At 41.8% G+C, this 72,089-nt stretch overlaps 2 protein-coding genes across 5 annotated transcripts; both read left to right on the forward strand.

Moving 5' to 3' along the window:
• Positions 1 to 25,043: 25,043 nt before the first annotated feature.
• Positions 25,044 to 27,760, forward strand: LOC127372034 (uncharacterized). Of its 4 annotated transcripts, none has more exons than XM_051415405.1 (10): positions 25,044 to 25,353; positions 25,956 to 26,140; positions 26,232 to 26,285; positions 26,550 to 26,627; positions 26,730 to 26,810; positions 26,895 to 26,942; positions 27,027 to 27,074; positions 27,159 to 27,206; positions 27,291 to 27,366; positions 27,449 to 27,760. In XM_051415405.1, exons 1-9 carry the CDS (start codon positions 25,326 to 25,328, stop codon positions 27,357 to 27,359), a joined length of 639 nt encoding a protein of 212 aa, XP_051271365.1. In that variant the 5' UTR covers positions 25,044 to 25,325; the 3' UTR covers positions 27,360 to 27,366; positions 27,449 to 27,760. The 4 variants fall into 4 exon arrangements, with proteins under 4 accessions (XP_051271365.1, XP_051271366.1, XP_051271367.1 ...); XM_051415406.1 differs by having other exon boundaries at positions 26,062 to 26,140; XM_051415407.1 differs by lacking the exon at positions 27,027 to 27,074.
• Positions 27,761 to 49,885: 22,125 nt separating this feature from the next.
• Positions 49,886 to 56,923, forward strand: LOC127371982 (trichohyalin-like). The gene is made up of 11 exons (XM_051415268.1): positions 49,886 to 50,734; positions 53,572 to 54,554; positions 54,632 to 54,700; positions 54,793 to 54,951; positions 55,040 to 55,144; positions 55,233 to 55,415; positions 55,571 to 55,660; positions 55,971 to 56,003; positions 56,102 to 56,243; positions 56,334 to 56,387; positions 56,468 to 56,923. Exons 1-11 carry the CDS (start codon positions 49,942 to 49,944, stop codon positions 56,845 to 56,847), a joined length of 2,991 nt encoding a protein of 996 aa, XP_051271228.1. The 5' UTR covers positions 49,886 to 49,941; the 3' UTR covers positions 56,848 to 56,923.
• The last annotated feature ends 15,166 nt before the right edge of the window (positions 56,924 to 72,089 follow it).

Consider the following 72,089-nt stretch of genomic DNA (forward strand, 5'->3'; position numbering starts at 1 on the left):
CCCCACCCCCACTCCTTTCCCCAAGGGGGGACGAGCGGGAGGGGAACTGAAAGACAAGCAAAAGAAGAGCGCACTCAGGAGAGCGAGAAGCGCCACACCACCCCCACCCCCTCCAAGAGGGACGCCCCTATAATAACCCTAAAATTACAACCATAACTCCCATACCAGCCCCGTCATTCCGATAATGCAAGGAAGCATGCCCACCCTTCTGTCTTTAAACGGAATCTAGCAGTTTAGAGAGAAACTCGGTTGTCCGAAGGCACGGGCGGGTTAGGATAAGTTATGACACGATGACTCCCCCTGTACCATCAGTTTGATAGCACAGTTTGGAATAGAGAGCCAAAGGAATGCACTGGCCGGCGCATGTCACTCAGAGTTCTCTCCACTGTGTCCTCCCACCCAATTGGCCACTGCTGCCCCCCCGAGTGAGACCAACCCAGGGAAGCAGCAGCATTACCACTCCAGACCCCAACTGTGAGAAGAAATTATAACCCCCTTATTAATACCCACCCCTCCTTCCAGTGACTCAGACTACCAATTAGCCTTCCGCCTAAAGCTCTAGTCCTAAAGTGAATCATCTCCTACTTTTTGGAACACATCGTCAGTAGTGGACCTAGGGATCCTCGGGTGTTCCGGCCATTATCACTGTTGATAAATTCTGTACCAAATCAGGTTAGTATAACTTATTTCTGTTCACACTACAGTTGCCGTGTGATTCAGATCTGTAATTTAATTTATTGCCACAGAATATATCTGGTTACAGTTGCTTGCAGACAGTGATTTTTGATTCTAAATGATCTGTTCACACTACAGTTGCCGTGTGATTCAGATCTAATAAGAGTAAACTGTTCCTAGTCACGTTACAGTTGCCACGTGACTAGGGTTTGTAAATCGGCCTTCCGCCTACACCGCTGGTCCTAGAGTAAATCATACCCTATTTTTTTGAACACATCGTCAGTAGTGGACCTTGGGATCCCAGGGTGTTTCGGCCATTATCACTAGACACCCTCACCCAAGGGAGGCCCCGCCGGGGTTGATCAATCCCCAGGGTGTGTCCAGATAAGTACAACTTCAATGAGTATGGATATGTGTATTAGATATACGCAAGTACTGTATGGATATGTGTATTAGATATACGCAAGTACTACTTCAATAAGTCTGGATATACGTATTAGATATACGCAAGTACAACCTCAATGAGTATGAGTTCTAGATATACGTATTAATATACGCAAATAAAACTTCAATAAATCTAAGTATACGTACCAACATGTTGCCAATGTACCTGCATCCGACAACCGATCAGTTGTGAGGTAGCTCTGGTGGGAGCAATCAGGATTAAATTCTAGGGCACTCTGCCTATCAAATGATATTCCTGTGCCCCATACACCGCACGACCCCAGGAATCCTATTTTACCCATCACTACAGCCTCTTCCTGCGCTCTACCTAAGGGAGACCACAGTCCCCCCCTAACGCGGTGTCTGGTTAAGCCAACCCACCACACCCCGCTAACTCCGCCCCCAACACCTTCCCTCTAAGCCAAAATTCCCTAAAAACTCCAAAACCCACCTGGAAACAACCAAATGTCCTAACCCTCGACCCCCCAAGGTCTAATAACTGCCAAATAAATCCAGACCTCCTCTACCTACTAAATTAAAACGAATTCCCTACCCTAGCCACGCCCCCTTCCCTTTACCTGTACCCCGGGTGAGGTACCCGCTTCCACTAATATACCCAACTTCCTACCACCCCGCCCCCATTGTAAAAAGTCAATGTTCTACCCCTGCTAAACCCCATAAATGGTCCGAGCCAGCCACCGGTCAAGGCCCCGACTGTTATCAAAGCTAATTTAGGTGTATAAAACTAATATTAAGTTTTAAGGCTAGGTTTAGGGCTAATTTAAGGTTTAACACTAATGTTAGGGTTAGGGTTAAGGTTAGGGTCAGGGCTACTTTAAATGTTTAAGGCTAATTTTAGGATTTAAGGCTAATGTTAGGTTTATTAAGTTAAAGATACATGCCAAGACCAAGACCGATGTTAAGGCCCAGACCGAATATCAAAGAAAGGAAAAAAAGAGAGAGAGAGAGAGAGAGAAAAAAAGAGAGAAGTAGGACCAATCATGGGAAATGGGACTGCATCTCAACCACAATCTTGCCAAACCAGGCAACCCTACACCCCCACCCCCACTCCTTTCCCCAAGGGGGGACGAGCGGGAGGGGAACTGAAAGACAAGCAAAAGAAGAGCGCACTCAGGAGAGCGAGAAGCGCCACACCACCCCCACCCCCTCCAAGAGGGACGCCCCTATAATAACCCTAAAATTACAACCATAACTCCCATACCAGCCCCGTCATTCCGATAATGCAAGGAAGCATGCCCACCCTTCTGTCTTTAAACGGAATCTAGCAGTTTAGAGAGAAACTCGGTTGTCCGAAGGCACGGGCGGGTTAGGATAAGTTATGACACGATGACTCCCCCTGTACCATCAGTTTGATAGCACAGTTTGGAATAGAGAGCCAAAGGAATGCACTGGCCGGCGCATGTCACTCAGAGTTCTCTCCACTGTGTCCTCCCACCCAATTGGCCACTGCTGCCCCCCGAGTGAGACCAACCCAGGGAAGCAGCAGCATTACCACTCCAGACCCCAACTGTGAGAAGAAATTATAACCCCCTTATTAATACCCACCCCTCCTTCCAGTGACTCAGACTACCAATTAGCCTTCCGCCTAAAGCTCTAGTCCTAAAGTGAATCATCTCCTACTTTTTGGAACACATCGTCAGTAGTGGACCTAGGGATCCTCGGGTGTTCCGGCCATTATCACTGTTGATAAATTCTGTACCAAATCAGGTTAGTATAACTTATTTCTGTTCACACTACAGTTGCCGTGTGATTCAGATCTGTAATTTAATTTATTGCCACAGAATATATCTGGTTACAGTTGCTTGCAGACAGTGATTTTTGATTCTAAATGATCTGTTCACACTACAGTTGCCGTGTGATTCAGATCTAATAAGAGTAAACTGTTCCTAGTCACGTTACAGTTGCCACGTGACTAGGGTTTGTAAATCGGCCTTCCGCCTACACCGCTGGTCCTAGAGTAAATCATACCCTATTTTTTTGAACACATCGTCAGTAGTGGACCTTGGGATCCCAGGGTGTTTCGGCCATTATCACTAGACACCCTCACCCAAGGGAGGCCCCGCCGGGGTTGATCAATCCCCAGGGTGTGTCCAGATAAGTACAACTTCAATGAGTATGGATGTGTGTATTAGATATACGCAAGTACTGTATGGATATGTGTATTAGATATACGCAAGTACTACTTCAATAAGTCTGGATATACGTATTAGATATACGCAAGTACAACCTCAATGAGTATGAGTTCTAGATATACGTATTAATATACGCAAATAAAACTTCAATAAATCTAAGTATACGTACCAACATGTTGCCAATGTACCTGCATCCGACAACCGATCAGTTGTGAGGTAGCTCTGGTGGGAGCAATCAGGATTAAATTCTAGGGCACTCTGCCTATCAAATGATATTCCTGTGCCCCATACACCGCACGACCCCAGGAATCCTATTTTACCCATCACTACAGCCTCTTCCTGCGCTCTACCTAAGGGAGACCACAGTCCCCCCTAACGCGGTGTCTGGTTAAGCCAACCCACCACACCCCGCTAACTCCGCCCCCAACACCTTCCCTCTAAGCCAAAATTCCCTAAAAACTCCAAAACCCACCTGGAAACAACCAAATGTCCTAACCCTCGACCCCCCAAGGTCTAATAACTGCCAAATAAATCCAGACCTCCTCTACCTACTAAATTAAAACGAATTCCCTACCCTAGCCACGCCCCCTTCCCTTTACCTGTACCCCGGGTGAGGTACCCGCTTCCACTAATATACCCAACTTCCTACCACCCCGCCCCCATTGTAAAAAGTCAATGTTCTACCCCTGCTAAACCCCATAAATGGTCCGAGCCAGCCACCGGTCAAGGCCCCGACTGTTATCAAAGCTAATTTAGGTGTATAAAACTAATATTAAGTTTTAAGGCTAGGTTTAGGGCTAATTTAAGGTTTAACACTAATGTTAGGGTTAGGGTTAAGGTTAGGGTCAGGGCTACTTTAAATGTTTAAGGCTAATTTTAGGATTTAAGGCTAATGTTAGGTTTATTAAGTTAAAGATACATGCCAAGACCAAGACCGATGTTAAGGCCCAGACCGAATATCAAAGAAAGGAAAAAAAGAGAGAGAGAGAGAGAGAGAGAAAAAAAGAGAGAAGTAGGACCAATCATGGGAAATGGGACTGCATCTCAACCACAATCTTGCCAAACCAGGCAACCCTACACCCCCCACCCCCCACTCCTTTCCCCAAGGGGGACGAGCGGGAGGGGAACTGAAAGACAAGCAAAAGAAGAGCGCACTCAGGAGAGCGAGAAGCGCCACACCACCCCCACCCCCTCCAAGAGGGACGCCCCTATAATAACCCTAAAATTACAACCATAACTCCCATACCAGCCCCGTCATTCCGATAATGCAAGGAAGCATGCCCACCCTTCTGTCTTTAAACGGAATCTAGCAGTTTAGAGAGAAACTCGGTTGTCCGAAGGCACGGGCGGGTTAGGATAAGTTATGACACGATGACTCCCCCTGTACCATCAGTTTGATAGCACAGTTTGGAATAGAGAGCCAAAGGAATGCACTGGCCGGCGCATGTCACTCAGAGTTCTCTCCACTGTGTCCTCCCACCCAATTGGCCACTGCTGCCCCCCGAGTGAGACCAACCCAGGGAAGCAGCAGCATTACCACTCCAGACCCCAACTGTGAGAAGAAATTATAACCCCCTTATTAATACCCACCCCTCCTTCCAGTGACTCAGACTACCAATTAGCCTTCCGCCTAAAGCTCTAGTCCTAAAGTGAATCATCTCCTACTTTTTGGAACACATCGTCAGTAGTGGACCTAGGGATCCTCGGGTGTTCCGGCCATTATCACTGTTGATAAATTCTGTACCAAATCAGGTTAGTATAACTTATTTCTGTTCACACTACAGTTGCCGTGTGATTCAGATCTGTAATTTAATTTATTGCCACAGAATATATCTGGTTACAGTTGCTTGCAGACAGTGATTTTTGATTCTAAATGATCTGTTCACACTACAGTTGCCGTGTGATTCAGATCTAATAAGAGTAAACTGTTCCTAGTCACGTTACAGTTGCCACGTGACTAGGGTTTGTAAATCGGCCTTCCGCCTACACCGCTGGTCCTAGAGTAAATCATACCCTATTTTTTTGAACACATCGTCAGTAGTGGACCTTGGGATCCCAGGGTGTTTCGGCCATTATCACTAGACACCCTCACCCAAGGGAGGCCCCGCCGGGGTTGATCAATCCCCAGGGTGTGTCCAGATAAGTACAACTTCAATGAGTATGGATGTGTGTATTAGATATACGCAAGTACTGTATGGATATGTGTATTAGATATACGCAAGTACTACTTCAATAAGTCTGGATATACGTATTAGATATACGCAAGTACAACCTCAATGAGTATGAGTTCTAGATATACGTATTAATATACGCAAATAAAACTTCAATAAATCTAAGTATACGTACCAACATGTTGCCAATGTACCTGCATCCGACAACCGATCAGTTGTGAGGTAGCTCTGGTGGGAGCAATCAGGATTAAATTCTAGGGCACTCTGCCTATCAAATGATATTCCTGTGCCCCATACACCGCACGACCCCAGGAATCCTATTTTACCCATCACTACAGCCTCTTCCTGCGCTCTACCTAAGGGAGACCACAGTCCCCCCTAACGCGGTGTCTGGTTAAGCCAACCCACCACACCCCGCTAACTCCGCCCCCAACACCTTCCCTCTAAGCCAAAATTCCCTAAAAACTCCAAAACCCACCTGGAAACAACCAAATGTCCTAACCCTCGACCCCCCAAGGTCTAATAACTGCCAAATAAATCCAGACCTCCTCTACCTACTAAATTAAAACGAATTCCCTACCCTAGCCACGCCCCCTTCCCTTTACCTGTACCCCGGGTGAGGTACCCGCTTCCACTAATATACCCAACTTCCTACCACCCCGCCCCCCATTGTAAAAAGTCAATGTTCTACCCCTGCTAAACCCCATAAATGGTCCGAGCCAGCCACCGGTCAAGGCCCCGACTGTTATCAAAGCTAATTTAGGTGTATAAAACTAATATTAAGTTTTAAGGCTAGGTTTAGGGCTAATTTAAGGTTTAACACTAATGTTAGGGTTAGGGTTAAGGTTAGGGTCAGGGCTACTTTAAATGTTTAAGGCTAATTTTAGGATTTAAGGCTAATGTTAGGTTTATTAAGTTAAAGATACATGCCAAGACCAAGACCGATGTTAAGGCCCAGACCGAATATCAAAGAAAGGAAAAAAGAGAGAGAGAGAGAGAGAGAGAAAAAAAGAGAGAAGTAGGACCAATCATGGGAAATGGGACTGCATCTCAACCACAATCTTGCCAAACCAGGCAACCCTACACCCCCCACCCCCACTCCTTTCCCCAAGGGGGACGAGCGGGAGGGGAACTGAAAGACAAGCAAAAGAAGAGCGCACTCAGGAGAGCGAGAAGCGCCACACCACCCCCACCCCCTCCAAGAGGGACGCCCCTATAATAACCCTAAAATTACAACCATAACTCCCATACCAGCCCCGTCATTCCGATAATGCAAGGAAGCATGCCCACCCTTCTGTCTTTAAACGGAATCTAGCAGTTTAGAGAGAAACTCGGTTGTCCGAAGGCACGGGCGGGTTAGGATAAGTTATGACACGATGACTCCCCCTGTACCATCAGTTTGATAGCACAGTTTGGAATAGAGAGCCAAAGGAATGCACTGGCCGGCGCATGTCACTCAGAGTTCTCTCCACTGTGTCCTCCCACCCAATTGGCCACTGCTGCCCCCCCGAGTGAGACCAACCCAGGGAAGCAGCAGCATTACCACTCCAGACCCCAACTGTGAGAAGAAATTATAACCCCCTTATTAATACCCACCCCTCCTTCCAGTGACTCAGACTACCAATTAGCCTTCCGCCTAAAGCTCTAGTCCTAAAGTGAATCATCTCCTACTTTTTGGAACACATCGTCAGTAGTGGACCTAGGGATCCTCGGGTGTTCCGGCCATTATCACTGTTGATAAATTCTGTACCAAATCAGGTTAGTATAACTTATTTCTGTTCACACTACAGTTGCCGTGTGATTCAGATCTGTAATTTAATTTATTGCCACAGAATATATCTGGTTACAGTTGCTTGCAGACAGTGATTTTTGATTCTAAATGATCTGTTCACACTACAGTTGCCGTGTGATTCAGATCTAATAAGAGTAAACTGTTCCTAGTCACGTTACAGTTGCCACGTGACTAGGGTTTGTAAATCGGCCTTCCGCCTACACCGCTGGTCCTAGAGTAAATCATACCCTATTTTTTTGAACACATCGTCAGTAGTGGACCTTGGGATCCCAGGGTGTTTCGGCCATTATCACTAGACACCCTCACCCAAGGGAGGCCCCGCCGGGGTTGATCAATCCCCAGGGTGTGTCCAGATAAGTACAACTTCAATGAGTATGGATGTGTGTATTAGACATACGCAAGTACTGTATGGATATGTGTATTAGATATACGCAAGTACTACTTCAATAAGTCTGGATATACGTATTAGATATACGCAAGTACAACCTCAATGAGTATGAGTTCTAGATATACGTATTAATATACGCAAATAAAACTTCAATAAGTCTAAGTATACGTACCAACATGTTGCCAATGTACCTGCATCCGACAACCGATCAGTTGTGAGGTAGCTCTGGTGGGAGCAATCAGGATTAAATTCTAGGGCACTCTGCCTATCAAATGATATTCCTGTGCCCCATACACCGCACGACCCCAGGAATCCTATTTTACCCATCACTAAAGCCTCTTCCTGCGCTCTACCTAAGGGAGACCACAGTCCCCCCCTAACGCGGTGTCTGGTTAAGCCAACCCACCACACCCCGCTAACTCCGCCCCCAACACCTTCCCTCTAAGCCAAAATTCCCTAAAAACTCCAAAACCCACCTGGAAACAACCAAATGTCCTAACCCTCGACCCCCCAAGGTCTAATAACTGCCAAATAAATCCAGACCTCCTCTACCTACTTAATTAAAACGAATTCCCTACCCTAGCCACGCCCCCTTCCCTTTACCTGTACCCCGGGTGAGGTACCCGCTTCCACTAATATACCCAACTTCCTACCACCCCGCCCCCATTGTAAAAAGTCAATGTTCTACCCCTGCTAAACCCCATAAATGGTCCGAGCCAGCCACCGGTCAAGGCCCCGACTGTTATCAAAGCTAATTTAGGTGTATAAAACTAATATTAAGTTTTAAGGCTAGGTTTAGGGCTAATTTAAGGTTTAACACTAATGTTAGGGTTAGGGTTAAGGTTAGGGTCAGGGCTACTTTAAATGTTTAAGGCTAATTTTAGGATTTAAGGCTAATGTTAGGTTTATTAAGTTAAAGATACATGCCAAGACCAAGACCGATGTTAAGGCCCAGACCGAATATCAAAGAAAGGAAAAAAGAGAGAGAGAGAGAGAGAGAGAAAAAAAGAGAGAAGTAGGACCAATCATGGGAAATGGGACTGCATCTCAACCACAATCTTGCCAAACCAGGCAACCCTACACCCCCCACCCCCCACTCCTTTCCCCAAGGGGGACGAGCGGGAGGGGAACTGAAAGACAAGCAAAAGAAGAGCGCACTCAGGAGAGCGAGAAGCGCCACACCACCCCCACCCCCTCCAAGAGGGACGCCCCTATAATAACCCTAAAATTACAACCATAACTCCCATACCAGCCCCGTCATTCCGATAATGCAAGGAAGCATGCCCACCCTTCTGTCTTTAAACGGAATCTAGCAGTTTAGAGAGAAACTCGGTTGTCCGAAGGCACGGGCGGGTTAGGATAAGTTATGACACGATGACTCCCCCTGTACCATCAGTTTGATAGCACAGTTTGGAATAGAGAGCCAAAGGAATGCACTGGCCGGCGCATGTCACTCAGAGTTCTCTCCACTGTGTCCTCCCACCCAATTGGCCACTGCTGCCCCCCCGAGTGAGACCAACCCAGGGAAGCAGCAGCATTACCACTCCAGACCCCAACTGTGAGAAGAAATTATAACCCCCTTATTAATACCCACCCCTCCTTCCAGTGACTCAGACTACCAATTAGCCTTCCGCCTAAAGCTCTAGTCCTAAAGTGAATCATCTCCTACTTTTTGGAACACATCGTCAGTAGTGGACCTAGGGATCCTCGGGTGTTCCGGCCATTATCACTGTTGATAAATTCTGTACCAAATCAGGTTAGTATAACTTATTTCTGTTCACACTACAGTTGCCGTGTGATTCAGATCTGTAATTTAATTTATTGCCACAGAATATATCTGGTTACAGTTGCTTGCAGACAGTGATTTTTGATTCTAAATGATCTGTTCACACTACAGTTGCCGTGTGATTCAGATCTAATAAGAGTAAACTGTTCCTAGTCACGTTACAGTTGCCACGTGACTAGGGTTTGTAAATCGGCCTTCCGCCTACACCGCTGGTCCTAGAGTAAATCATACCCTATTTTTTTGAACACATCGTCAGTAGTGGACCTTGGGATCCCAGGGTGTTTCGGCCATTATCACTAGACACCCTCACCCAAGGGAGGCCCCGCCGGGGTTGATCAATCCCCAGGGTGTGTCCAGATAAGTACAACTTCAATGAGTATGGATGTGTGTATTAGATATACGCAAGTACTGTATGGATATGTGTATTAGATATACGCAAGTACGACTTCAATAAGTCTGGATATACGTATTAGATATACGCAAGTACAACCTCAATGAGTATGAGTTCTAGATATACGTATTAATATACGCAAATAAAACTTCAATAAATCTAAGTATACGTACCAACATGTTGCCAATGTACCTGCATCCGACAACCGATCAGTTGTGAGGTAGCTCTGGTGGGAGCAATCAGGATTAAATTCTAGGGCACTCTGCCTATCAAATGATATTCCTGTGCCCCATACACCGCACGACCCCAGGAATCCTATTTTACCCATCACTACAGCCTCTTCCTGCGCTCTACCTAAGGGAGACCACAGTCCCCCCTAACGCGGTGTCTGGTTAAGCCAACCCACCACACCCCGCTAACTCTGCCCCCAACACCTTCCCTCTAAGCCAAAATTCCCTAAAAACTCCAAAACCCACCTGGAAACAACCAAATGTCCTAACCCTCGACCCCCCAAGGTCTAATAACTGCCAAATAAATCCAGACCTCCTCTACCTACTAAATTAAAACGAATTCCCTACCCTAGCCACGCCCCCTTCCCTTTACCTGTACCCCGGGTGAGGTACCCGCTTCCACTAATATACCCAACTTCCTACCACCCCGCCCCCATTGTAAAAAGTCAATGTTCTACCCCTGCTAAACCCCATAAATGGTCCGAGCCAGCCACCGGTCAAGGCCCCGACTGTTATCAAAGCTAATTTAGGTGTATAAAACTAATATTAAGTTTTAAGGCTAGGTTTAGGGCTAATTTAAGGTTTAACACTAATGTTAGGGTTAGGGTTAAGGTTAGGGTCAGGGCTACTTTAAATGTTTAAGGCTAATTTTAGGATTTAAGGCTAATGTTAGGTTTATTAAGTTAAAGATACATGCCAAGACCAAGACCGATGTTAAGGCCCAGACCGAATATCAAAGAAAGGAAAAAAAGAGAGAGAGAGAGAGAGAGAAAAAAAAGAGAGAAGTAGGACCAATCATGGGAAATGGGACTGCATCTCAACCACAATCTTGCCAAACCAGGCAACCCTACACCCCCACCCCCACTCCTTTCCCCAAGGGGGGACGAGCGGGAGGGGAACTGAAAGACAAGCAAAAGAAGAGCGCACTCAGGAGAGCGAGAAGCGCCACACCACCCCCACCCCCTCCAAGAGGGACGCCCCTATAATAACCCTAAAATTACAACCATAACTCCCATACCAGCCCCGTCATTCCGATAATGCAAGGAAGCATGCCCACCCTTCTGTCTTTAAACGGAATCTAGCAGTTTAGAGAGAAACTCGGTTGTCCGAAGGCACGGGCGGGTTAGGATAAGTTATGACACGATGACTCCCCCTGTACCATCAGTTTGATAGCACAGTTTGGAATAGAGAGCCAAAGGAATGCACTGGCCGGCGCATGTCACTCAGAGTTCTCTCCACTGTGTCCTCCCACCCAATTGGCCACTGCTGCCCCCCGAGTGAGACCAACCCAGGGAAGCAGCAGCATTACCACTCCAGACCCCAACTGTGAGAAGAAATTATAACCCCCTTATTAATACCCACCCCTCCTTCCAGTGACTCAGACTACCAATTAGCCTTCCGCCTAAAGCTCTAGTCCTAAAGTGAATCATCTCCTATTTTTTGGGAACACATCGTCAGTAGTGGACCTAGGGATCCTCGGGTGTTCCGGCCATTATCACTGTTGATAAATTCTGTACCAAATCAGGTTAGTATAACTTATTTCTGTTCACACTACAGTTGCCGTGTGATTCAGATCTGTAATTTAATTTATTGCCACAGAATATATCTGGTTACAGTTGCTTGCAGACAGTGATTTTTGATTCTAAATGATCTGTTCACACTACAGTTGCCGTGTGATTCAGATCTAATAAGAGTAAACTGTTCCTAGTCACGTTACAGTTGCCACGTGACTAGGATTTGTAAATCGGCCTTCCGCCTACACCGCTGGTCCTAGAGTAAATCATACCCTATTTTTTTGAACACATCGTCAGTAGTGGACCTTGGGATCCCAGGGTGTTTCGGCCATTATCACTAGACACCCTCACCCAAGGGAGGCCCCGCCGGGTTGATCAATCCCCAGGGTGTGTCCAGATAAGTACAACTTCAATGAGTATGGATATGTGTATTAGATATACGCAAGTACTACTTCAATAAGTCTGGATATACGTATTAGATATACGCAAGTACAACCTCAATGAGTATGAGTTCTAGATATACGTATTAATATACGCAAATAAAACTTCAATAAATCTAAGTATACGTACCAACATGTTGCCAATGTACCTGCATCCGACAACCGATCAGTTGTGAGGTAGCTCTGGTGGGAGCAATCAGGATTAAATTCTAGGGCACTCTGCCTATCAAATGATATTCCTGTGCCCCATACACCGCACGACCCCAGGAATCCTATTTTACCCATCACTAAAGCCTCTTCCTGCGCTCTACCTAAGGGAGACCACAGTCCCCCCCTAACGCGGTGTCTGGTTAAGCCAACCCACCACACCCCGCTAACTCCGCCCCCAACACCTTCCCTCTAAGCCAAAATTCCCTAAAAACTCCAAAACCCACCTGGAAACAACCAAATGTCCTAACCCTCGACCCCCCAAGGTCTAATAACTGCCAAATAAATCCAGACCTCCTCTACCTACTAAATTAAAACGAATTCCCTACCCTAGCCACGCCCCCTTCCCTTTACCTGTACCCCGGGTGAGGTACCCGCTTCCACTAATATACCCAACTTCCTACCACCCCGCCCCCATTGTAAAAAGTCAATGTTCTACCCCTGCTAAACCCCATAAATGGTCCGAGCCAGCCACCGGTCAAGGCCCCGACTGTTATCAAAGCTAATTTAGGTGTATAAAACTAATATTAAGTTTTAAGGCTAGGTTTAGGGCTAATTTAAGGTTTAACACTAATGTTAGGGTTAGGGTTAAGGTTAGGGTTTTATCATGAGAAGTTGGCATTTTTTGCCTGGCTTTACCTAAAAGTTGGATTTTTTCACAACATTTGCAATGTTGGGCCTGCCATCCATTCATGTGTATTGGGGCCACTTTTCCAGTAAGCCAATATCGCAGTGCCAGTATCCAAGTATGCAGTTATTCATGGTAGTTGCATTTTTGGGCACCAGGGGGCACTGATCAAGATTATGTACTCTCCTAACAATATGAATCCTGGGCCTAACAGGAAGTCAGCCATTTTGAATTTAGTGGTCTTTTTTGGTGATTTGCAAGTGTTATACTTAACCCTTTAGGCGCCGAGTTTTATTTTGAAAAATACTAGATTTTGACATCTAAATTTCTGGAGGCTCTGGCTTGAAAGTGCTTTGAGATAGAGACAAAGTGTAAATCAGACAAATATTGAGAATGACCTAAAGTTTATCTAGGTAGTCAATTTTCCCAGCTAATTTGCATATTATGACGTCATATGGTGACGGCCATATTGGATCATATAATTTCCATGAAATAACTGATATTTTGAAAGAGACTTGAACTTATTTCATCAGATTCACCCCCCTCCATCTATTTGTTACGTTGTCCACATATCAAATGAACAGGTAAAAGTAAATTGTAAGCAAACAGTCGTAAACTAGAACTATTACTACCACAAAGCTCATGTAAACAGTAGGCGTTTTTAATGATTTTTTACCCACTACCACCCCCCATTGAGGACACATTTTCTTTTCTTTTTTATTCTCTTCTTCTTCATTATTATTATTATTATTATCATTATTATTATTATCATTATCATTATCATATGATAATATGATCAAAGTTTTATCCTCAGTCAAATAGTTTGGCCGTGGTGGTGTGGCGAATTTGTCTCACCACAAAACATCAAGTTGCTTTAACTCCACTGTACATGGTTGAATCTGACCCGAACTTCACGTTTGATAAGAGCCCCTGCCTGGACACATCCATATGCAATTTAGGGTTCACAGTTATTGCGCCACCTACTGGCCACAGGAAGTAAATCTTGTGAAACAAACATCATCCGACTTACATGAAATTTCACATGGTTGATAAGGGACCTGGCACAAACACATCTACATGGCAATAAAGAGTCACCGTTATTGTGCCACCTACTGGCCAGAGAAAGTAAACCTTGTATCACAAACATCATCTGATTTACATGAAATTTTTTGAAGAGAGTCTCGGCCTGAGGAGAGATGCATGCATGACAGTTCAGGACCGTAGTCGATGCGCCACCTACTGGCAACAGGAAATAAGCCTTGTGAAATGAACATTGTTTGATTTACACGAAATTTACATGCCACAGGCCCCGACTGGCAAGGGGTGCAAGGGCCCGTTCATCGCTGCTTGCAGCTTTAATTAGGGATCGAGCACTGAAAGTGCAAGACCCTATTGTTCCTCTTGGAATTATTATTATTATACCTTTGGAAGTTCAACCGCACATTTGGCCCCCGCAACATTCTCAAAATGGAATGAAGATTTGCACAAAATTCAAACGTAGCAAAAATATTGATATGACATTGTCCCTGTGCACGGGCGACGCCCCCCAGAATCAGCCCCCAAGACATGTAAGGCCCACATGTACGACAATTGCTACGCATGTGTATCATGATAAAAGAAGCAGAAAAGCCTCTTGGACCCATGCCCAGAAACCCACTGGAAGTCTGATATTTCAATTTTTAATTCTCATCATTTTGTGGTCATTTTGACTTTTTCGCCTTGCATTTGAACAAACTCGTCCTAGGGAATTTCTGGGATCTGCTTCAAAATTGGTCAGTACAGTCACAAAATGGTGCTGAATGAACGCTGTAAAGGGCGTGTCCGTGGCATGCCGTCAAATTTGGCCATTTTGAAGTCCGTGGTCTTGTATTTGAACAAACAAACTCCTATGGAATTTATCAGATCTGCTTCAAAACTTTACAGTACTCTTGAATAATGTTGCTGATTACAAGTTGTGCTATTATTGACTGTACGTTGAAGAGCGTGTCCGTGGCGTGCCTTCAAAGTTGGCCATTTGAACGAATGTCACACTGTGATGTCATTTTTGGCATTTCAGGGCTTCTATTTTAACTAACTCCTCCTACAGGTTTTATTGGATCTACTTCAAAATTGGTAAGTGCAGTCAGTTTTTTTCGTCCAACATTGTGCCCGTGGCGTGGCATCCCGTGGCATCCAATTTCAAACCTTCGCCATGAAAGAGTGATTCGTCATAACTTCTGCGTACATGATCCGACTGCAACGAAACTTCACATGTTCGATAAGAGTCTCGCCCTGAACATGTCTATGTGATGATATTCGGTAATAGTCAGAGCGCCACCTAGTGGCAACAGGAAGTATCACGTTTTATACTTTTATGTTCTACTCCTAGCAGGATGATTCAATTCAATTCAATTTTATTTGTATAGCGCCAATTCATAACAGAAGTTATCTCAGGACACTTTTCAAATAGAGCAGGTCTAGACCGAACTCTTTAACATTAATTACAGAGACCCAACAGTACCACCATGAGCAAGCACTTGGCGACAAGGGCAAGGAAAAACTGCCTGTTAAAAGGCAGAAACCTAGGACAGATCCTCCGGCTCTAGGTGGGTGGTCGTCTGTCTCGACCAGTTGGGGTGAGAGAGAGAGAGAGAGAGAGAACGACAGACAGACAGACAGGTGCACAGCAACAACAGTATTGGCAATGGCAGTCAAGCAGGACCATGGCAGGAGGCTCCACCAGGATCCATGAGAACCTGCGAGACGAGAAAGCACAAGAACTCCGGGGAAGAAGTGGAGTTAGTAACATGCATTAAAGGGACATGAATGAGTGCAGAAAGAGAGAGGAAGAGAGTAGCTCAGTGCACCATGGGAAATCCCCCGATAGTCTAGGCCTATAGCAGCATAACTAAGGGATGGTTCAGGACTCACCTGATCCAGCCCTAACTATAAGCTATGATCAGATCTAGCTGAAATTTTCTTATAAAATACAAAACACATTGTTGATGATATGTGATGACTGCGGTAAGTAGGTGTGTCTGTGGCGTGCCGGGAAATTTTGATGTACCGCCACAAAACACGAATTTGCTATAACTTGAGTGTACATTGTCCAATCGGCTCCAAACTTCACTTGTCTGATAAGAGTCCTGACCTGAACACATAGTGATAGCGCCACCTAGTGGCAACAAGAACTAAGTGCTGCGTGGCGATTTTGAGCTAATTTACATGACATTTTCATGTTATGGTCCGCGCTTGTTACATCGGCACGTGACGTGGCCGCAGCACACCCCGATGGCATGTGACGCTGCCGCAGCACGCCCCGACGCGTGCCGGTTTCGAGATCCCGCTCAACGCTGCTTGCAGCTTTAATTTCTAAGTTATTTCTCCTAGTTCAAGTTTCAGGCCTCCATCTGCTTTGGTGACCAAATTAGGTCAAAAGAGCAACTGGTCTGGGCAGGCCTCAGTCAGTTACAAAGGTCATTGGAGATCATCCTTTCATTGTATATATTAAAAATAAATCCGCAATTGCAATTCACAGGACATGGTCGTTGGTGGGCCGAGATAATGTGTATAAACTTTGGTGGATGTAGCCCCAAGGATTCACTTAACAAGACAGTCCAGCACCAACACCTACAGATGTTCTAAGGGTGTATAAGTCTAAGGGCCTGGATCTTTCTTGGTCCAACCAGAGAATTTTTTTTTCCTCTCAAGCTAGAAGTCTGAAAGTTTTGTCAGTGATTTTGCACTCCACGTGGGCCAGTCCTGTGGTGGTTTGAACCCTCTCAGTCTTTTCATCTGACCATCAGGGGTCACTCCATTTGAATTTTTTCAACAGTTTCAGTCACATAAATGGGCCAATATAGCTCCTGTTGCGGAAATTTCCTCCTTGTTGTTGAAATTCTTGATCTGCCTGTAGAGTCAAAAAACAAGACTGGAAAGGGAGCATGCACCAAGTGTTTATTCCCTATTGAGAGGGACAGATCACACAGAACCACAAGGCAGTAAGCAGTTCAGAGTTGTGCCCCCTGACCAAATGTTTTACCCTGTTCTTATACTGTTTGACATGCCCCTGGCCCTTTGATGAAGAAACACAGAACTTCCTTGACAGATTAGAAAACAATCTGCTGTAATACAAAAGAGATTGTAAACCCCTTTCAGGATTTTACATCTAGGTATAATCTCCTCTCTACTTAAGGGGTTATAAACAGCGGGGTCGTAAATTTTGGTGGATGTAGCCCCAAGGATTTACTTAACAAACCAATACAGCACCAACACCTACAGATGGTCTAAGGGTGTTTAGGATTTTATCATGAGAAGTTGGCCTTTTTTGCCTGGCTTTACCTAAAAGTTGAATTTACTACGTTTACTATGTTGGGCCTGCCATCCATTCATGTGTATTGGGGCCATTTTGCCAGTAAGCCAATATCGCAGTGCCAGTATCCAGGTATGCAGTTATTCATGGTAGTTGCATTTTTGGGCACCAGGGGGCACTTGATGAAGACTCTGGAGGCCAATCTTTCAGTATCACCCAGTTTATCTTTATTAGACCCTAACAATATGGGCCCACAGAATCCACTCATTTAAAATGCATTGGAGTTGTCTGCAATGCTTTCTATGGGCTGCAAGAGTGACTCTAGGGACCCACAGTGACCTGCATGTCCCCCAGAATAAAAATGCTTCATGTAACCAATTTTGTGGTCTACAAGGCTCCCTAAAAACCCCTGATAACCTCTTGGTGGGCCAAAATAAAATATTTCATGGCCTCTCAGTGCCAAAAGGCCCCTGGAAAATATTAGTCCTGGAAAGTATCCAGAAGGTATGGGACTTCAGGAATCAGGATTGACACATCTCTCATGGTCTGCTGTTTACATTTGTAGCCATTTTGAGCTTATATAGATGTTTTTTTTACTTTCAAGGGTCAATGTTGTAGAAAATAGCCATAGAGGCCCCTAGGGGCCAAAAAATGCTTATTTTGTGGCCCACAAAAAAGACAGAGGTCTGAAAAGGAACTAGAAGACTCTTGAGATTTGCAAAATCATATTCTGGTAGCAGTAGGTTGCTTGCTCCTCTAAAACCAAAAGCAGCTTTAGGAATGCAACTTCAATGATATTGTTCTTTGAATGTGCTGAACTGAATGTGATGCCTGAAAGTTTCAGCTCATTTCATACAATTTGGGGCCAAAAGTTAAATTTTGCCCTTGTTTCTTTACTGACTTGTAGAGGACACTCTGCTGTAGGACATACACAAAAATGCAACTCTAAGCTCCTACTGGGTCCCTCAAAGTAACCAAAACAAATACAACCAGTGTATATTTTAGGTTAAAGGAATTGCAGAAATTGAAATTGTTTTTTTGAGTGTATATACTGAGAGGCTGGTATCCAATGCCCTTTGACCTTGACTGAAGCCTTTCCAGGGTGGTCACCAAAGCAGATGGAAGCCTGAAGCTTGAACTAGGATATCCCTGAGATGTGTAAAATCATGCTATCGAGGAAGCATGTTGATTACTACTACCATATTGGAAGTAGCTTTAGAAACAACTTGCAGCCTCCAACGTCTAGAACCTGGTTTGGACATGTTTTGTCACTGATTCTGCACTCCATGTGGGACAGTCCTGTGGTGGTTTGGAACCCTCTCAGTCTTTTCATCTGCCCTACCTATAGTTGACTTGATTACAGCTACAGAATCAGCTATCAGGAAAAACAACATAACTGAAACCAAAGCCGAACAGCTTCTGTTAAAAGTGTCAGCGGCTCTGTCCAATGCTAAGGCCCCCCCTTCCAACCTCTCCATTGATGAGAGAAAAGCGGTAACATCACTAAGCAAGGACCAAAACATCATAATCCTTCCAGCTGATAAGGGGAGGTGCACTGTCGTACTCAATACTATTAACTACCATGCCAAGATTTCTGCATTACTCAGTGACACTGACACATGAAACTGTGAGAAGAGACCCAACTAGTGGCTACAAAAAAGAGGTCTACAACATTTACAAAAAGAAGGTATCATTGACAAGAAACAATACTACCATCTTTATCCCCAGGACACAATCCCCTGCCTATATGGACTCCCAAAGATCCATAAAGAAGGGACCCCTCTCAGACCCATTGTCAGCAGCATCAACTTGGTCACCTACAACATAGCTAAGCATATAGCAAACATCCTTGCACCCCTGGTGGGCAACACATCCAAAACTCCATTGGCTTTGTGAACAAAGTGAACAAAGAGCTGCTGTCTTACACACTTCTCTGCGCTTTCTTTAGAACAGTCACCCACCCAAAACCCCATAGAGACTGTGTCTGTCCCCCGACCACCTAAATTATTTAAAGAAAGAAATACAAGAGGAGTTCAACATAAAAATCCTAAACTAAATTATAATTCATTTGAAAGCCTTGTTCTTAGTCTTTCTCACCCAAACTGGAAAACACTGCCGCCAGTTCTATTTTTTATAGTGTACCGCGCTCCTGGACCGTACTCTGATTTTATATCTGAATTTTCAGAGTTTCTATCAAGTTTAGTCCTTAAATCAGATAAAGTAATTATTGTAGGTGATTTTAATATTCATGTGGATGTTGACAATGACAGCCTTAGTAATGCATTTATATCATTAATAGACTCAATTGGCTTCTGTCAGAGTGTAAATAAACCAACTCATTGTTTTAATCACACTCTTGACCTTGTTTTATCATATGGCATTGATATTGAACATTTAATAGTCTTCCCACATAATCCTTTCCTATCTGACCATTATTTAATAACTTTTGAATTCATACTATTATTGTAAGCCATTAGGCAAAACTTCCTACAGCAGATGCCTATCTGACAGTGCTGTAGCTAAATTTAAGGAGGAGATTCCTTGTTTAATTCAATGCCATGTCTGAATTTAACAGAATCCTATAACGACTTTAGTCCCTCTGAAATTGATAATCTTGTCGATAGTGCTACAGGCTCACTACGATCAACATCAGACTCTATCGTTCCTATAAAAAGGAAATTATTAAAACATAGGAGACTAGCACCTTGGTATAACCACCAAACCCACCAGTTAAAACAAATAGCTAGGAAATCTGAAAGGAAATGGCACTCTTCCAAATTATCAGAATATCGCTCAAATTGGCAAGATAATCTTAAAACTTATAGAAAGGCCCTCCGTAATGCCAGAGGAGCCTATTACTCAGCACTAATAGAAGAAAATAAGAATAACCCTAGGTTCCTCTTTAGCACTGTAGCCAGGCTGACAGAGAGTCACAGCTCTATTGAGCCACATATCCCCATAAACTTAAGTAGCAATGACTTCATGAGCTTCTTCTATAATAAAATTATTACTATTACAGAAAAAATTAATCACCAACTGCCATCAACAGTTACCAGTGACTCTCCAAGTTCAGAGACTTCTGTCAATGTAAACTTAGATATATATTTAGACTGTTTTTCTGCTATCGATCTTCATCAGTTAACTTCAATCATTTCTTCATCGAAGCCATCAACCTATCTATTAGACCCGATCCCAACTAGGCTGCTTAAAGAAGTTGTTCCCTTAATTAGCACTTCTTTACTGGATTAATCTTTCTTTATTATCAGGATATGTACCACAGTCCTTTAAAGTAGCTGTAATTAAACCCCTTCTTAAAAAGTCCACTCTTGACCCAGAGGTTTTAGCCAACTATAGACCAATTTCTAACCTCCCCTTCCTCTCTAAGATTCTGGAGAAAGTAGTCGCCAAAGAGTTGTGTGAATTTCTACATAACAATAGTTTATTTGAGGATTTTCAGTCAGGATTTAGAGTTCATCATAGCACAGAGACAGCTCTGGTTAAAGTTAATAATGACCTTCTGACTGCTTCTGACAATGGACTTGTCTCTGTAATGTATTATTAGATCTTAGTGCTGCATTTCACACCATTGACCATAATATTCTTTTAGAGAGACTTGAGCATCAAATTGGCATTAAAGGAACCGCACTAAGCTGGTTTAAGTCATATTTATCAGATCGCTCGCAGTCTGTACATGTTAACGATGAATCTTCAATAAATACTACAGTTAGTCATGGAGTTCCACAAGGTTCTGTACTTGGACCAATACTATTTACTTTATATATGCTCCCTTTAGGCAACATTATTAGGAATCACTCCATTAACTTTCACTGTTATGCAGATGATACGCAGTTATATCTATCAATCAAGCCCAATGAAATTAATCAATTATCTAAATTACAAACATGTCTTAAGGACATAAAATCCTGGATGACCTGCAATTTTCTGATGTTAAACTCTTGTTCTTGGCCCCAAAAACCTTAGAGACTCACTGTCTAAAGATATAGTGACTCTAGATGGCATTAACTTGGCCTCTAGAACCACTGTCAGGAATCTTGGAGTTATCTTTGATCAGGATTTGTCATTTAACTCCCACATAAAGCAGACCTCTAGGACTGCCTTCTTTTATTTACGTAATATTAGAAAAATTAGACACATCCTATCACAGACAGATGCAGAAAAACTAATCCATGTATTTGTTACTTCAAGGCTGGATTACTGCAACTCTTTATTATCAGGTTGCCCCAATAAGTCCATTAAAACGCTCCAATTAATTCAGAACGCTGCAGCACGAGTACTGACAGGAACTAGAAAAAGAGATCACATCTCTCCTGTACTAGCTTCTCTGCATTGGCTCCCTGTAAAATGTAGAATTGAATTTAAAATCCTCCTCCTCCCCTATAAAGCTCTTCATGGTCAGGCCCCTTCATATCTTAAAGAGCTCATAGTACCCTATTACCCCTCTAGAACACTACGTTCTCTGAATGCTGGGCTACTTGTGGTTCCTATAGTCTCTAAAAGTAGAACAGGAGCCAGAGCCTTCAGTTACCAAGCTCCTCTCTTGTGGAACCAGCTTCCATTTGTGGTTCGGGAGGCAGACACCCTCACCACATTCAAGAGTAGGCTTAAGACATTCCTCTTTGATAAAGCTTATAGTTAGGGCTGGATCAGGTGAGTCCTGAACCATCCCTTAGTTATGCTGCTATAGGCCTAGACTATCGGGGGATTTCCCATGGTGCACTGAGCTCCTCCCTTCCTCTCTCTTTCTGCACTCATTCATGTTCCATTAATGCATGTTACTAACTTCACTTGTTCCCCGGAGTTCTTTTGCTTTCTCGTCTCGCAGGTTCTTGTCGATCCTGGTGGAGCCTCCTGCCATGGTCCTGCTAGATTGCCGTTGCCAATACTGTTGTTGCTGTGCACCTGTCTGTCTGTCTCTCGCTCTCTCTCTCTCTGCCTCTCTCTCTCTCTCTCTCTCTCTCTCTCTCACCCCAACTGGTCGAGACAGACGACCACCCACCTAGAGCCGTAGGATCTGTCCTAGGTTTCTGCCTTTTAACAGGCAGTTTTTCCTTGCCCTTGTCGCCAAGTGCTTGCTCATGGTGGTACTGTTGGGTCTCTGTAATTAATGTTAAAGAGTTCGGTCTAGACCTGCTCTATTTGAAAAGTGTCCTGAGATAACTTCTGTTATGAATTGGCGCTATACAAATAAATAAAATTGAAAATTGAAAGTCCGAAATCTAAAAATGGATCCTGATGAAACCGTGGTATTCTATGATGCGACTTTGTTCACCTGTATTCCAACTATGGAGGCTTTGGAAACAGTAAGGGAGCGTCTATTACAGTCAGTTCATGTTCCCTTGCCTAGTCAAGGGAACATGAACTGATGAAGCCTCTTCGATGAGAGGTGAAACGTCTTCAAAGACATAACCAAGTCCAGTTGCATTTGATTTAATTTCCTTAAGATAACTATGACCTGGATGAATGAGAACATTCACAGACAGGGTCTACAAGCATTACCAATAAGCAGAGCATGTATCCTGATGCCGTGAATATCATAGCAGGGGATTTTAATCATGCAGACTTTAAAGGTAGCACTCCCTAAATTCTACCAGCATGTTAAGTGTGTTAATGTTTGCATGCAAAAGTCCCTTAAGCACTTTCACAAAAAGTCTTAGGTAGGAGGAGGATGACACTTTAGCAGAAGAAGCACGACTACAAAATTATAAGGGACTAATACAGAGTTGGTGGGTCCATACAGAGATATTGGTCAGATCCAATATTGCAGTATAAACCCAACAACTCTATATTAATTCCTTTATCACAAGTGGATTATACAGACATGATGAGACGAGACATGAGATATTGGTCATATCCAACATCACAGTATAGACCCAACACATCTTTTTTAACAATATATTTATTGACATTTTCTTATATATACATATACACTTGTATGTATACACACAATTATATCAAATATGTAGACTTGTGCCTCATTAACAAAGGCACCTGCTGTGGTACAAGTGTTATAAACAAAACAAACAAATTGCAGACAAACAATACATACCACAAACATCATCTTCTCAGCTATAAACTATTAAGCTATATAACTTATTAACCAATAGCTTATAACTATAAGCTATAAGTCGAGACAGACGACCACCCACCTAGAGCCGGAGGATCTGTCCTAGGTTTCTGCCTTTTAACAGGCAGTTTTTCCTTGCCCTTGTCGCCAAGTGCTTGCTCATGGTGGTACTGTTGGGTCTCTGTAATTAATGTTTTAAAGAGTTCGGTCTAGACCTGCTCTATTTGAAAAGTGTCCTGAGATAACTTCTGTTATGAATTGGCGCTATACAAATAAAATTGAATTGAATTGAATTGAATTGGACAACTCGCTCTACCTTTTGAGTATGGTATGGCTTTTTTTTTTCCTAGGGACTGGTACGTCTAAATGCGTGTGTCTGTTGCGCTGAGAGTGGGCGCGTGCTAGTGTGCCTGTGTGTGCGTGTGAATCTGATCACTCTCACCCGCTGTTGTTAGGCAAACAAGAATGACAGATATCCGTCATCTGATTTGACAGTTGATACAAGAGGAATCCTATTTATGCTGCTATTTATGCCGGTGTCTGTGTCATCAGGTTGTGAATGAAGAATCGAGACAGGGATCGATTGCTTCTCACTGGTTACCCGGACGTGAGTCTCGTTCTTTCGACACTGAATTTTTTTAAGTTGAATTTTTTGACATTTAATATTTTGTTATGTTGAATTTCTGTTTATGTTTACATGTCGAATTTTGAAAAACTGAATTTTTTGAGACATTGATTTTTTTTACACTGAATTTATTTCAACATTGACAAAAAATCACAGGCAAAAAAATTCCAGTGCCAGAAATTTGATGGTTTTAAAATTCAAAGTCTGATTTTGATGCTGAAAAAATTCAATCTTAGAAATTCATATTCAAACACAGATGGCACAGAAAAACTTCCATAAGCTGGCATGGAGGTGAGGACAGGTCACCGGCCGAACGCGTCCTGTCACTCGAGTCTCACTCTTGTCATTTTCTGAAACTTGGCAGCCCTGCAGATATCCAACATGTCAGTATTTTTGGATTTTACCTGATTGCTGGTTGCTGCCACACCTCCACCCATGATTCCTCCTCAACTTTTGCTCTCTTCCTGTCCTTCACACACGGAGGATATGGGTCTGCTCTGATTGGCTGAAAAGTTAATGACTGCACTGATTGGCTGCTCCAGTGTGTCAGTCATGTGGATTTTCTGAACTGGCTTAAAGTTTCTGCATCATCCTACATTATGTTCTGCTAAATCTGCACTGGTTTTGAAAGATTTCCGCTCTTCTGCAGGTAAGAGTCAATTTATGGTTTATAGCCCACTTTCTATTTCCTTTTTCTGTTACATTGCTGTAACGCTGCACAATTACACCACACTTTTACTCTTTTTCTTGCTATAATGCTGTTCAGATGTGGATTTGTGGCCCACTTTGATCTCTTTTGTAGATAAAGTTTTACTTTAGTAATCTCTGAGCTATGATTGGCAGAGGTGGAGGTAAAAGTTCTGCAAGTGAATCTGTCCAGTTTGTCTGTATAGTAATAACTGAGGACCCACTTTTGCAGTAAAATATTAAAACTTGTAAAAAGTCTGATACAATGTGTCCTGCTATTAAGTAGCACACTACTGTAAATATTATAGAGCTGTGGCAATTATGAACCCAACTTACTGTAAAGCTGTCTCTCCATATTTAACATGGGTCAAATAGATCTCATTTGACATAATCAATAAAAAATGTATTGCATAATTTACAGAATATGCTTTAGAATATTTGTGTATTTATTACCACTCCCCTGGGATTTTGTGGACTTTTGGTGATTGTTGTAGCTTAAAATTTTTTGTGGATTTCTTTCAAAAAAATTTGTTGAAAGTTGTGATATTTGTAGGCATTATTTCCTTTACATCACAGGAGAAAGGGTATTTTAAAAAATCTCACATTCTTGTAATCAACACCATATGACATGAAAATTATATTGTGTATGTATGGGGTCTGGGGGCTAAGAGGATACCTTTGACTCTCTCAGCCAAACTGGTGTGAGGAGGTCTAATATGTTGCAACAGATCAGTTTTCCTGCACCATGTTTAACATGTATGTTCCCATATACAGTCCTGCCCTAACCATAACCCTTATGTTTTACAGTGAAACCCAGGATGTGCAACCTGAGGCCCACCAATCCAAGTATGTCATCATGCTTGTGCATCAACATTGCTGCCTCCCAGGATATTTCACAGAGTTATGGATTTTTGCCATGATGAAATTATGCGCTCTTACCCCAGAACAAGCTTATTCTCTAAAAATAACACCTGACAATGATCTCTATTATGGAACTAGAGATAGAAATGTGTCTCTTAACTGTCAGTTCACCCTTGATTCTGAGGATTTGGAAAATTTGGACATAGAGTGGAACATTGTGCCACCAATCAGGCAGGGAGATGAAAAACGTATACTCCGGTATAGTCAAAGTATCATTCATAATAATTTATATGCCCCTTTAAAGAACAGGATGCTTCTCTAAGCATCACTGACCTTAAGCTTACAGATTCTGGAACATACCAATGTAAGGTGAGAAAGTCAGCTAGAGAACAGATTAAAGACATTCTGGTTGTAATGGAGAGGCCAGACAAGCCGGTATGTTACATGGATGATGAAGCTGTGTTAGATACAAATATAAGGCTCAGATGCAAATCCTCACAAGGCACTCCACCACTTAAATACAGATGGAAAAAGCGAAGCGGAAACCGCTTTTGTTGATGTATGTAATATCACATCTCCATCAACAGTTATTGATGGACATGGACCTACAGCAGGAACTACAGCAGGAGCTATTGTTGCTGTGATTGTGCTCATCACTGTAACGCTCACCCCAGTCATTTACTACCGCTGCAGAAAAAGGCATGGAAGGTTAAGGAGGAATCCATGGGCTCAGACAAACTCATGCATCTATTGGCCCATAAGAATAGAACAGGTGAGGAAGATTCAACTAAAGAAATCTGCAATCTGTGTTTTGGTCTTTTGTGCCAACAGAATATTCTTTCATACTGCGCTCATCATTGCAGCTCAGGTGTGAGGAAGAAGAAAACCCGTATGAGGTAATGGAGCCTACCTACCCTGTGAGTAGCGGACATATTCATGTCTCTGTTTTATGATTAACTGCATGCTATTTAGGATGCTGTATATCACTGTAAACTCTGGAGTCATCTAGTCATTAAGGAGCAAAACCAGTAGTTAGTATACATTTCATAGTGTGGCAGCTGGAAACCTTTGAATGTAATTCTGTTGAATAACAGGACCAGCTCAGCATTTTAAATGTGAGTAAAACCCAACATCTATCTATCTGTCCCTTGAATTAAAAAAATCCCATGATTTGTCTCCAGGTGCTGTCCACCTCTGCAGAGGACAATGAGAAGAATGCATCTATTGAGGAGGGTCTGACAGCCTGTATTGAAGCCAAGGCGAGGAGTATTAAGCTTGGTTTAGTGATGTGTACAGACAGTATAGTTATTTTTTAGAGGATTTCTGTCCATGACCTCTAAATCACAAAATCTACTCTTTAGGATTTGTGCTCCTCACAGATAGAAAAATCAGAGGACAATGGATCCATGGGAAACAGAGATCAGGCTGATACTGAAGGACCGGTGAGTGGAAGTAAACTGGTTTAATTTTATGTGCATGAAATCAAGTCATACATGAACCAATATCTGTCTGTTCTCCATCTTAAGGAGCCACGTTCCTTGTACATAGAAGATGAGATGGATGTTGAAGGACAGGTGAGTGGAAGTAAACTGGTTTAATTTTGTGTGCATGAAATCAAGTCATACATGAACCAATATCTGTCTGTTCTCCATCTTAAGGAGCCACATTCCTTGCACACAGAAGATGAGATTGATGTTGTAGGACAGGTGAGTGGAAGTAAACTGGATTAATTTTGTGTGCATGAAATCAAGTCATACATGAACCAATATCTGTCTGTTCTCCATCTTAAGGAGCCACATTCCTTGCACACAGAAGATGAGATTGATGTTGAAGGACAGGTGAGTGGAAGTAAACTGGATTAATTTGGTGTGCATGAAATCAAGTCATACATGAACCAATATCTGTCTGTCCCCCATCTTAAGGAGCCATGTTCCTTGCACACAGAAAATGAGAAAAATGCATCCCACGTGGAGGTCACGACAGCATTGTGAAACAAAGGTGAGCAGTATGACGAATGTTTTAGTGCTGTTTACTACATTACAGATATGTTGGAAAACCACATCCTTTTGCATCCTTTCAGGAGCCATGTTCTTCAGAGGAAGAAAGGTCCAAGGATGAAGAATCCCTTAAAGTTCTGTATTCAAGGATAACATAAATATTAGACAGGTTTATATGTGAAAATTTACCTCAACACAGTTCAGATTAGGTCACAAAGGAGAACAGGATGCCCAGGAGCCACATCCATGAGGACACAGTGAAGTTCCTAAATATGTTTTTGATAATTTCATGTTTGTTCAGTTTGTCTCAGCCTCTTTACTCAAACTTATGTGAAATGTGTGGACCTGGCCCTCATTGATTAAAGAGGAGGAAAGGACATCCAAGTGCCACGTTGTTGAGAACAAAATAAACGTTCTTGAATACATAAAAGTTTTTGAGAAAGAATTCATGTTTGTTTAAAGTCTTTGAAAGGGCTTCAAAGGTAAAAGTTGGGTGTTTTAGCCTTTAGATACTGAGAAAGTGGTCTTCAACAATCTCATGAATGTTGGAGTCATACTTAAGTTACTTCCTGTTGTGTGAAACAAAGGTGTCATGACTGTATCTCCATACACCCATATTTGTATGTATAAGTATGACTCCAGCATTCATGAGAATAATGAAGACCACTTTCCCAGTATCTAAAGGCTAAAACACCCAACTTGTACCTTTGAAACCGTTTATTAAAAATGCAAAGTTGGCTACAGAATGACTGAGACCTGTTTGGCCAGATATGGGTGTATGGAGATACAGTCATGACACCTTTGTTTCACACAACAGGAAGTAACGTAAGTATGACTCCACCATTCATTAGATTATTGAAGACCACTTTCTCAGTATCTAAAGGCTAAAACACCCAACTTGTACCTTTGAGACCCTTTATTAAAAATGCAAAGTTGGCTAGAGAATGACTGAGACCTGTTTGGCCAAATATGGGTGTATGGAGATACAGTCATAACCCTGTTGTCTCACACAAAAGGAAACTTAAGTATGACTCCAGCATTCATGAGATTATTGAAGACCCCTTTCTCGGTATCTAAAGGCTAAAGCACCCAACTTGTACCTTTGAGACCCTTTAATAAAAATGCAAAGTTGGCTACAGAATGACTGAGACCTGTTTGGTCTCAGTCATTCTGTCATGACTGTATCTCCATATGGGTGTATGGAGATACAGTCATGAAACCTTTGTTTCACACAACAGGAAGTAACTTAAGTATGACTCCAGAATTCATGAGATTATTGAAGACCACTTTCTCGTTATCTAAAGGCTAAAACACCCAACTTGTACCTTTGAGATCCTTTATTAAAAATGCAAAGTTGGCTACAGAATGACAGGTACCTGTTTGGCCAAATTTGGGTGTATGGAGATACACTCATGACCCCTTTGCCTCATACAAAAGGAAACTTAAGTATGACTCCAGAATTCATGAGATTATTGAAGACCACTTTCTGGGTACCTAAAGGCTAAAACACCCAACTTGTAACTTTGAGACCCTTTATTAAAAATGCAAAGTTGGCTACAGAATGACTGAGACCTGTTTGGCCAAATATGGGTGTATGGAGATACAGTCATGACCCCGTTATCTCATACAACAGGAAACTTAAGTATGACTCCACCATTCATGAGATTATTGAAGACCACTTTCTCGGTATCTAAAGGCTAAAACACCCAACTTGTACCTTTGAGACCCTTTATTAAAAAGGCAAAGTTGGCTAAAGAATGACTGAGACCTGTTTGGCCAGATATGGGTGTATGGAGATACAGTCATGAACCTGTTGTCTCATACAACAGGAAACGTAAGTATGACTCCAGCATTCATGAGATTATTGAAGACCACTTTCTCGGTTTCTTATGGCTAAAACACCCAACTTGTACCTTTGAGACCCTTTATTGAAAATGCAAAGTTGGCTACAGAGTGACTGAGAACTGTTTGGCCAAATATGGGTGTATGGAGATATAGTCATTAAATTCAATTCAATTCAATTCAATTCAATTTTATTTGTACAGCGCCAATTCATAACAGAAGTTATCTCAAGACACTTTTCAAAAAGAGCAGGTCTAGACCGAACTCTTTAAAACATTAATTACAGAGACCCAACAGTACCACCATGAGCAAGCACTTGGCAACAAGGGCAAGGAAAAACTGCCTGTTAAAAGGCAGAAACCTAGGACAGATCCTCTGGCTCTAGATGGGTGGTCGTCTGTCTCGACCAGTTGGGGTGAGAGAGAGAGAGAGAGAGAGGCACAGAGAGAGAGAGCGAGAGACAGACAGACAGGTGCACAGCAACAACATTATTGGCAATGGCAATCTAGCAGGACCATGGCAGGAGGCTCCACCAGGTTCGACAAGAACCTGCGAGACGAGAAAGCACAAGAACTCCGGGGAAGAAGTGAAGTTAGTAACATGCATTAATTGAACATGAATGAGTGCAGAAAGAGAGAGGAAGGGGGAGGCTCATGACCCCTTGGTTTCACACAACAGGAAGTAACTTAAGTATGACTCCAGCATTCATGAGATTATTGAAGACCACTTTCTCGGTATCTAAAGGCTAAAACACTCAACTTGTACCTTTGATACCGTTTATTAAAAATGCAAAGTTGGCTAAAGAATGAGTGAGACCTGTTTGGCCAAATATGGGTGTATGGAGATACAGTCATGACCCCGTTGTCTCACACAACAGGAAACGTAAGTATGACTCCACCATTCATGAGATTATTGAAGACCACTTTCTCTGTATGTAAAGGCTAAAACAACCCAATTTGTACCTTTGAGACCCTTTATTAAAAATGCAAAGTTGGCTACAGAATGACAGAGACCTGTTTGGCCAAATATGGGTGTATGGAGATACCGTCATGACCCCTTTGCCTCATACAACAGGAAACTTAAGTATGACTCCAGAATTCATGAGATTATTGAAGACTACTTTCTGGGTACCTAAAGGCTAAAACACCCAACTTGTAACTTTGAGACCCTTTATCAAAAATGCAAAGTTGGCTACAGAATGACTGAGACCTGTTTGGCAAAATATGGGTGTATGGAGTTACAGTCATGACCCCTTTATCTCATACAACAGGAAACGTAAGTATGACTCCAGCATTCATGAGATTATTGAAGACCACTTTCTCGGTATCTAAAGGCTAAAACACCCAACTTGTACCTTTGAGATCCTTTATTAAAAATGCAAAGTTGGCTACAGAATGACAGACACCTGTTTGGCCAAATTTGGGTGTATGGAGATACACTCATGACCCCTTTGCCTCATACAAAAGGAAACTTAAGTATGACTCCAGAATTCATGAGATTATTGAAGACCACTTTCTGGGTACCTAAAGGCTAAAACACCCAACTTGTAACTTTGAGACCCTTTATTAAAAATGCAAAGTTGGCTACAGAATGACTGAGACCTGTTTGGCCAAATATGGGTGTATGGAGATACAGTCATGACCCCTTTGTCTCATACAACAGGAAACGTATTAAATAAAAGCAAAAAATAAAAAAAAACTAAGGGTTAGAGTACAGCATGACCCCTTTATCTCATACAACAGGAAACTAAGTATGACTCCAGCATTCATGAGATTATTGAAGACCACTTTCTGGTACTAAAGGCTAAAACACCCAACTGTACCTTGAGACCCTTTATTAAAAATGCAAAGTTGGCTACAGAATGACGAACCTGTTTGGCCAAATTGGGTGTATGGAGATACATCAGACCCCTTGCCTCAACAAAGGAAACTTAAGTATGACTCCACATTCATGAGATTATTGAAGACCACTTTCTGGTACCTAAAGGCTAAAAACCCAACTTGTACCTTGAGACCCTTTATTAAAAATCAAAGTTGGCTACAGAATGACTGAGACCTGTTTGGCCAAATATGGGTGTATGGGATACAGTCATGACCCCTTGTCTCACACAACAGGAAACGAAGTATGACTCCACCATTCATGAGATTATTGAAGACCACTTTCTCGGTATCTAAAGGCTAAAACACCCAACTTGTACCTTTGAGACCCTTTATTAAAAATGTAAAGTTGGCTACAGAATGACTGAGACCTGTTTGGCCAAATATGGGTGTATGGAGATACAGTCATGACCCCGTTGTCTCATACAACAGGGAACCTAAGTATGACTCCACCATTCATGAGATTATTGAAAACCACTTTCTTGGTATCTAAAGACTAAAGAACCAAACTCTTACCTTTGAGACGCTTTATTAAAAATGCAAAGTTGGCTACAGAATGTCTGAGACCTGTTTGGCCAAATATGGGTGTATGGGGATACAATCATGACACCTTGGTTTCACACAACGGGAAGTAACTTAAGTATGACTCCAGCACTCATGAGATTATTGAAGACCACTTTCTCGGTATCTAAAGGCTAAAACACTCAACTTGTACCTTTGATACCGTTTATTAAAAATGCAAAGTTGGCTAAAGAATGAGTGAGACCTATTTGGCCAAATATGGGTGTATGGAGATACAGTCATGACCCCGTTGTCTCACACAACAGGAAACGTAAGTATGACTCCACCATTCATGAGATTATTGAAGACCACTTTCTCTGTATGTAAAGGCTAAAAAACCCAATTTGTACCTTTGAGACCCTTTATTAAAAATGCAAAGTTGGCTACAGAATGACAGACACCTGTTTGGCCAAATATGGGTGTATTGAGATACCGTCATGACCCCTTTGCCTCATACAAAAGGAAACTTAAGTATGACTCCAGAATTCATGAGATTATTGAAGACTACTTTCTGGGTACCTAAAGGCTAAAACACCCAACTTGTAACTTTGAGACCCTTTATCAAAAATGCAAAGTTGGCTACAGAATGACTGAGACCTGTTTGGCAAAATATGGGTGTATGGAGTTACAGTCATGACCCCTTTATCTCATACAACAGGAAACGTAAGTATGACTCCAGCATTCATGAGATTATTGAAGACCACTTTCTCGGTATCTAAAGGCTAAAACACCCAACTTGTACCTTTGAGATCCTTTATTAAAAATGCAAAGTTGGCTACAGAATGACAGACACCTGTTTGACCAAATTTGGGTGTATGGAGATACACTCATGACCCCTTTTCCTCACACAACAGGAAGGTTAAGTATGACTCCACCATTCATTAGATTATTGAAGACCACTTTATTGGTATGTAAAGGCTAAAACACCCAACTTGTACCTTTGAGACACTTTATTAAAAAGGCAAAGTTGGCTAAAGAATGACTGAGACCTGTTTGGCCAAATATGGGTGTATGGAGATACAGTCATGACCCCGTTGTCTCATACAACAGGGAACCTAAGTATGACTCCACCATTCATGAGATTATTGAAAACCACTTTCTTGGTATCTAAAGACTAAAGAACCAAACTCTTACCTTTGAGACGCTTTATTAAAAATGCAAAGTTGGCTACAGAATGACTGAGACCTGTTTGGCCAAATATGGGTGTATGGAGATACAGTCATGACCCCTTTGTCTCATACAACAGGAAACGTAAGTATGACTCCAGTATTCATGAGATTATTGAAGACCACTGTCTTGGTATCTAAAGGCTAAAACACTCAACTTGTACCTTTGAGACCCTTTATTAAAAATGTAAAGTTGGCTACAGAATGACTGAGACCTGTTTGGCCAAATATGGGTGTATGGAGATACAATCATGACCCCTTTGTCTCATACAACAGGAAACGTAAGTATGACTCCAGTATTCATGAGATTATTGAAGACCACTGTCTTGGTATCTAAAGGCTAAAACACCCAACTTGTAACTTTGAGACCCTTTATCAAAAATGCAAAGTTGGCTAGAGAATGACTGAGACCTTTTTGGCCAAATATGGGTGTATTGAGATACAGTCATGACACCTTTGTTTCACACAACAAGAAGTAACTTAAGTATGACTCCAGCATTTATGAGATTATTGAAGACCACTGTCTTGGTATCTAAAGGCTAAAACACCCAACTTGTAACTTTGAGACCCTTTATTAAAAATGTAAAGTTGGCTACAGAATGACTGAGACCTGTTTGGCCAAATATGGGTGTATGGAGATACAGTCATGACCCCTTTGTCTCATACAACAGGAAACGTAAGTATGACTCCAGTACCCTTAAAAAACCAATTCATGAGATTATTGAAGACCACTTTCTTGGTATCTAAAGGCTAAAACACCCAACTTGTAACTTTGAGACCCTTTATCAAAAATGCAAAGTTGGCTACAGAATGACTGAGACCTGTTTGGCCAAATATGGGTGTATAGAGATAGAGATTACCCCTTTGTCTCACACAACAGGAAGTAACTTAGTATGACTCCAAAATTCATGAGATTATTGAAGACCACTTTCTCAGTATCTAAAGGCTAAAATACCCAACACAGACCAAGACTTTGAACAAACATGAATTCTTCCTCAAAAACTTTTATGTATTCAAGAACATTTCTTCTGGTAATTGGACGTCCTGTCCTCCTGACTCAGTCTTTAATCAATTTCGGACAGGTCCTTACATTTCAAATAGCTTTGAGTAAAGATGTTGAGACAAACTCCGAACAAACATGAAATCATCAAAATCTTATTTAGGAACTTAACTGTGTCATTATGGATGTGTCCCCTGGACATCCTGTTCTCCTTTGTAACCTAATCTGAACTATTTTGAGATAAAGGTTCATATATAAACCAGTCTTATATTTATGTTCACGAACACAGATCTTTAAGGGATTCTTCATCCTTGGACTTTTCTTCCTCTGAAGAACATGGCTCCTAAAAGGATGCAAAAAGATGTTGTTTGCCAATATATCTGTAATGTAGTAAACAGCACTAAAACCTTCATACTGCTCACCTTTGTTTCACAATGCTGTCATGACCTCCGCGTGCGATGCATTTTTCTCATTTTCTGTTTGCAAGGAACATGTCTCCTTAAGATGGGACACAGGCAGATATCGGTTAATGTATGACCTTATTTCAGGCACACAAAGTGAAACCAGTTTACTTCCACTCACCTGTCCTTCAACATCCATCTCATCTTCTATGTACAATGAATATGGCTCCTTAAGATGGGGAACAGAAAGATAGTGGTTCATGTATGACTTGATTTCATGCACACAAAATTAAACCAGTTTACTTCCACTAACCTGTCCTTCAACATCCATCTCATCTTCTATGTAGAAGGAACATGGCTCCTTAAGATGGGGAACAGACAAATATTGGTTAATGTATGACTTGATTTCATGCACACAAAGTCAAACCAGTTTACTTCCACTCACCTGTCCTTCAGCACCAACCTCATCTCCGTTACCCATGGATCCATTGTCCTCTGATTTTTCTATCTGAAATTTTGTGATTCAGAGGTCATGGACAGAAATCCTATACTATACTTCCTGTACACATCACTAAGCCAAGGTTAATACACCTCACCTTAGCTTCAACACAGGCTGTCAGACCCTCCTCAATAGATGCATTCTTCTCATTGTCCTCTGCAGAGGAAGACAGCACCTGGAGACAAATCATGAGATTTTTTTATGCAAGGGACAGATAGATGTTGGGTTTTTACTCACATTTTAAATGCCAAGATGGTCCTGTTATTCAACAGAATTACATTCAAAGGTTTCCAGCTGCCACACTATGAAATGTATACTAACCACTGGTTCTGCTCCTTAATGACTAGATGACTCCAGAGTTTACAGTGATATACAGCATCCTAAACAGCATAGAGTTAATCATAAAACAGAGACATAAATATCTGACAGCTACTCACAGGGTTGGTAGTCTCTGTTTTCTCATACGGTTTGTCTTCTTCCCCACACCTGAGCTGCAATGATGAGCGCAGTATGAAAAAATATTCTATCTGTTGGCACAAATGACCACAACACTTACATGTGCAGATTTCTTTAGTTGAACCTTCATCACCTGTTCTAAGCTGGTGGGCCAATAGTTGCATGAGTTTGTCTGAGCCCATAGATTCCTCCTTAACTTTCCATGCCTTTTTCTGCGGCAGTAGTAAATGACTGGGGTGAGCATAACAGTGATGACCACAATCACAGCAACAATAGCTCCTGCTATAATTCCTGCTGTAGGTCCATGTCCGTCAATCACTGTTGATGGAGATGTGATATTGAGTACAGGCTCACAGTCTTCCATACCCACTCCTGCTGTAATTTCCGCTGTAGTTCCTGTGTTAGGTCCACGTCCGTCAATCACTGTTGATGGAGATGTGATATTGAGTACAGGCTCACAGTCTTCCATACCCACTCCTGCTGTAATTTCAGCTGTAGTTCCTGCTATAGGTCCATCAATCACTGTTGATGGAGATGTGATATTAAGTACCGGCTCACAGTCTTCCAAACCCACTTCTGCTGTAATTCCAGCTGTAGTTCCTGCTATAGGTCCATGTCCGTCAATCACTGTTGATGGAGATGTGATTTTGAGTATAAGCTCACAGTCTTCCATACCCACAAGGTTCTGGACAGTACAGCGGTATGTTCCAGAGTCCCTCTCTGTGATCTTATCCAAGTATAAGTCCCCTTCTGGAGCATCAACAAAGGCATCTGGATCCAGCATCCGGTTTACGCTGAGCTTTGCCCATCTGTATTTAAGCGGTGGAGTGCCTTGTGAGGATTTGCATCTGAGCCTTATATTTGTATTTAACACAGCTTCATCATCCATGTAACATACCGGTTTGTCTGGCCTCTCCATTACAGTCAGAAGAATGTCTTTAATCTGTTCTCTTGCTAGGTATCTCACCTTACATTGGTATGTTCCAGAATCTGTAAGCTTAAGGTCAGTGATGCTTAGAGAAGCATCACCGTCTTGGGGCTCATGAGATGTAAAGTAGATCCTGTTCTTTAAAGGGGCATATAAATTATTATGAATGAGACTTTGAGCATACCAGAGTATAAGTTTTTCCTGCCTGTTTGGTGGCACAATGTTCCACTCTATGTCCAAATCTTCCAAATCCTCAGAATCAAGGGTGAACTTACAGTTGAGAGACACACTTCGATCTCTAGTTCCATAATAGTGATTATTGTCAGATGTTATTTTTAGAGAATAAGCTTGTTCTGGGGTAAGAGTGCATAATATCCTCATGGCAACAGTCCATAGCATGGCGAAATATCCCTGGAGGCAGCAATGTTGATGCACAAGCATAATGATGTACTTGGATTGGTGGGCTGCAGATTCAGGTTGCACTGCCTGGGTTTCACTGTAAAACGTAAGTTTTACAGTTAGAGCAGGACTGTATATGGGAACATACATATTAGACCTTGGCATACCAGTTTGGCTGAGAGAGAGAGTGAGAGAGTGAAAGGTATCCTCTTAGGCCCCAGACCCCATACATACACAATATTATTTTCATGTCATATGGTGTTGATTACAAGAATGTGAGATTGTTTAAAATACCATTTCTCCTGTGATGTAAAGAAAATAAAGCCTACAAATATCACAACATTCAACAAGTTTTTGAAAAGTTCCAGTTCCACATCAGGCAAATCAGGCATTTTAAGCGACAACAATCTAAAAATATCCTACAATATCCAAGTGGGAGTAGTAATAAAAACACAAAGTATCTAAAATATTCCAAAGCATATTCTGTAAATTATGCAATACATTTTTTATTGATTATGTCAACTTAATTTATTTGACCCATGTTAAATATGGAGAAACAGCTTTACAGTAAATTGGGTTCATAATTGCCTCAGCTCTATCATATTACAGTAGTGTGCTACTTAATAGCAGAATACATTGTATCAGAATTTTTACAAGTTTTAATATTTTACTGCAAAAGTGGGTCCTCATTTATTACTATACAGAGAAAATGGACAGATTCACTCGCAGAACTTTTACCTCCACCTCCGCCATTTGTCGCTCAGAGATTTCAAACTAAAATAAAACTTTATCTACAGTTAAGTTGGCCACAAATCCACAACATTTTAGCTGGAAAAAGAGTAAAAGTGTGGTGTAATTTTGCAGCATTAAAGCAATGTAACAGGAAAACAAAACAGAAAGTGGGCTACAAACCAGAAATTAACTCTTACCTGCAGAAGAGCTGAAATCTTTCAAAACCTGTGCAGATTTAGCAGAACACAATGCAGGATGATGCAGAAACCTCGAGGCCAGTTCAGAAAAGTGAAGAAAATCCACAACATCACCAACACACTGGAGAAGCCAATCAGTGCAGTCATTAACTTTTCAGCCAATCAGAGCAGTCTTTAATTTTTTAGCCAATCAGAGCAGAGCCATGTCCTCCTGTGTGAAGGGCAGGAAGAGCGCAAGAGAGACAGAGAGAGAGAGGAAGAGACAAGTTGAGGAGGAATCATGGACAGAGGTGTTGCAGCAACCAGCAATCAGGTAAAACCCAAAAATACTGACATGTTGGATATCTGTGCAGTCTGGGAAATTAATGACTGCTTGTGGTTTTTGTTGCACTTTATTAGTACTCATTAGCATGTTTTACTTAAATAAGCTTAGCTAAAACATGCTTAAAATAGCTTAAATAACATTTTACAACCTGTTACTTGCATTTAAATATACCCAGGCTGGATTTTAAATTGTTGTTTTTATTAGCTGATTTTTCCCTGATAGATCACAGTATGAAGGTATTAGAACAGCAGGAATTACTTTTGCAGATTTTACTGGTCTGAAATTTTTTAAAATGTAACTTAAAATGTCACTTTATTTTTATTTTTTGTCACAGGAAGAGAAAATATACAATTTGTAAAAAAACAAACAAATTAGTGTATCATCTTAGTTGTGCAATAGGTTACAAAATTCAGGGTTCAGTTGGGATGATGTGTCATGTCCGATTAAGGAAACACAATGGAACAGGACCCAAATGCAAGAATAAAAAACTTAAATACGTTTATTAAACAGAAGATCAAAACGACCAAATCATGACATTATGGATTGATTCATTGTTTGCATAAGATAAACAAGAATAAAAGGAAACTAAATTTACCCAGGAATGTGGGAAATATTATTTTATAAAGTAAAGAAAGCATAAACTTACACCCAGATAATTAAAGTAACTAGAACATTGCCTCTGGGGAAATTTTGAAAGGGCCACGGGGGCTACTGCCAGGGTGTGTACATTATAATGAGATTCGTATTTGAAATTCAAAATTCGTATTCTGTTTAGAAAAGTAATAGCACACCGATCCCGATCAAGACGCACGTTTTGATATATAAGTTGTCCTGCAACTCTTCTAATTGTAGGAGGAGAAGCAAACCGAAATTGTGTCTGGAAGAGGAAAGGATAAGAAGAAATCCACAGTATAACAATTCAATTCAATTTCAATTCAATTTTATTTGTATAGCGCCAATTCATAACAGAAGTTATCTCAGGACACTTTTCAAATAGAGCAGGTCTAGACCGAACTCTTTAACATTAATTACAGAGACCCAACAGTACCACCATGAGCAAGCACTTGGCGACAAGGGCAAGGAAAAACTGCCTGTTAAAAGGCAGAAACCTAGGACAGATCCTCCGGCTCTAGGTGGGTGGTCGTCTGTCTCGACCAGTTGGGGTGAGAGAGAGAGAGAGAGAGAGAGAGAGAGAGAGAGAGCGACAGACAGACAGACAGGTGCACAGCAACAACAGTATTGGCAATGGCAGTCAAGCAGGACCATGGCAGGAGGCTCCACCAGGATCCATGAGAACCTGCGAGACGAGAAAGCCCCGAGCACTGGTCCCTGCAGCTATCGGTGCGATAGCCCCGTGGCCCTAATAATATTAAACTCTAGAATGTATGTGTATGGCAAATATCATGGGGTATGATGGAAACAGGTCAGAGATTATCTGTGTAATCCATTCACCAATATCTACTATTGGGCTTCGACAAGCAGTACTTTTGTGTCCATGTACAGAAACCTGATGAGGAGCCTCAGACAGCAGGACCGCAGCAGCAGGAATCTTCTGACTGCCGCCCTCCAAGCAAGCAGTATGAGAGGTGCAAGCACAAGTGTCTCATTTGTGGGAAACTGTATGCTGATATAGTCCAGCACCTGAGAAACACAGAAAAGGTGGTCAACAAAACAGAGTTGAGTCTTCTGAGCAAGTTTTCTCATCGACAGTAAGTGTCCTGTTTCCTCTTCAGGATGCTCTTCAAGAGGCTTCTTATGATGCTTTTTCACTATCAATGAAATAGGGTCCAAAACACTATTGTTAATCAGTGTTGTATAGTAAGTTGTTGCTTTTAAATAATCACTGTAATAAAAGTGTTTTTTTCAGTAACAAATAACGTAATGCAAATGTAAATATCAGTCTGTGATGTATAAGGCTACAACTGATTTTGCAAAAGTCTCAAAAATAGATGCAAGGCAGGTCATGAATAATCTGTATTAGCAAGTGTCATATGTTTTTTTAACATTTTTAAGCGTTAAGTGGTCACACATGTTACAAAGAATATGTGTGCATATTTTCTTAGTACTTTGTTTCATTTCACACTTCTTACAAACATTTTTTCAACTACTAAATCAAAGACTCTTCTTGCTTCTCCAGTTTTCGTGCAAATCTGGACTGCCCAGTGCGTTTCTGCCAGTCTAAATATATTAACCGACTCGACAAGCATCTGCAAAGGATCCACACCTTGAAGGTAGTCCCTCTGTGTGATTTGTGTGTGTTGTTGAGTTAGGTTGAGATCTTAAACCCAGCAACTTTGGTCCTTGTTGTGCTTCTTGTTCTTCCTTGCTGTGTGGTGGGTCTGTGGTCTTCATTTGATCCTTGTGTGGTTAATATAGATTCAGAAATGCTGTATTTATTTAGTGCTACAAATCCCACAGAAAGAATATTGCTGGTTGGCTCAAGACTTCCGGTGGAGAGGGGAATGGAGTAGAGGCATGCATTGCGCTCTCTAGCGCTGACTTATCTATCAACCCAAAACCTGATTCGACTCCTCAGTAAGAAGTAATATTTTGCACATGCCTCATGGCCTCCGGAACCAGGCTGGCTAATTTCAATTCAATTCAATTCAATTCAATTTTATTTGTATAGCGCCAATTCATAACAGAAGTTATCTCAGGACACTTTTCAAATAGAGCAGGTCTAGATCGAACTCTTTAAAACATTTGTAGTGGAAATTCTTCTCAAAGTTGAGAGGTCCTAAGTCTCTGAAGAACTTTCAAGCCGGTGTGATAATCAAGTCAATTTAATTCATGCAGCATGGAGAGAAGGTCACGTAGTGAATGTTCTCTCCCGACTTCCAAAATGCTCTCCCTTATATACATTTCAGTACATCTCATTACATCACAAACAATGAAACCCCGTTTGTCTTGCAAATGTTACTCCTGTAAATCCAGGTTTCTCTCACCAAATGGTCCTTTGATCTGTGACTTCCCCCTGGCTCTTCCTATCATAAAATTCAACCCTTTGACCAGGGGCATATCTGTTTTATTACCCCCAAATCCTGTTTCTTTCGCACACATTAATTACAGAGACCCAACAGTACCACCATGGTCCTGCTAGATTGCCATTGCCAATACTGTTGTTGCTGTGCACCTGTCTGTCTGTCTGTCTCTCGCTCTCTCTCTCTCTCTCTCTCACCCCAACTGGTCGAGACAGACGACCACCCACCTAGAGCCGGAGGATCTGTCCTAGGTTTTTGCCTTTTAACAGGCAGTTTTTCCTTGCCCTTGTCGCCAAGTGCTTGCTCATGGTGGTACTGTTGGGTCTCTGTAATTAATGTTTTAAAGAGTTCGGTCTAGACCTGCTCTATTTGAAAAGTGTCCTGAGATAACTTCTGTTATGAATTGGCGCTATACAAATAAAATTGAATTGAATTGAATTGAAATTGAATTGAATTATAAAGAAACTGGAAGCTATACAGGGGTTTTGAATGTGTTAATGGGGAATTTAGTTGTAGCTTTTTTTTTTTCTTGACAAATTCATTACTCAGCTTTTCTCTTTCCTCCCAGACATAGACAGAGTCATTACCCGATTATAGGTGGAGATTTAAACCTTATTCAGGATCCTATTCTAGATAGGTCCTCGTCTAAACCCTTTTCTCTCTCAAACTCTGCCACTACACTGAGATCGTTTGTAAATCAGCTTAGCCTATGTGATCCTTGGAGATCTCTCAATCCATCCATCAAAGCCTTTTCGCTTTCCTCCCATGTCCACCGTACATATTCTAGAATTGATTTTTCTTTTTGTGGATAATAGGCTGCTACACTGGGTCAACTCTAGCAAGTATCACAGTATAGTGATCTCGGACCATGCTCCTACATCAGTTGTCATACATTTTCCAAACCACAGCCCTCCGCACACACAGTGGAAACTTTCCCACTTTTTACTGAACAATCCACATTTTAAAAAATTCTTTCAGGAGGAAATAGCCAATTTTTTTTAGGCAAATGACACCCCAGACATCACAAGAAGCACTCTATGGGAGGCGTGTAAAGCATATTTGAGGGGTCAGAAATCAGACACACAGAAAGGATGGTCTGGCTCTCAGATCAACTAGTTAGTATTGACACACAATATGCCGCCGCACCTACTCCATCTCTTTATGACCAACGTCTCAAATTCCAGGCTGAGTTTGATCTTTTGTCAACATCCAAGGTTAAAACAAAATTGTTAAAAACAAAGCAACGGTATTTTGAAATGGGAGATAAGGCGGGCAAACTCCTTGCCCATCAGGCTAGAACTGCAGCTCTCTCGAGACTAATCCCCAGGATAAAATTGCCATCGGGAGCAGTGGTCACTGACCCCAAATTGGTAAATGATGCGTTTTTAAATTTCTATTCTGACTTGTACACGTCTGAGTACTCACCTGAAATTTGGAAGAGCCACAACCCCCTGGAGATGTTCTCATATCCTAAAGTTGATAGCAATCTGGCCGACAAATTAGGCACACCAATCACAGCGGCTGAAGTACAGGAGGCGATTGGGCAGCTACAAAATGGAAAATCTGGTTTAACAAAGGTTTGTTACATGTCAAGCATCTTTACAAAGATAACATATTTACTAATTTTACAGAGCTTGCAGCCAGGTTTGAATTACCTCACTCTCATTTTTTCCGGTTTCTTCAGGCCAGGCACTTTGTTAAAACCAACTACCCTCACTTCCCTAACCACCCACCCGGGTCTCTGATTGACTCCTTGCTCACCCTCTACCCTGTACAAAAGCGTTCCATCTCTGTGATCTACAATGCTATTGACTCCCTTAACCCTGACCCAACGACTCGTCTGAAACAGACCTGGGAGGAGTACATTACACAAACGCTCGACTGGCGAAGATTTATCCAGGCACCAGTGACAGTTGTAACAGATGTAAGCAGTCACCTGCTAATCACACACACATGTTTTGGTCCTGCCTGAAACTCACTGGCTTTTGGCGCCAAATTTTTGATACACTCGCAACAGTGCTTGATATGGACCTTAACCCTGAGCCTTGCACGGCACTGTTTGGCTCCCCTCCACTTACTACACCTCAACTCCCTGTGTCAAAGCGCCGGGTATTGGCCTTTACAACTCTATTGGCCAGACGTCTTATTTTGTTTAAATGGAAACATGTTCTTCCACCTTCACACAATAGCTGGCTTAGAGAGGTCCTAACTCATATCAAGCTTGAGAAGGTTAGATTTTCACTGGCGGGTTCTGATAATGCTTTTAACAAAACCTGGCAGCACTTCTTAGAGTACTTAGACAGAACTACTATTCACCCAGACAGTGACTAGATGCCCCCCCCACACTTCTTTTATTTTCTTCCCCTTTTTAAATTTTATTTTATTTATTTATTTTAATATGTGATTTCAATTTCAATAATGTTTTTTTTTGTGTGTGTCTTTCTTTCTTTTCCGGGGTTAAAAACCAAATAAAAAGATTTATTAAAAAAAAAGAATATTGCTGGTTAAATACATGCATGATTCTAAAGTTATTGAGATATCAATAATGTAATTTTTTTCAGACAGAATGAAATGATTTACTAAATGTACGTTCTGCTTTTTTGCAGAAGCCAATGGTTACACTGTACATCCAGAAAGCGAAGGACAGATACATTGCAAGAGAACTGGCCCTCCTACGTGCCTCGAAACCCACACCACCAATGGTCTCACATCTTGACGAGGTGGATGATGCAGCAATCGAAGAGGGTGTCAGGAGGGTCATAGAGGCTGCTTCCCATGCTGCAGCTTCTACCACTGTGCCTCCTCTTTCGGGCCCCATGTCTAGTTCTCCCCTTGCCAGCCAGGGTTCTTGTGACCCAAAAACAAAAACTATGCAGGATCCTTCTCCCTCAACCAGGCAGGCTTCCTGTGACCCAGAAATACCAGCGATGCAGGATCCTTCTCCCTCAACCAGCCAGGCTGCTTGTGACCCAGGGACACCAGCTATGCAGGATCCTTCTCCTTCAACCAGCCATGCTTCTTGTGACCCAGAAATACCAGCTATGCAGGATCCTTCTCCTTCAACCAGCTATGCTTCTTGTGACCCAGAGATACCAGCGATGCAGGATCCTTCTCCCTCAACCAGCCAGGCTTCCTGTGACCCAGAGATACCAGCGATGCAGGATCCTTCTCCCTCAACCAGCCAGGCTTCCTGTGACCCAGAAATACCAGCGATGCGGGATCCTTCTCCCTCAACCAGCCAGGCTTCCTGTGACCCAGAAATACCTGTGATGCAGGATCCTTCTCCCTCAACCAGCCAGGCTGCTTGTGACCCAGGGACACCAGCTATGCAGGATCCTTCTCCTTTAACCAGCCATGCTTCTTGTGACCCAGAAATACCAGCGATGCAGGATCCTTCTCCCTCAACCAGCCAGGTTCCCTTCTACACAGGAACAGTTGACCAACAGGCCAAGCGAACAAGAAGGCGTTCTGTCCTGATGGCCCCTGATCCTGGGTGCAGGAACTGCCAGCTTCTCTTTGCTGGACTAACCGTGGTGAAGAACCTGCTCCAGATTGAGATTGAGAGGAACCATGAGCTCAAGCAGCTACATTCTTCAACAATGCGTGCAACTGTGAGTGTTGAGTTATTCCTTTGGTGTACTGTAATGTGACCAATTTTTTCAGTAACTTGATTAAAAAAATCTGCTTCATGTGCTTTTTTCAGGCAGCAAAACATCGCAGACGTGCACCATTTCCCCCCAGCAAAGCCCCTCGCTATGGTGAAGATACCCTCATATTGTAGTCACTGTACTAGTATTGAACTTGAATGATAGGGGATGTTGGGTTAATATGCAGATTGTAAAGACATCTGAGTTCTGTGATTTAAGAAAGAAGACCATGCAAAAATATTTGATTTGCTTTATATTCTTTCCTCTTCAGTAAGATTGGTCGAGGAATTTAGGGGCCACACAGAAGGTGCCAACCCCAGTAGGAAAACGTCTGAAAACGCCAAGCAGCGAGCCAAACATGTTCGGGATTTTCTAGAGTACATGGCAGACTCATCAATCCCAAATATTGACCTTCTTTTCCTGAGCAACCACGCTAGAATCCGTGGGTAAGTACTGTCAGGAAAACGTGTTCGTTTATTTGAGAGAAGACAAACTACGACGTGCTCTTAACTATTTATTTTCAAATTGGATTATTAAGAGTACATGATCATGGACCTTTTCTGTTTGGAAAAACACAGTCAGCAGATCCCTGTTACTCTGTATCCAGCCTCCCAGAAAAGGATAAAGATTGTTAACACATATTCACTATATGATGTGCAGCATGCAAATTACAAGTCAACATTGATTATTATGATTGGCAAAACTGGTGGGAAGAAACCGTGGTTTAGACATAGCTCTTCCTTCGTTGGTGCACAGGCTGGTCTCAGCCTCTTGGCACACGAACCATCCATCCACAGAAGACATCGCCGCGTTGAAAGATCCTCCCTATACTATCTCACCTGCACCATGTTTGGAATCTTTCTATGGTCTTAGGCTCCATTGTGTCTGTTACTTGCTCCCATCACTTGCTTGCATCCTTCGCATGACCTTGGCCACAGCTTCAGGCTGATTCTTTGAAAACAAAGGCACCTGTGTAACTTGGTGTACAGGCCTATCTTTAAACAATTGCATCAAATGTCACAGTATGAGCTACAGTAAAAAGTCCCTTTTAGTGCAGACTTGTGATTCAGTGCATGTTCGTTAGTAATAATAATAATAGCTAGTAATAATAAAGGGACTTTCAGAGTATCCTGGCTTATCTCTCACATGTATTAATCCTTCACACCACGGGACTAATGCGTCATACCCTCTGATTGCTGGACAGGTCACAACAACTCAATGATTAGTAACACAGTATCTTTGAATATTGCATACAAACATGATATGTGATTTAAGGCACACTACACTGTCTCGAGGTAGGAAGTATAGCTGTATTAATCAGAGGTAGGAAAGGGTCACTTGATCAGCTTTATCAATAAGAGGTAAAATATGTGACTTAATCAATAGGAGAGGTAAAACACTATTTGATTATAAAAGAGATAAAACACTCCTGACAGATATCAGGGGATGGTGTAATCAAACAAGAAGAAACAAAAATATCCCTAACAGTACTACACTGTTAGAAGCATCAGTGTGTCACAGGGTAGAGGACATGACTGTATTTGTATTTTTGTCTTTCAAGTTTTGTTGCAGACCTTCAGGAAAAAGGCTTCAAACCCCCAACACAGAGAAACTATTTGATGGATGTTGTGGCCTTTATGAAATATATTTCAAACATGGCACCACCATCTGTCAGACTGGCAACAAAAAGAATCAATGCCATCTTGGTAGAGCTGAGGGCCCGGATCAGAGATATTGGCCGGGATGTGGTCGGGCACCAGCTCAGTGTGAGGCGAAGTAAATCTGGTATGTTTAACATTCATAACCCCACCTCCAAACATTAACATTACATCCTTAAAAGCAGGGAACATGCATATAATAAATGCTATTCAAAATTTCAGAGAGACTGGTCAAGGCACAGAAACATGCATGGTTTATAGATGAGGCTCCGAAGAAGATCACTGCAGTACTGGGTATGGATCATTGCTCAGCATAAGTTTCAGATTTGTAAAAATAAGGTTTATTTAATGTTATGGGGCTTCTCCAGACTCAAACTTTGGGTGAAGATACCGTTCTGCAGATTTTACATTACAGGGATTAACATCTACAAACTGGGTTTTTATATATGGGCTGGTCTCTGCTGCTTTTGTGTGGCCAACGTGTGGTACTAAGGTAAAGAACATTATCATTGCGAGTGAATGCATACAATGTCCTTCCTCTGCTTTTACAGTTGACCTTGAGAAGCATCCAGAGGACCGAACATGTCTGAAAGAGTTTTTTGGACTGCTGGGTGGCTATATTATTGCAACAACAGGCCACCGAAAGGGTGTTGTGATCAACATGACCACAAAGGAGGTCAAGGCAGCAGAAAAGACTAAGCACGGTGCCCGCATCATCCGTGTAAGTGCAAACATTATTACAAAAACTGAAAGGACACAAGAGACATACACATTGTTATATCAGTTGGTCAGAGTGAAAAGTCAACTTTCCTGAATTATTAGGTTGGACAGCACAAGACTCAAAGGTACTTTGGTGAAGCAGCTGTACCCCTCAAGCCAAGCGAGTATTCCTGGTTGCAGCGTTACAACCTGCTTCGAAACAGAATTGAAGGAGGCAAAGAGGCTTCTACCTTCTTTCACACAACCAGTGGAGGCGTCTTGCTGAAGCTGTCTGAATATTTCAAGGAAGCCTGGGAGGGGATGGGCTTGGGGACAGCCCCAACTTTCAACATGCTGCGCTCCTCTGTTGCCACTTATGTGAGATAACTTCTCATGTTTTTTTGTATCTTAAAAACAATTAAGTGTGGTAAAAAGTTAATGAATTTTGCACCTGTATATATTTCTTTTTTACATTCATTCCTCCAGGCCAAGCGGCAGTTGGGCCATAAAACCTACCAGAAAGTGACGACTTTTATGTGCCATGATGCAAACACAGCCAAAAGATTTTATCAAGGTTTTTTAAACAATCTAAATCAATGCCAAACCTATTTGTTCTTGTAGTATCCATTAACTTGTATTCATTTTATCCATTTCTTTGCACAGCGGAGGACCCAGCAGAGGTCACACTCCAGAGTAGAGAATTGTCAATGATGGCAATTTCTACATATGCTGCAAAGACATGGAAACGCAGAGAGAAACACAAGAAAGACAAAACCATGACCATTGCTTCTGAAAGGGAGGACAACGAACCTGCACAAAATGAAGACAATCAGGGGTATGAAGAGGAGGAGCATGAACCATTGGGCCAAGAGAAGCCTGTGAGAAAAAGGCTTAACCAGCTGTACAGCAACAAGATCCTTGTGCCGTCAGACCAGCAGGTGAGACAGGCAGTGTTTCCACACACAAATTAAAATACGTCATTCTAAAATGAGCTTAATATACTTTATTTTTCCTGAAAAAGATGGTGAGCTCATCTGATGAGGATGATGCAGGTGATATGAAAACCACACTAACTGAAACAGTACCAGATCCTGAAGAGGATGAGGAACATGTGCCAAAAAGGACTTACCAGCTGCGTGAGAAAAGGGCATCTGTGCCTTTGAACCAACAAATGGTGAGTTTTGACAGTTTTCAGTACTTCCACATATTACAAAGCTTTAAATACTCTTTTGACTTTTCATTAAAAAACAGACGATGACCTCTTTTAAACAGGATGGAACAGATAAAAGGGAGGTTGAGTGCCCTTTCCAGAAAATAGAGGTGAGAGTAATAATTAGATTCAGTGCTTCCCCACATTCTACAAGCTTTCAATTCAAAATCAGTAAAATGAATCTTGTGTTACCTAAAAACAGAGCTTTAGTTCATCTGAAGGTGATGGCTCCGCTGATGAATGGAAACCCACACAGCAGGAATCTGAGAATGATTCTGAAGAAGAGGAGGAACAAGTCCTAGAAAGGGTTCACAAGGTAAACAAAAGAAAGAGATCTGAGAGCCTTGTCCTGCAAAGAGAGGTGAGATCTATCATCAGTTTAAGTGTTTAAAAGTACTGAAGATCTTCAGAGCTGAATGAGTTAGAGTTTTAATGAGTTAAAACCACACAGGCAGAATCAGAGGGTGATTTTGAAGAAGAGGATGAACAGATCATAGGAAGGGTTCACAAGGTGGCCAAAAGAAAGAGATCTGAGAGCTCTGTCCTGCAAAGAGAGGTGAGTCATTATCAGTGTAAATGCTTCGGAAAATACTAAAAGCTTTCAGTCCAAATGAACAAATTATTTTTGTCTTTCATAAAACCAGCTGAGGAGCTCATCTGAAGTTGAGCGGGTTGGTTCAAGGATCCGTGCACTGAGAGTAACAGAAAAGGAATCAGAGGAGGAGTGTACGAGAGGAGAGAGTCCAAGTCTGCCTGAGAAAGAAGAGGAAGCCCTGTCAAAAGAAAGTGGTGAGGAAGATGTGTTGCAGAATGAGGTAAGTGAAGTGGCTAGTACATCAAACAAGCAATAATCATATCACAAAAAGATAACGTTTTACCACATTAGCAAAATAAAAACTTGAAACTTGGCTTTTAAAACCCACACTTGTCTGTTTCATTTCTTCTTTAATTCATATTGATAAATTAACAGGATACACGAGCATTGATGAGCCAATCTCCAGACCTAAAACTGAATACAGCCCTGGTTTCACTGAGTCCTGTCACTCTCAAGACACCTGTAGTAAGTATAATGTCAACATATACCACCATATACCACATATAACACAAACACAAGAAAAGCTGTTACTCAAGTCAGAAAAAGTATTTTACAGTAAACAGACTTGTTTAGACATCAGGCCCATTCTTTACAATAAAGGGACTCTTACATAGATGTTGGATCTTTGCCATTGTGTGTAGGTGATAAAATGGGTTTCTATAAGGCCAACAAATCAAAATGATAACTTCTGACTGTGAAGTAGATCTGCTCGCTTTTTGTTAACTGTTTACAACATGCTTTGACCTTTTCCCACAGAATGACAAGGTGGCAGTCAAAGTCCGTCCTGGTGTAAGAGCACTGCACTAAAACACACCTGAACATCCGAGCTAGACGAACTAGATGATCGAGAACATATTTTAACATCTTTTTTATTTTAATTTTTTAGATGCAGCAGGCTTTTGTAAGCCCAGGAACAGCAACGATTTTGACAACTCACTCAACAAAAACTGTGTGTGACCGAGTCAATATGGTGAATAAGATGATTTTCCACCAGTCATCTTTGTTTGAAGTCATCGTGCCAATATCTGGTAATTATGGAAAAATATGACAAAGTGAAGTAATAGAGCCTGGACAAGAAAAGTTGCATATATATATTTCTGTATTTATACACTTTTAAGGTGACAACATTGAACACCAGGCTGGATCCACAGTTGGACAGATGATTCCCTCAGGTAAATACATAGTACAATGCAAAGGATAAATACTGGTGCAAATTTCAATAGTAACCAATCATTATTTACTTAACATAAAGGATCCATGGGGGAAACTGTGTCCAAAGAGTGGCTATTGGAGAATGAAGTCTCAGTGGGAGACACAACATTGCACAAGAGCCTGCCTGAACAAAGGGGGGAGAATATGAAGGACAAGAAAAAGAAGGTGAAGTGGATGAGGGCTATTTGGAGATGTCAAAGATTGAAGGTGACAGAAATAAGCTAAAAGAAGGACAAAAGACAGAGAAAGAGACACAGGAAGAGACTTTGGAGAAGATGGACAGTGATGGTGAAGAAGGACAAAGGGCAGAGGAAAAGATCCACAATGAGGGTAGAGCAGGACAAAAGACAAAGAAAACGATTCTGGAAGAGACCTTGGAGAAGATGGAGAGTAAGAGTGAAAAGGGAAAGAAGAGAGAAACAACGATTCAAAAAAAGACTTTGGAGAACATGGAGGGTAAGAGTAAAAGGGGAAAGAAGAGACAAACAAAAATTCAAGAGAAGACTTTGGAGAACATGGAGGGTAAGAGTAAAAAGGGAAAGAAGAGAGAAACAAAGATTCAAGAGAAGACTTTGGAGAACATGGAAGGTAAGAGTGAAAAGGGAAAGAAGAGAGAAACAAAGATTCAAGATAAGTCTCTGGAGAAGATGGAGGGTAAGAGCGAAAAAGGAAAGAAGAGAGAAACAAAGATTCAAGAAAAGGCTTTGGAGAACATGGAGGGTAAGAGTAAAAGGGGAAAGAAGAGAGAAACAAAAATTCAAGAGAAGACTTTGGAGAACATGGAGGATAAGAGTGAAAAGGGAAAGAAGAGACAAACAAAAATTCAAGAGAAGACTTTGGAGAACATGGAGGGTAAGAGTAAAAAAGGAAAGAAGAGAGAAACAAAGATTCAAGAGAAGACTTTGGAGAACATGGAAGGTAAGAGTGAAAAGGGAAAGAAGAGAGAAACAAAGATTCAAGATAAGTCTCTGGAGAAGATGGAGGGTAAGAGCGAAAAAAGAAAGAAGAGAGAAACAAAGATTCAAGAAAAGGCTTTGGAGAACATGGAGGGTAAGAGTAAAAGGGGAAAGAAGAGAGAAACAAAAATTCAAGAGAAGACTTTGGAGAACATGGAGGATAAGAGTGAAAAGGGAAAGAAGAGAGAAACAAAGATTCAAGATCCTGTGGTGATGACGAGAAGTAAAGTTAAAGAAGTGCAAAAGAGAAAGTTAAAAGAGGAGCATCTGGAGAAGAGTGAGAGGGAAAGTGAAGAAGGGTCAAGTGGAGCAGCAGAAAAAACAGTACCAGATCCTGAAGAGGATGAGGAACATGTGCCAAAAAGGACTTACCAGCTGTGTGAGAAAAGTGCATCTGTGCCTTTGAACCAACAAATGGTGAGTTTTGACAGTTTTCAGTACTTCCACATATTACAAAGCTTTTCATACTCTTTTGACTTTTCATTAAAAAACAGAAGATGACCTCTTTTAAACAGGATGGAACAGATAAAAGGGAGGTTGAGTGCCCTTTCCAGAAAATAGAGGTGAGAGTAATAATTAGATTCAGTGCTTCCCCACATTCTACAAGCTTTCAATTCAAAATCAGTAAAATGAATCTTGTGTTACCTAAAAACAGAGCTTTAGTTCATCTGAAGGTGATGGCTCCGCTGATGAATGGAAACCCACACAGCAGGAATCTGAGAATGATTCTGAAGAAGAGGAGGAACAAGTCCTAGAAAGGGTTCACAAGGTGACCAAAAGAAAGAGATCTGAGAGCCTTGTCCTGCAAAGAGAGTTGAGATATATCATCAGTTTAAGTGTTTAAAAGTACTGAAGACCTTCAGAGCTAAATGAGTTAGTTTTAATGAATTAAAACCACACAGGAGGAATCAGAGGGTGATTTTGAAGAAGAGGATGAACAGATCATAGGAAGGGTTCACAAGGTGGCCAAAAGAAAGAGATCTGAGAGCTCTGTCCTGCAAAGAGAGGTGAGTCATTATCAGTGTAAATGCGTCGGAAAATACTAAAAGCTTTCAGTCCAAATGAACAAATTATTTTTGTCTTTCATTAAACCAGCTGAGGAGCTCATCTGAAGTTGAGCGGGTTGGTTCAAGGATCCGTGCACTGAGAGTAACAGAAAAGGAATCAGAGGAGGAGTGTACGAGAGGAGAGAGTCCAAGTCTGCCTGAGAAAGAAGAGGAAGCCCTGTCAAAAGAAAGTGGTGAGGAAGATGTGTTGCAGAATGAGGTAAGTGAAGTGGCTAGTACATCAAACAAGCAATAATCATATCACAAAAAGATAACGTTTTACCACATTAGCAAAATAAAAACTTGAAACTTGGCTTTTAAAACCCACACTTGTCTGTTTCATTTCTTCTTTAATTCATATTGATAAATTAACAGGATACACGAGCATTGATGAGCCAATCTCCAGACCTAAAACTGAATACAGCCCTGGTTTCACTGAGTCCTGTCACTCTCAAGACACCTGTAGTAAGTATAATGTCAACATATACCACCATATACCACATATAACACAAACACAAGAAAAGCTGTTACTCAAGTCAGAAAAAGTATTTTACAGTAAACAGACTTGTTTAGACATCAGGCCCATTCTTTACAATAAAGGGACTCTTACATAGATGTTGGATCTTTGCCATTGTGTGTAGGTGATAAAATGGGTTTCTATAAGGCCAACAAATCAAAATGATAACTTCTGACTGTGAAGTAGATCTGCTCGCTTTTTGTTAATAATTAGTGGCTTTCTAAACTGTTTACAACATGCTTTGACCTTTTCCCACAGAATGACAAGGTGGCAGTCAAAGTCCGTCCTGGTGTAAGAGCACTGCACTAAAACACACCTGAACATCCGAGCTAGATGAACTAGATGATCGAGAACATATTTTAACATCTTTTTTATTTTAATTTTTTTAGATGCAGCAAGCTTTTGTAAGCCCAGGAACAGCAACGATTTTGACAACTCACTCAACAAAAACTGTGTGTGACCGAGTCAATATGGTGAATAAGATGATTTTCCACCAGTCATCTTTGTTTGAAGTCATCGTGCCAATATCTGGTAATTATGGAAAAATATGACAAAGTGAAGTAATAGAGCCTGGACAAGAAAAGTTGCATATATATATTTCTGTATTTATACACTTTTAAGGTGACAACATTGAACACCAGGCTGGATCCACAGTTGGACAGATGATTCCCTCAGGTAAATACATAGTACAATGCAAAGGATAAATACTGGTGCAAATTTCAATAGTAACCAATCATTATTTACTTAACATAAAGGATCCATGGGGGAAACTGTGTCCAAAGAGTGGCTATTGGAGAATGAAGTCTCAGTGGGAGACACAACATTGCACAAGAGCCTGCCTGAACAAAGGGGGGAGAATATGAAGGACAAGAAAAAGAAGGTGAAGTGGATGAGGGCTATTTGGAGATGTCAAAGATTGAAGGTGACAGAAATAAGCTAAAAGAAGGACAAAAGACAGAGAAAGAGACACAGGAAGAGACTTTGGAGAAGATGGACAGTGATGGTGAAGAAGGACAAAGGGCAGAGGAAAAGATCCACAATGAGGGTAGAGCAGGACAAAAGACAAAGAAAACGATTCTGGAAGAGACCTTGGAGAAGATGGAGAGTAAGAGTGAAAAGGGAAAGAAGAGAGAAACAACGATTCAAAAAAGACTTTGGAGAACATGGAGGGTAAGAGTAAAAGGGGAAAGAAGAGACAAACAAAAATTCAAGAGAAGGCTTTGGAGAACATGGAGGGTAAGAGTAAAAAGGGAAAGAAGAGAGAAACAAAGATTCAAGAGAAGACTTTGGAGAACATGGAAGGTAAGAGTGAAAAGGGAAAGAAGAGAGAAACAAAGATTCAAGATAAGTCTCTGGAGAAGATGGAGGGTAAGAGCGAAAAAGGAAAGAAGAGAGAAACAAAGATTCAAGAAAAGGCTTTGGAGAACATGGAGGGTAAGAGTAAAAGGGGAAAGAAGAGAGAAACAAAAATTCAAGAGAAGACTTTGGAGAACATGGAGGATAAGAGTGAAAAGGGAAAGAAGAGAGAAACAAAGATTCAAGAGAAGTCTCTGGAGAACATGGAGGGTAAGCGTAAAAAAGGAAAGAAGAGAGAAACAAAGATTCAAGAGAAGACTTTGGAGAACATGAAGGGTAAGAGTGAAAAGGGAAAGAAGAGAGAAACAAAGTTTCAAGAGAAGACTTTGGAGAACATGGAAGGTAAGAGTGAAAAGGGAAAGAAGAGAGAAACAAAGATTCAAGATAAGTCTCTGGAGAAGATGGAGGGTAAGAGCGAAAAAGGAAAGAAGAGAGAAACAAAGATTCAAGAAAAGGCTTTGGAGAACATGGAGGGTAAGAGTAAAAGGGGAAAGAAGAGAGAAACAAAAATTCAAGAGAAGACTTTGGAGAACATGGAGGATAAGAGTGAAAAGGGAAAGAAGAGACAAACAAAAATTCAAGAGAAGACTTTGGAGAACATGGAGGGTAAGAGTGAAAAGGGAAAGAAGAGAGAAACAAAGTTTCAAGAGAAGACTTTGGAGAAGATGAAAAGTAAGAGTGAAAAGGGAAAGAAGAGAGAAACAAAGATTCAAGATCCTGTGGTGATGACGAGAAGTAAAGTTAAAGAAGTGCAAAAGAGAAAGTTAAAAGAGGAGCATCTGGAGAAGAGTGAGAGGGAAAGTGAAGAAGGGTCAAGTGGAGCAGCAGAAAAAACAGTACCAGATCCTGAAGAGGATGAGGAACATGTGCCAAAAAGGACTTACCAGCTGTGTGAGAAAAGTGCATCTGTGCCTTTGAACCAACAAATGGTGAGTTTTGACAGTTTTCAGTACTTCCACATATTACAAAGCTTTTCATACTCTTTTGACTTTTCATTAAAAAACAGAAGATGACCTCTTTTAAACAGGATGGAACAGATAAAAGGGAGGTTGAGTGCCCTTTCCAGAGAATAGAGGTGAGAGTAATAATTAGATTCAGTGCTTCCCCACATTCTACAAGCTTTCAATTCAAAATCAGTAAAATGAATCTTGTTTTACCTAAAAACAGAGCTTTAGTTCATCTGAAGGTGATGGCTCCGCTGATGAATGGAAACCCACACAGCAGGAATCTGAGAATGATTCTGAAGAAGAGGAGGAACAAGTCCTAGAAAGGGTTCACAAGGTGACCAAAAGAAAGAGATCTGAGAGCCTTGTCCTGCAAAGAGAGGTGAGATATATCATCAGTTTAAGTGTTTAAAAGTACTGAAGACCTTCAGAGCTAAATGAGTTAGTTTTAATGAATTAAAACCACACAGGAGGAATCAGAGGGTGATTTTGAAGAAGAGGATGAACAGATCATAGGAAGGGTTCACAAGGTGGCCAAAAGAAAGAGATCTGAGAGCTCTGTCCTGCAAAGAGAGGTGAGTCATTATCAGTGTAAATGCTTCGGAAAATACTAAAAGCTTTCAGTCCAAATGAACAAATTATTTTTGTCTTTCATAAAACCAGCTGAGGAGCTCATCTGAAGTTGAGCGGGTTGGTTCAAGGGTCCGTGCACTGAGAGTAACAGAAAAGGAATCAGAGGAGGAGTGTACGAGAGGAGAGAGTCTATGTCTGCCTGAGAAAGAAGAGGAAGCCCTGTCAAAAGGAAATATGGGGGAAAGTGGTGAGGAAGATGTGTTGCAGAATGAGGTAAGTGAAGTGGCTAGTACATCAAACAAGCAATAATCATATCACAAAAAGATAAAGTTTTACCACATTAGCAAAATAAAAACTTGAAACTTGGCTTTTAAAACCCACACTTGTCTGTTTCATTTCTTCTTTAATTCATATTGATAAATTAACAGGATACACGAGCATTGATGAGCCAATCTCCAGACCTAAAACTGAATACAGCCCTGGTTTCACTGAGTCCTGTCACTCTCAAGACACCTGTAGTAAGTATAATGTCAACATATACCACCATATACCACATATAACACAAACACAAGAAAAGCTGTTACTCAAGTCAGAAAAAGTATTTTACAGTAAACAGACTTGTTTAGACATCAGGCCCATTCTTTACAATAAAGGGACTCTTACATAGATGTTGGATCTTTGCCATTGTGTGTAGGTGATAAAATGGGTTTCTATAAGGCCAACAAATCAAAATGATAACTTCTGACTGTGAAGTAGATCTGCTCGCTTTGTGTTAATAATTAGTGGCTTTCTAAACTGTTTACAACATGCTTTGACCTTTTCCCACAGAATGACAAGGTGGCAGTCAAAGTCCGTCCTGGTGTAAGAGCACTGCACTAAAACACACCTGAACATCCGAGCTAGACGAACTAGATGATCGAGAACATATTTTAACATCTTTTTTATTTTAATTTTTTTAGATGCAGCAGGCTTTTGTAAGCCCAGGAACAGCAACGATTTTGACAACTCACTCAACAAAAACTGTGTGTGACCGAGTCAATATGGTGAATAAGATGATTTTCCACCAGTCATCTTTGTTTGAAGTCATCATGCCAATATCTGGTAATTATGGAAAAATATGACAAAGTGAAGTAATAGAGCCTGGACAAGAAAAGTTGCATATATATATTTCTGTATTTATACACTTTTAAGGTGACAACATTGAACACCAGGCTGGATCCACAGTTGGACAGATGATTCCCTCAGGTAAATACATACTACAATGCAAAGGATAAATACTGGTACAAATTTCAATAGTAACCAATCATTATTTACTTAACATAAAGGATCCATGGGGGAAACTGTGTCCAAAGAGTGGAATATGGAGGGTAAGAGTGAAAAGGGAAAGAAGAGAGAAACAAAGATTCAAGACAAGACTTTGGAGAATATGGAGGGTAAGAGTGAAAAGGGAAAGAAGAGAGAAACAAAGATTCAAGAGAAGACTTTGGAGAAGATGAAAAGTAAGAGTGAAAAGGGAATGAAGAGAGAAACAAAGATTAAAGATGAGCCTGTGGTGATGCCGAGGAGTAAAGCTAAAGAAGTGCAAAAGAGAAAGTTAAAAGAGGAGCATCTGGAGAAGAGTGAGAGGGAAAGTGAAGAAGGATCAAGTGGAGCAGCAGAAAAAACCTGGAAGATACCTTTGAAAAGAAGGAAATTTCAAGAATGACGGGAAGAAAGGAGAAGGCAGGAGGAATTGAAAACTGTTCAAAACTTATGCAACATTAAAATGTTCAGTCACCATACAGAGTTCCTTGAATTTGATGTTTTCAATAGAACTGCTCAACTTGAAAAATAGTGGAATTTATTTTTCCGCAGTTCATAAGTCCAGTAATAGAATAGAATAGAATAGAATAGAATAGAATAGCCTTTATTCATCCCACAGTGGGGAAATTCCGGTTATTGCAGCAGCGAGAGGATAGGAGAATAATAAATAAATATAACAGTATATACAATATAAACAGGAAAAAGACAAAAAACCAACAACAACGACATACAGTGACAAACAGAAACAACGGCAAGACAATGGCAACGGTGCATAATGGATAATTTTAAAAATCTGCATGTTTGAGTATCTATTGCACATAACAGTTTATTATTGAGTCCGAGTGTATGAGTGGTCTACTTAGAGCAGTAGTGTTTTAACCTAGCATTTAAATCTTCACAAGGTTTAGCTAAACATCTCAGGGATCTCAAGCTAAAAGTTTTGTCAGTTATTCTGCACTCCATGTGGTCCAGTCCTGTGGTGGTTTGAACCCTCTCAGTCTTTCCATCTGCCAATGAGGTCCATATTTGGCCAAACAGGTCAAAGTTATTCTCGAGCCACCTTTGTACTTTTAATAAATAAAGGGTCTATACTGTAATGTTAGATCTGACCAATAGTGCAGAATCACTGACCAAACCTTTCTAAACCAGTTTCAGGCCTCCATCTGCTTTGGTGACCAAACCAGGTCAAAAGAGCAACTGGTCTGTGAAGGCATCAGTCAGTGTCAAAGGTCATTGGAGATCATCCTTTCATTGTATATATTAAAAGAAAATCTGCAATTGCAATTCACAGGGCATGGTCCTTGGTGGGCCTAGATAATGCGTATAAACTTTGGTGGATGTAGCCCCAAGGATTCAATTAACAGGCCAATCAAGCACCAACACCTACAGATGGTCTAAGGGTGTATAAGTCCAAGGGTCTGGATCTTTCTTGGTCCAACCAGAAAAACCTTTTTCCTCTCAGGCTAGGAGGCTGAAAGTTTTGTCAGTGATTTTGCACTCCACGTGGGCCAGTCCTGTGGTGGTTTGAACCCTCTCAGTCTTGTCATCTGCCCATGAGCGTTCGCTCCATTTGAATTTGTTCTACAGTTTTAGGCACATAACTGGGCCCATATAGCTCCAAATGAGCTGAACTTGTCAGGAAGCACTTATATTACATGTCCAAACCAGGTTCTAGATGTTGGAGGCCCAAAGTTATTACTGAAGCTACTTTCAGTATGGTAGTAGCAACATAACATGTTACCTGGATAACATGATTTTACACATCTCAGGGATCTCCTAGTTCAAGGTTCAGGCCTCCATCTGCTTTGGTGACCAAATGAGGTCAAAAGAGCAACTGGTCTGGGGAGGCCTCAGTCAAGGTCAAAGGTCATTGGAGACCATCCTCTCAGTATATACATTAAAAAAAAACAACCTCTGCAACTCTGTCCCTTTAACCTAAAACTACACAGGCTGATTCACGAGCCCCCCAGCTCGTTGGTCCTGTGGGTGTCTGCCTCCCGAACCACAAATGGAAGCTGGTTCCACAGGAGAGGAGCTTGGTAACTGAAGGCTCTGGCTCCTGTTCTACTTTTAGAGACTATAGGAACCACAAGTAGCCCAGCATTCAGAGAACGTAGTGTTCTAGAGGGGTAATAGGGTACTATGAGCTCTTCAAGATATGAAGGGGCCTGACCATGAAGAGCTTTATAGGTGAGGAGGAGGATTTTAAATTCTATTCTACATTTTACAGGGAGCCAATGCAGAGAAGCTAGTACAGGAGAGATGTGATCTCTTTTTCTAGTTCCTGTCAGTACTCGTGCTGCAGCGTTTTGAATTAATTGGAGTGTTTTAATGGACTTATTGGGGCAACCTGATAATAAAGAGTTGCAGTAATCCAGCCTTGAAGTAACAAATGCATGGATTAGTTTTTCTGCATCTGTCTGTGATAGTATGTGTCTAATTTTTCTAATATAACGTAAATGAAAGAAGGCAGTCCTAGAGGTCTGCTTTATGTGGGAGTTAAATGACAAATCCTGATCAAAGACAACTCCAAGATTCCTGACAGTGGTGCTAGAGGCCAAGTTAATGCTGTCTAGAGTAACTATATCTTTAGACAGTGAGTCTCTAAGGTTTTTGGGGCCAAGAACAAGAATTTTTCTGAGTTTAACATCAGAAAATTGCAGCTCATCCAGGATTTTATGTCCTTAAGACATGTTTGTAATTTAGATAATTGATTAATTTCATTGGGCTTGATTGATAGATATAACTGCGTATCATCTGCATAACAGTGAAAGTTAATGGAGTGATTCCTAATAATGTTGCCTAAAGGGAGCATATATAAAGTAAATAGTATTGGTCCAAGTACAGAACCTTGTGGAACTCCATGACTAACTGTAGTATTTATTTAAGATTCATCGTTAACATGTACAAACTGCGAGAGTTCTGATAAATATGACTTAAACCAGCTTAGTGCGGTTCCTTTAATGCCAATTTGATGCTCAAGTCTCTGCAAAAGAATACTATGGTCAATGGTGTCAAATGCAGCACTAAGATCTAATAATACAAGTACAGAGACAAATCCATTGTCAGAAGCAGTCAGAAGGTCATTATTAACTTTAACCAGAGCTGTCTCTGTGCTATGATGAACTCTAAATCCTGACTGAAAATCCTCAAATGTGACCTGCTCCATCATTTTGAGTCACTTTGACCCAGAAACTCATTTTGAGTTTTCTTCTTGGCTGTAAAGAGGAAAGTCTCAGCTTTATGGAGATACCAAAATTATTTTTCTACTCCAAAAATTGTATGAGACACGCTCTTCCAAAGGTCGATTGTCACCAAACCTTGTTTTTGAGAAAAAGGGCTCTAAAGATAGCAATCAACATTCCGCCATATTCCAAATGAATTGAAAGACATTTATAGACAGTTTATATTCAAATAAATAAACTTTACTGCTTTACTGCTTTACATAATTATAATCAGAGACATTGTATGCTACCATCGGGTCAGCCACGAGTGGAATATCTTCCTCCTGGCCTCCGTCACACTCACTTTCTTCGCCGGAGCCGGCCGGTGTCGGTAGAGCGAAATACCGGAGGTCGAGCCGCCGCTGTCACTCTCACTCTCAGCTGCCGGTGCGGTGAAAAAGTCCGTAATAAGGTCGATCCAGTTGTCGTCTGAAGTACCATGTCTTACAGGAATTGAATTTAAAAGTTGAGCAATTTCGTCGTCGCGAAAATTCATTTTGTCTAAGCTGTCAATCTGTCAATCTGTCTCTGTGTCCGTGTCTATCTAAACTGACAGTTGACAGATGACGTAGATGACACAAACACGCTAGCCGGTGTTTTGAACTCTGAAACCTGTTTCATTTTATTTATGCTAGCTATATTTATCCTTTGTATTTTACATTAAACATGGTATGAAAGCTGAGACTTTATTTAATTAGAAACATGTAAAAACTAAAAATAGCCCAAAATTGTATTTTCTTGTAAAAACGTGTTTCTACACAAACGGGCCGCTGCGACATCCGACTCATTTTGATGGAACGCGTCACAAATAAACTATTGTTATGTAGAAAGTCACACAACTCTTTGGCGACTACTTTAGCCAGAATCTTAGAGAGGAAGGGGAGGTTAGAAATCGGTCTATAGTTGGCTAAAACCCCTGGGTCAAGAGTGGACTTTTTAAGAAGGGGTTTAATTACAGCTACTTTAAAGGACTGTGGTACATATCCTGATAATAAAGAAAGATTAATCATATCCAGTAAAGAAGTGCCAATTAAGGGAACAACTTCTTTAAGCAGCCTAGTTGGGATCGGGTCTAATAGATAGGTTGATGGCTTCGATGAAGAAATGATTGAAGTTAACTGATGAAGATCGATAGCAGAAAAACAGTCTAAATATATATCTAAGTTTACATTGACAGAAGTCCCTGAACTTGGAGAGCCACTGATAACTGTTGATGGCAGTTGGTGATTAATTTTTTCTCTAATAGTAAGAATATTATTATAGAGGAAGCTCATGAAGTCATTGTTAATTAAGTTTATGGGGATATGTGGCTCAATAGAGCTGTGGCTCTCTGTCAGTCTGGCTACAGTGCTGAAGAGGAACCTAGGGTTATTCTTATTTTCTTCTATTAGTGCTGAGTAATAGGCTCCTCTGGCATTACGGAGGGCCTTTCTATAAGTTTTAAGAATATGATGCCAAATTGAGCGATATTCTGATAATTTGGAAGAGCGCCATTTCCTTTCAGATTTCCTAGCTATTTGCTTTAACTGGCGGGTTTGGTGGTTGTACCATGGTGCTAGTCTCCTATGTTTTAATAATTTCCTTTTTATAGGAGCGATAGAGTCTAATGTTCTTCGTAGTGAGCCTGTAGCACTATCGACAAGATTATCAATTTCAGAGGGACTAAAGTCGTTATAGGATTCTGTTAAATTCAGACATGGCATTGAATTAAACACTGAAGGAATCTCCTTAAATTTAGCTACAGCACTGTCAGATAGACATCTGCTGTAGGAAGTTTTGCCTAATGGCTTATAATCTAACAACATGAATTCAAAAGTTATTAAATAATGGTCAGATAGGAAAGGATTATGTGGGAAGACTATTAAATGTTCAATATCAATGCCATATGATAAAACAAGGTCAAGAGTGTGATTAAAACAATGAGTTGGTTTATTTACACTCTGACAGAAGCCAATTGAGTCTATTAATGATATAAATGCATTACTAAGGCTGTCACTGTCAACATCCACATGAATATTAAAATCACCTACAATAAATTGAGCATAGCGTTAGTTCAGGCAGGGCACGAAGTCAGGCTTAGCTTTCAGTTACAGCTATATCATAAGATCACAGCTAGTCATACACATACATCAGCTGATTCCTCTAAGCTTCCCATTGGATACCATACACAGTCAGCTGACAGCTCACCTGATTTCCTCAAGCATCCAATTGGCAAACATCATGCATGGCGCCTTATTTAAGCTGCTTTAGCCTGCCTCCCTATCTCTGCTGCTCCTCTACAAGCCTTTTGCTAGGATGTTGTGTGCGTTACTTGTGGTTTGTCGGTTGTTTCTACTTGTCCTGTCTGCGGTGAGTATCATGGCGGGTCGATTGCATTGTGAAGTCTCAGCAGCTATCTCGGCTGTTGGGGAGAGTGTCGTTTTTGAACAACATCTGCAGTTCTGTCCGGCTGCTCTGGTTCTGGGGGGTCCGCAGAAGGGGGGAGGAATTGCTCCTGCGGCTCCGCTGCGGTCCCGGCTCTGGCTCCGGCGCTGCACTGCCTTCCAGGGGAGCACGGGTCCCAGGCGCAGCGGCCGGCTCCGCCTGTCTTGCTCTGTCCAACATCCGGTTGTCGCTTGCCGTCATGGGTTCAAGGGTCCAGGGTTCGGTTCGGCACATCAGGCCGGCCAGTCTTCGTCCGCAGTTGGCCTGTTTCCCTCTTTGCTGTCTGCAGGTAGAGTGCATGGTTCCACAGGTGCAGTGCTTGACGATGACGTCACAGCAGCTTGTTTTGACGGCGTCACATTCCCGCCGAGAATGCTGGGAAGTGCAGTCCCAATCACCATAGGGAAGAACGTGCTGCCTCTCAAAAAGGGGGCATGAGAGATAAACCTTCAACCCCAGTAAACGTCCCTGAGCTGGGGAAGGAGCTAAGAAAGCATCTAAAAGCTGTTTAGTGAATTATCTGTTATAGGGCTGGTTCATGGTTCTTAGCTGGACTGACTTGGTTGCCAAAACCTACAATCTGTTTTACAAGAGCTGAGATAGTCGATGCTTTACTGAAGAAAGTATAACAAAAGGTTCATATTGGTCCATTCATAAATCGCCTTCTCAACAAGCATTAAGGTATAGCTACCAGGAAATATTCAGGGAAAATAAATAAACATAATTATTAATTTGTCTGCTCTTGCAACGGCGAAACTAAGGCATGAATAGTTTAAATCCTCTGGCACTTTTTCCTTATTTTATGCTATAATCTACAATGCCATCAGTTGATTAAAGAAGCATGTAGAGGCACGTGGCTAGCCAAGGCAGATGTCACAGATGCATTTAATTTCAATTCAATTCAATTTTATTTGTATAGCGCCAATTCATAACAGAAGTTATCTCAGGACACTTTTCAAATAGAGCAGGTCTAGACCGAACTCTTTAACATTAATTACAGAGACCCAACAGTACCACCATGAGCAAGCACTTGGCGACAAGGGCAAGGAAAAACTGCCTGTTAAAAGGCAGAAACCTAGGACAGATCCTCCGGCTCTAGGTGGGTGGTCGTCTGTCTCGACCAGTTGGGGGGGAGGGGGGAGAGAGAGAGAGAGAGAGACAGACAGGTGCACAGCAACAACAGTATTGGCAATGGCAGTCAAGCAGGACCATGGCAGGAGGCTCCACCAGGATCCATGAGAACCTTTAAGTCATGCATTACACCTTCACATTGGCATCTGTTCGGTTTAAATGAAGAGAAATGTACTTCTCAGTTAGGCTCACCTTTGGTTGTTACAGCAGCCCCAGATATTTGATACCTTATCAGACGCTCTCTGCTGGATTCTCTTAAATAACTGCAACTGCTTTCATACTCCATCTCTTAGGCGATTTTCTGTTAGTTGACTATCAATTCAAAATCAGACCATGCATTTTTGCTCTTAAATATACGATCACAGCTAGTCATAAACATATATCAGCTGATTCCTCTAAGCTTCCCATTGGATACCATACACAGTCAGCTGACAGCTCACCTGATTTCCTCAAGCATCCAATTGGCAAACATCATGCATGGCGCCTTATTTAAGCTGCTTTAGCCTGCCTGCCTATCTCTGCTGCTCCTCTACAAGCCTTTTGCACCCACCTCCACCCCAGCTCCTCCCTTTTTATGTTGTTTCTAATTAATCAATGTCATTTTCTGATTGCCATTGATGCTTGCTCTGTTCTGTACCCTGGGGGGTCTCTGCTGCCGCTCTCCTTGTCTTAAACTTTTCCATGTAGGCACATGGAAGGGCAGGGAGGTGTGCTCTCCCTGACTTAAGGTTTTCCACGTAGGCACGCAGAAGGACAAGGAGGTCCCAGAACAGAGCCATATCACCAAATGTAAATTCTGCTTGGAATATAAGATATTTTGACGAAAGTGGTCCTGACTGAATTACTTTATCTGATTTAAGGACTAAACTTGATAGAACTTCTGAGAATTCAGATATAAAATCAGAGTACGGTCCAGGAGCGCGGTACACTATAACAAATAGAACTAGCTGCAGTGTTTTCCAGTTTGGGTGAGAAAGACTAAGAACAAGGCTTTCAAATGAATTATAATTTAGTTTAGGTTTAGGGTCCATTAAAACGCTCGAATCATATATGGCTGCTACTCCACCTCCTCGGCCAGTGCCTCGAGGAATGTGAGTATTAATATGACTGGGGGGTGGATTCATTTAGGCTAACATACTCCTCGTGGGACAACCAGGTCTCAGTAAGACAAAGTAAATCAATATCATAATCTGATATTAATTCATTCACTAAAACAGCTTTAGAGGACAGAGACCTGATATTTAACAGCCCACATTTCATTCTCTTATTTAGTGCTACTGAGGAGTTAGTTTTAATTTTTATTAGATTTTTATGTTGAACTCCTCTTGTTTTTATTTCTTTAAATAATTTAGGTGGTCGGGGGACAGACACAGTCTCTATGGGGTTTTGGGTGGGTGACTGTTCTAAAGAAAGCGCACAGAAGTGTGTAAGACAGCAGCTCTGCTTCCTGGTCCTTCCTAGTAATGAGATGTACTGAAATGTATATAAGAGAGAGCATTTTGGAAGTCTGGAGAGAACATTCACTGCGTGACCTTCTCTCCATGCTGCATGAATTAAAGTGACTTGATTATCACACCGGCTTGAAAGTTCTTCAGAGACTTAGCACCTCTCAACGTTGAGAAGAATTTCCACTACACAAGTCTCTCAAATGTTTTCATGACTACAGACATCAGGGCGAAGGGGGTGTAGTCATTCAGTCATGAGATGGAGGGTTTCTTTGGGACTGGGATTTTTGTTGAGTGTCTGAAGCAGGAGGGGACTTCACACATCTCCTGTGGTCCTTGTGAAGATGGGGGACAGCTGGTCAGCGCAGACTTATAGACAGGAGGGTGAGATGCCGTCTGGACCTGGTGCCTTCCTGGTCTTCTATCTCCTGAAGAGCTGGTACACATCACTAACCCTAACCCTAAGACAAGACATCTGCTGACACAGTGACTACGTGTCCATTAACACGTTGTTAGTGTGAGTTAGTCTTACAGCTCGTTTGTGTGTGCGTGTGTGTGCGTGTGTGTGTTTGGCAGAAACCAAAGGTCAAGAGGTCACGGCGTAAACGATGGCAGGGCCTCGTCGAGTGACGTTTCTGTGCCCTGCTCGGCCGTGCGAAGGGCTAGACACCTGCGACCGCATCTGACTGAAAACTGACATCCCCCCAATAGTGGGGCTCAATTTTTGTGACTCTGGCACCACAGGAAGTGCCTCAAATTTGGCTGTGAAAAGCAACTACCCGCTGCACCATTTGTGCTGCAGCTACGGCTGGAAGCACATGTGCTGCCCGACTCCACATCTCCCGGGGGGGAAGGGCGCACAGACTCGGGCTCAGCGCCGTCGGAAAGACGCTAGGCGGCTTTGGTGGGGTACGTCTGCCTCCCGTATCTCTGGTACCTTCCTGTCAAAAGATATTCACCAGAAACGTCCTGCACCGGGGTGCACTCATGTCGATACCCCTTATCCTACAGACCGTGGCTACAGACCGTGGCTCCTGGCCTTAATTTATTCTAACCTCAGGGAGGGACATTTAAAGCCCATATAATGTACAAAGCCACTAAACCACCCTTTTCACTTTCAATCTGTAAAAATGTTTCTTTTTATGATAAAGGACACTTGTGTGTCTTAAACTAATAAAAAAAAATTAAAAAAAACTCCACATGGACTCTGTCTTGACGTGGGGCTTAAGTGTGCATGTCCAGGCACAGACCGGAGGAGTCAAATAGTGACAAGATGCAGAACGGCACCAAACAAACTAAGAAACGAAAGAGCGCCCTGATTCCTGACAAAACTTCTGTGAAGAAGTCCAAGTCGGCCTCCAGTGCAGAGGAGTAGGAGAACTCCCATACTAAACTCCTCTAGCTTGGGCCATGAACAAACAACCTAGCAAGGAGAGTCTCAAGGACAAGGTGAAGGGGATATTTGGGCTGGGACCCCCGAGGCCGCCGAGCAAACAGAATGAAACCAAACCGTCCGAGTTAATCATTAAACTAAACAAAAAAAAAAAATAACAACAGCCCAACCCCCCCCCTACGGTTTGTGTATGTTCTGTAGCTGTTTAGTAAGGTAGATTGTTAGGTTATGATTGTTCATTGTTCAATAGTAGTAGTTTAATAGATTGTTCAGATAGGTAGATTGTTAGTTAGTTAGTTAGGTTGTTCATCTTTCATTGTTCAATAGTAGTAGTTTAGTAGATTGTTCAATTAGGTAGATTGTTAGGTTAGTTAGATAATTAGTTAATTTGTTTGATCAAGCAGGCAGTGTAAGACCCGATGTGGCATCCTGATTTTTTATTTAAATTTTTCTTTCATCATACGCAGTGTAAGTCCTGATCATGGCATCTTGTAAGACGTGACTTTTCTTTTGTCTTTTTGTATTTCTGTTCCCATTTAATCCTCCACATGGACTCTGCCTTGACGTGGCGTGGGGGCTAGCGTGCCTCAGTGATCCCAGGGACTCTGCAGATTGAATCTACACAACAGAGCTATTCCTGTCCCTAGGACCACTGAGGACAGACCAAAGAGTCCACAACTCACGTGATACCTGACCTTGTTAGACCTGCTCTATTTGAATTGAATTGAATTGAATTGAATTGACCCGTCCAATTTTAATGTGTTGGCCCAGGACCAAAAGTTCATCTTGATGGTCTTGGACAAGGCCATAGCGAAGGCAACACTGGACCTTAATTATGATTCTACATTCTCTGTGGTCCTGTCATTGACAATGTTTGGCCAAAAAAGCCCTGAGCAAGCAATCTGACATTAGGAAGCAGGTCGTCCGCTTCTTGCCTGCCTCCAGATCCATTCCTTGGTCTCCTCTCATTTATAGGGCTAGACAAGGACCAGACCCATAGAGATGCCTACAAGGAATACATTAAAGCCTGTGAAGCAGAGTTAGTGCCTGTGAGGCCATTCGAGGGCTTTACTAAGAAAAGAAGTTAATGTGTTGTTAGTGGGAGTTACTGTTACTGCTCGTGTGTGTTCTGCGTAAACAAAAAATAAAAAGAATACGAAAAAATCCCACAAAAACAAAGGAGTGAGTGTGATACAGTGTGTGTGTGTGTGTGTGTGTGCGCATTAGAATTAGATTAGTAGTAGTTTAGTTAGGTAGATTGTAATGTTACAATTGTAGAACTGTAGTAGTAGATTGTTCAGTTAGGTAGATTTTTAGATAAGTGACTTATTTAGGTTGTTCATTGTTCATAGCAAAAAATAAATAAAAACCCCAAAAGAAAGTTGTGTGTGTTACTAGAATTAGATTAGTAGTAGTTTAGTTAGGTAGATTGTAATGTTACAATTGTAGAACTTTAGTAGTAGATTGTTCAGTTAGGTAGATTTTTAGATAAGTGACTTATTTAGGTTGTTCATTGTTCATTGTTCATAGCAAAAAAATAAATAAAAACCCAAAAAGAAAGTAGTGTGTGTTACTAGAATTAGATTAGTAGTAGTTTAGTTAGGTAGATCGTAATGTTATTGAATTATTCATTGTTCAATAGTAGTAGTTTAGTAGATTGTTAGATAGGTTACTTAGGTTGTTCAGTTTTCATAGCAAAAAGAAAAAAAAAAAACCTCCACATGGACTCTGCCTTGACGTGGCATGGAGGCTTGCGTGCCTCTGTGGTCCTGGGAACTGTCTGGGTTGGCCCCACTCAGCAGAGTTTACTCCTGCCTTACCACATAGGAGTAAACTCTGCTGAATGGAGCCAACCCAGACAGTCCCTAGGATCACAGAAGCCAGACCAAAGAGTCCACAAGTCACCTGATACCTGAGCATGTTCAGTTATACTCCCACACAGCACAGGCTTTGAGGAGTAACTGACAAAAAGACGTGTTGTTATAAACACTGATAACATTTTCAACACTATACTCCCCCCTCCCTCCTCGTCACTACACATTTTCACAATACTAGTTACTACACATCCCACCAGACTAGATTAGGGCCTCAAAATGTGTCTGTAGTGAACCACTGCACTGACCAACAAGGACACTAAAAAAAGGTTGTATGAGTAGTCTAACTGGCATGACCTATCGTTAATTGTTACGAACCTTTTTTTGCGGATTGGTTTTCTCTCCTGTGGTCCCCTTCCTGGGAAGTTTGAAACTGTTGGTCTGGCCTCAGGATCACTGAGGTCAGACCAAAGCGTGCACATCTCACCTGATACCTGAGCATGTTCAGTCGGTGCGTGTATGCGGATGTCCAGGCATAAAGCGCAAAATTGAGGAGGCAAACAGTGACCAGATGCAGAACGGCACCAAACAAACAAAAAAACTAAAGAGCGCCCTGACTTCTGTGAAGAAGTACAAGTCGGCCTCCGGTGCAGAGGAGGAGGACAAGGAGGTGTTTGTCCTCCATGATTCAATGCCACATGGAGGGCATTCCAGTGCGAGCTTGCACTGAAGGAGGTGTTTTATGGTCGTCCTCTGTCACCGCTGGACTACAAGCTGAGCGTGTCGCTTGGAACGAGTTCAGTCAGTGACAAGAGCGTGACAAAACAGAGAGGATTTTTTCCTTTGATGCAGCAGGCAGTGTAAGACCCAATGTGGTATCCTGTTTTTTGCTTTGGTTTCCCTTTGATCCAGCAGGCAGTGTAAGACCTGATGTGGCATTCTGAATTTTATTTTCCATTTCCTTTCATCATACGCAGTGTAAGTCCTGCTCATGGCATCTTGTAAGACATGACTTTTCTTTTGTCTTTTTGTATTTCTGTTCCCATTTTATCCTCCACATGGACTCTGCCTTGTCGTGGCGTGGAGGCTTGCGTGCCTCTGTGGTCCTGGGAACTGTCTGGGTTGGCCCCATTCAGCAGACTTTACTCCTGTCTTACCACACAGGAGTAAACTCTGCTGAATGGAGCCAACCCAGACAGTCCCTAGGATCACTGAGGCCAGACCAAAGAGTCCAATACTCACCAATTGAGACCGGCACCAATCATTATAATTTAAAATTAAAACTAAAAAACGAAAGAGCGCCCCGATTCCTGACAGGACTTCTGTGAAGAAGTCCAAGTTGGCCCCCAGTGCAGAGTAGGAGGACAAGAAGGTGTTTGTTCTCCACTTTCACGGTCACACACAGACACTTTCTGAAAAGTCCCATACTACCTTCCTCCAGGTTGGGCCATAAATAAACAGCCCAGCAAGGAGAGTCTCAAGGACAAGGTGAATGGGATCTTTGGGCTAGTAAGGTAGATTGTTATGTTATGATTGTTCATTTTTCAATAGTAGTAGTTTAATAGATTGTTCAGTTAGGTTAGTTAGTTATTTAGGTAGTTAGTTAGGTTGTTCATTGTTCATTGTTTAATAGTAGTAGTTTAGTAGATTCAATTAGGTAGATTGTTAGGTTAGTTAGATAATTAGTTAGTTTGATCAAGCAGGCAGTGTAAGACCCGATGTGGCATCCTGAATTTTTATTTCCATTTTTCTTTAATCATACGCAGTGTAAGTCCTGATCATGGCATCTTGTAAGACGTGACTTTTCTTTTGTCTTTTTGTATTTCTGTTCCCATTTAATCCTCCACATGGACTCTGACTTGTCGTGGCGTAGAGGCTTGCGTGCCTCAGTGATCCCAGGGACTCTGCAGATTGAATCTACACAGCAGAGCTATTCCTGCCTTACCAAACAGGAGTAGCTCAGCTAGGTAGAACCAATCTGCAGAATCCCTAGGACCACTGAGGACAGACCAAAGAGTCCACAACTCACCTGATACCTGACCTTGTCCAGTTATACTTACCTTATACACTCCCACACTTGGCGAGGGAACCAAAAAAGTCAAAATACAAACTTGCCCAAATCGACTCAAAATGTGCTCCTACACACCTTCTGAAAAAAGGTCAAGAGGTCACGGTGTAAACGATGGCAGGGCCTCGTCGAGAAATGTTTCTGGGCCCTGCTCGGCCATGTGAAGGGCTAGACACCTGGCTACGGCCTGCACCACATATGGCGGTGCTCCAGATCTGAGCGCCACATACGGCGGTGCTCCAGATCTGAGCGCCACGGCTGCAGCCGACGTGTCTCAGGATGAAATTCTTCATTTGATAGTTTACCTTCCCACAAAATGTACTATATATTCCCATTTGACCTTTGACCTCGCCTCATCTTAAACGCTCTGCCTGTCTGTGTCTCCCTGTGACTGACTGCCTGTGTCTCCCTGTGACTGCCTGCCTGCCTGTCTGCCTGTCTTTTGCCTGACCCTAACAATTCAATTCAATTCAATTCAATTTTATTTGTATAGCGCCAATTCATAACAGAAGTTATCTCAGGACACTTTTCAAATAGAGCAGGTCTAGACCAAACTCTTTAACATTAATTACAGAGACCCAACAGTACCACCATGAGCAAGCACTTGGCAACAAGGGCAAGGAAAAACTGCCTGTTAAAAGGCAGAAACCTAGGACAGATCCTCCGGCTCTAGGTGGGTGGTCGTCTGTCTCGACCAGTTGGGGTGAGAGAGAGAGAGGCAGAGAGAGAGAGAGCGAGAGAGAGAGGCAGAGAGAGAAAGAGCGAGAGACAGACAGACAGACAGGTGCACAGCAACAACAGTATTGGCAATGGCAGTCAAGCAGGACCATGGCAGGAGGCTCCACCAGGATCCATGAGAACCTGCGAGACGAGAAAGCACAAGAACTCCGGGGAAGAAGTGGAGTTAGTAACATGCATTAATGGGACATAAATGAGTGCATAAAGAGAGAGGAAGGGAGGAGCTCAGTGCACCATGGGAAATCCCCCGATAGTCTAGGCCTATAGCAACATAACTAAGGGATGGTTCAGGACTCACCTGATCCAGCCCTAACTATAAGCTTTATCAAAGAGGAATGTCTTAAGCCTACTCTTGAATGTGGTTAGGGTGTCTGCCTCCCGAACCACAACTGGAAGCTGGTTCCACAGGAGAGGAGCTTGGTAACTGAAGGCTCTGGCTCCTGTTCTACTTTTAGAGACTATAGGAACCACAAGTAGCCCAGCATTCAGAGAACGTAGTGTTCTAGTGGGGTAATAGGGTACTATGAGCTCTTTAAGATATGATGGGGCCTGATCATGAAGAGCTTTATAGGTAAGGAGGAGGATTTTAAATTCAATTCTACATTTTACAGGGAGCCAATGCAGAGAAGCTAGTACAGGAGAGATGTGATCTCTTTTTCTAGTTCCTGTCAGTACTCGTGCTGCAGCGTTCTGAATTAATTGGAGCGTTTTAATGGACTTATTGGGGCAACCTGATAATAAAGAGTTGCAGTAATCCAGCCTTGAAGTAACAAATGCTTCAAGGCTGGGTTCCTCCTGTTAATGTGGTGAGGGTAGACACCCTCACCACATTAGTCCACTAGTCCCCTTGCTCTAACCGTAACCCCTGACCTTTGAGCCCCAGTTTCATTCCTTCTCAATTAATAATTGGAGAAAAACTCACACATGTACGTATGTATAGATATAAATATCACAAATTCAACACGTATCAAATAGACTTTTAATCAGGAATCCCATTTGTAACATCAATTGAGTGAAAAACAAAGCTAAAACAATATACACAGTGGAAACATAGTTGGCACCGGGCAATGAAATTCTTCATTTGCTAGTCTCCCTTCACACAAAATATACTTGGAAAGAAACAGAGATATAAGTTCCCAATTGACCTTTGACCTTGCCTCATCTTAAACGCTCTGCCTGTCTGTGTCTCCCTGTGACTGCCTGCCTGCCTGTCTTTTTTCCACCCCCTCTGTAGCCACTGATGGGAACTGCACCCGCCACACTTTGGATTTCTCTGTGTAAAGCCGCTACGACTGAAGCGCATGTGATTCCCGCCCGTCTGTTCTGCCATTCTCTGGCTTTGTCCGTAAGACAAGACATCTGCTGACACAGTGACTACGTGTCCATTAACACGTTGTTAGTGTGAGTT

The sequence above is a fragment of the Dicentrarchus labrax genome, unplaced genomic scaffold (assembly GCF_905237075.1).
Source record: "Dicentrarchus labrax unplaced genomic scaffold, dlabrax2021, whole genome shotgun sequence".
NCBI classification, from domain to species: Eukaryota; Metazoa; Chordata; class Actinopteri; family Moronidae; genus Dicentrarchus; species Dicentrarchus labrax.

Excerpts from the sequence above, each read along its gene's own strand:
- LOC127372034 (XM_051415405.1), top strand. The coding sequence starts at position 25,326 with ATGTGCAACCTGAGGCCCACCAATCCAA. Across the intron at positions 26,286-26,549 it reads TAATGGAGCCTACCTACCCT|GTGCTGTCCACCTCTGCAGA; the intron begins GTGAGTAGCGGA and ends ATTTGTCTCCAG. Across the intron at positions 27,207-27,290 it reads AGATTGATGTTGAAGGACAG|GAGCCATGTTCCTTGCACAC; the intron begins GTGAGTGGAAGT and ends CCCCATCTTAAG.
- LOC127371982 (XM_051415268.1), top strand. The coding sequence starts at position 49,942 with ATGTCAAAGATTGAAGGTGACAGAAATAAGCTAAAAGAAGGACAAAAG. Across the intron at positions 50,735-53,571 it reads GTCTCTGGAGAAGATGGAGG|GTAAGAGTGAAAAGGGAAAG; the intron begins GTAAGAGCGAAA and ends AGAACATGGAAG. Across the intron at positions 54,952-55,039 it reads GCCTTGTCCTGCAAAGAGAG|GAGGAATCAGAGGGTGATTT; the intron begins GTGAGATATATC and ends AAAACCACACAG.